The sequence below is a fragment of the Humulus lupulus genome, chromosome 3, assembly GCF_963169125.1.
Source record: "Humulus lupulus chromosome 3, drHumLupu1.1, whole genome shotgun sequence".
NCBI lineage: Eukaryota > Viridiplantae > Streptophyta > Magnoliopsida > Rosales > Cannabaceae > Humulus > Humulus lupulus.
The window spans coordinates 279,880,576-279,951,621 of NC_084795.1; the positions used below are offsets into that span (position 1 = coordinate 279,880,576).

A 71,046-nucleotide genomic window follows, 5' to 3' on the forward strand; every position below is an offset into this window, starting at 1 on the left:
AAAGCTCACTCCATTTATTGACCGTTCTGCTGGAATTTCTTCATTTCCTCTCTTGGCTGCTCTGGTATGCAGGTTCTTGGACTACTTAGTAGTGTAAATACAAATAATGGAAACCAAAAACTACTTCTCTTTTCATACATACTCACACACTCAAATATTTGCGCTAGCTAGGGGTGAGCATCTAAATCGGCAAACCGCGGCGACCGACCGCACCACACCACACTACACCGCAAACCGCGGTGTCAAAAGTGGAATGGTTCGGTATGGTTTGTATCTTAGCTAAACCGCGCGGTGCGGTGCGGTGCGGTGCGCGGTTTGGCGGTGTGAAATTTTGGTTTGCACCACACGGCACCGTATACATACAAATATGTTAAAAACAATTAAACTTTACATATATACTATTTTTTAGTAACTCAATCTAAAACTAGGAGCCCACTTAAATTAGGAGTCCACTTAAATTAGGGAATAACCTTATTCTCCAACACATCATACACGATAACAACTCCTTCCTCTCTCATCTCATTTGCGCCTCCTCCCTATCACCTCTCTATCTCACACATATTTTTAACACACTTACACCGTGGAAAACCGCCCAAACCACACCGCAAAAAATGGTTTGGTTTGGTCGGTTTGGTGCAACGAAATCACACCGCATGGTGTATTCTAGCTACTACACCGCACTTGTGGCGTAGTGTATTAAAAAGTGTTCAAACCGCCCAAACCACACCGTGCACACCCCTAGCGCTAGCCTTAAGTGGTGATTACTTAGTAAAATATTTCTTAATTAGTATGCATTTTCTTAATTGCTTAGGAGGGAAATTTGAATACTAAAATATGTGTCCCCAATGATGAAGTTAGGATTTTTATTTAAATTAAAGATTATATTAATATATATTATATATAAATGGATAGAGTTTTTTTTTTTTTAAAAATTTAGGGAGAATTATAAATTTATACACATTTATATTAATTTTTTCAAAAATATATTGTAATGAAATGTAAAAAAAAAAAAAAAGCAAATTAAGAGGGTCATGGCTACCCTAGTCCCTAGCCCTGTCATTTTATTTGAGTCTTTTATTTTGTATTTGCATCTCATTTATAAACTACATCTATTTATATATTAAGTATAAACATTAAAATAAAAGGAAACATGTTTATTTTTTTTATTACAGATTACTCGGTTCAAATGTGGAGCAGTATGCGTTGGTTTCAGTAACCAACACCGTTTAGCAGATGGCACAGCAGCTATGTACTTCGTCAACGCATGGTCCGAAGTGAGTCGTGGTCTTGAGCTATCACAAGCACCAATCCTCGACCGGGCATTGCTTCGTGCTAGACACCCTCCTCAATCAAATTTCGATCACATAGAGTACAAACAAGCACCACCACCACCACCAACCCTCTCCAAACCTACTCAACAAGAACAACAACACAACCCAATCGTAAGAGTTTTCAAATTGACTAGGGACCAAATCAAGGTCATCAAGGCCAAGTCTCAACAAAGTGGGACCAATAATTATAGCACATTTGAGATTCTATCAACTCATATTTGGAAATGTGCAAGCAAGGCAAGGTCACTTCCTAGTGACCAAGTAACAAAATTGTTCACTCTAATTAATGGAAGGGACAAATTAGACCCTCCACTCCCACCTCATTTATTTGCCAATGTTTTATATGCAACTTCAACAGTTGTCACCGTAGCTGATCTTGTTGATAACCCAACAAGCTATGGTGCTAGCAAGATTCGCCAAACTTTGGTGCAAATGGACAACAATTACTTGAGATCAGCTATTGATTACCTAGAGCTTAGGCCCAATCTCATTAATGGGCCTGGTCGTGGGGCTGAAGTTTTCAAAAGCCCAAATTTTGGAATTGTTTGTTGGATTGGGCTGCCAATGTATGGTTCTGATTTTGGATGGGGTCGGCCCTTTTATGTCAGCCCTGTTGGGCTTCGTTTAGAGGGAAAAGCCTACATTTTACCTCCAGGCCCAGTTTATAATGGTAACTTGTTTGTTGCCATTGCTTTGCAGTCTGAGCACATGAAAGTGTTTGAGAAGTTGTTGTATGATGATGTACGTGTTGGGAAATCTGCTCTTTAATGTATCTTTATTTTGTTAAAAAACCCTAATAAAATAAAAGGTCTTTGGCAAAATAGACTTTTTTTTTATAATCACTTTGCGTAATTACCTTGTTTTGATACTTTTTTTACAAAATTACCTTCTAGACACTCCTAATACCTCTCAACATTATGTCGAAAATTCCAAACACACGGTTTTGATTATAGAAAAATACCATTTTGTAAAAAAAACGAAAATTATCAAAAATGGTCATTTTACAAAGTGACATTAAAAGGTCTACTTTTACCAATTATTATTTTTATATTTTCTATACAAAATAATATTCTTTTGATAATTTTTTACAAAATAACAATCTAGACACACCTTATTTGATACAATACACATTCTAGAGAAACTTATCGACTCTTTTTGTCAAATAAAAATAAAAATTGACACCCTATTTGGAGAACATTTTACGAAGATCTATCAAAAATGCCTTTTTGGAAAGTAATATTAAAAAATGGCCTATTTCGACAATCAATCATAAAATTGAGTTATTTCTTTGATATATATCTTATGTTCATCGATTAGTTTATTTGAATAAAGTCTTGTCAATAATATATATAAATATATATATATTATTGTAATTGTTGTAAAAGATGGTTAGGTTGTCAAATGAGGATATTAACTTCTTGATGACTTTATTTTGGACCATTTCCTATAATTTTTTATTTTTTTATTAGAGAGATTTAAAAGTTTTTACATACGAAAAATAAGTCACCCAAGACACAGTTTCCAAATTATAATTTTATGATTGAAAATAGATTTTCCAAGAGAAACCTTAGCTTTGGTCTAGGTGGAAGTGTTTCGTTGACAAGGGAGGATATTCTTGTGTTTATGGTGGCCATCTAATTAAAGCATGTAGTCTTTGATCCATTTTTTAGTTGCTCCTCTATTCGATTTTGATGCATTCTTTTCTTTTCTTATTCTTTTTTCTTGAAATGGTCCCCTTTTTTTGTGGGGAATTTTTAAAAAATATGGCTTTTATACTATTAATGTACAAAATATATGGAAATTATACTTTTCTTAATTTGTATGGAAAAATTTATCAAATAAAAATTTAAGTATGAAAAACACAATTAGTAGCTAACTAAAATATGGAAGCTAACACAAGGGTACTATTGTAAAATTAGCTTCCACTCTTCTCTCTCTCAAACCCCAGCCACACAAACTCGTTCTCTTTCCAAAACCCACCGCACCATCCCCTCCAGCTCCGGCTGACGCACCCCCCTCTAGCTCCGGTGACCCCAACCGAACCCAACCGTTCAAGAGGCCCCACCATCCGAATTCTGCTCCAACTGTTCGAGAGCCTAGCTCCGGTCGAGCCCCACCCGTCCGAGACCCCAACTTTGTTTGAGAGCCACATTCGAGCGCAGGCCCAGGCGCGACACCACCATCTCCACGACAAACCACCTATAGCTACACTCATGGTGTCGATGCGCACCTAGATCCAAAACGACGGGGCTCGCGTGTAGGGGATATAGGTTCTGGTGGTGGTCGGAGGTGAGGAAGGAATGTGGTTCGTGGTTGAAGGTGATGCAGGGAGGTGGCCTAGACATGAACCTAGGCGACATAAAGGCAGGTGATGACTAGGGTTCTGGGTGAGAGAAGAAAAGAAATGGGAGAGAAGGAAAATGGGGTGGATCTGATATTTTTTTTTCTATCTTCAGATCTGTGGTAACTGGTTACTTTCCCGTTCTTTGTGTGTATATTTTTTGGGGTAACTCGTTACCTTCCCGTTCTTTGTGTGTATATATTTATGGGGGTAACTGGTTACTCATCTCAGAATAACTGGTTACCCCTCAGAATAACATGTTATTTATCCTAACTCTAGGATTTTTTTTACAAAACTGTCAAAGATCAATTAAGTAACTGTTTACCTTATCCAGAATTTGAAAAAAGAAACATACAATCTAAAAAAAGGAAAAAAAAAATGTTTATAATAAATAAAAAATAATTTAAAACAAAATTCATATTAAAAAAAATTGCAAAACAACCAAAGAAAAATTTAATATAAAAAAACAAATAAACTAAAAAATAATAATAAAATTACAAACATACAATTTCCAAATTAATAAAACTTGATTAAGAATAAAACTACGATATAAACCAATTTTTATACAAAATATGGAAAAATAAATCCATAAAAGTGAAAATACTTAAAAAAAAAAGTCATAGATTAATTTTTTTTGAAAAAAAAAAATCATATTTTTGCATACTCTATTAAAAATGTAATTTGATCTTTTTTATGCTCTCACTTTGTCTAATCGAAAAGAAAAAGAAAAGACAAATTCTTTAGTATCATGTCTATTCCTATCAAATCATGAAAAGTAATTGCACTTATGGTTTAGTATTGAAATAAGGTTTCTAAGATACGAAGGTTCATTATCATTGGACAAAGCCCCAAAAAAGAGTGGTCCATAATGGCGACCCATGCATGCCATTCAGGGGAGGTAATCAAAGGAATTTGTCCAACCATTGAATATGGGAGCAGTAGTTGTTGTTCTTATCTCATCCCTAGGGGATAGTAACTCCGAAAATCTCGCTCGATATTTAGACAATTTCTAATGCAAGATGTTATTTAACTTAACTTTAGAATTTTTTTTACATAACTAGGATTAGATAAGATAAGATATAATTAGATTGGATATGATTGGATTGGATACGAGTTCGAAACAAATCCCAGAATGAATGGTATTAATAACTTAAGATTTTGTCTTATACCTTCTTCAAAGTTTCTTAAGAATAAAAATAATTATGAAAAGGAATTTAAAATGTATACATATATATGCCAATTCTTTGATGTGTACAAGTTTTACATAATTGACTTTTAATAAAAGGGCTCATGTTACCAAATCAACTAACAAATTTTTGATGTAAGAGTAAATTTTTTAGTATGACACAAATTTAAAGCAATTAACAAATTTAATGAGTTAGTTAACAAAAAAAAGTCTTTATCTTCTATTTAAAAGTTGTCAAATAATATCCTATAGAATCTATTTTTAAAAAATTATTTGAAATGATTCTAAAATAGCTTTAAATTTGTTTAGAATACTTTTAAATGTAAAATAAAAATAAAAATGATAGTATATTTAATTTTGGTTACTTTTTTGTTAACAAAATATGAAAAAGAAACTAAAATGTTCTTTTTATTCTAGTCTTCTTTTCTAACGACGGTGAAAAAACATATGCTTCCCTCATATAAAAATGACCACCTTGAAGAGTAGGTTGCAATGACAATACTCTTGAGCCAACCGATTCGCGGTGTGGCCGGTATTTTTTTTTTGAAATCAAGTAGAAGAGAGAGAAATAAAGAAACATTAAAAAAAAGTCAAAACATAGTATGGTGCATACATAGAGAAAGAAGAGAATATAAGTTAAATTTAATTTATATATAATATAAGAAAAGTGGTATAATTGTAAATAATTTGATAAAAAAGAGTATAGAGTGTAAATTTTCCAAAAAAAAAAATGGCTGTCTTGGCAAAATGAATTTTTTTTGAAGTTATTTTGCACTTCGTCCTAGTTTTGATAATATTTTGCGAAATGACTACTAACACATCAAATATCGGGTCGAATTTTTTTAAATAGTTAGTTAAAAAATTCAAATGGCTAATCTGATATCTAGATAGATGTTATTTTGCAAAAAATTATCAAAATTATGCCAGGTTGCATGACTTAAGAAAAGGGGTTATTTTTGCCAATTATCTCAATTTTTTTTAATTTTAGCAGCAATCAAAACCGTAACTAAAATTGAAAAAAAATTATTATTATAAATATTCATTTATAAAAATTATTGGTGGTGATAATACCCAAATCATTTATAAAGTTCCATTTTAATACCTAAATTTGTGAGTATAAAAATGTACCACGTGGATACTTAACAGACAGTTAATGGTGAGTACTAACGATTGCACAAAAATTGTAGATTTATGTATTATTACCGTAAAAAAAAAATGGATATTGAAGTGTAACTTTTGAAATTTTTTAAGTATTATCGCTACCAATATCTTTATAAACGAAAAAACCAATATAGTAAGAAAAAACATATGTTTGGACTATTATAACCCATCTAATACAGTCCCTAAACAGGTTTGTCCAAAAGCTTGGAAAGTGTCAAACCTGGGATGGGATTGTGTATAATCGTTCAGTCCAAAGCAATTGTACCATGTAACAAATAGTTGGATATATGCAGTTGATGAAATATTGTGAAAAAAAAAAAGACTGATTTGTGTGGTTGTGAATAACCGATGGAAAGCACTTGTTTTATTTCAAAAATTAAGTGTTCACTGGTAGTACTTACTGCCTGCCTCCATGGATAAATTTAACAGTACTACCCACAGTGGGACAATGAAATTTAAAAAAGTGGGAGGAATTTTGATACAGAGGAAATGAACTATATATATATATATTTATATATATGTGTTTGGTCACTGGAAAAGAGAGAAATGAGGAAGAATGGGCTAAACTATTTAAAGATGCAGGCTTCACTCATTATAAGATTTCTCCTATTTTGGGTCTAAGATCTCTTATTGAGGTCTATCCATAATTATATCAATAATCTATGGATAAAAAATAATTATTCATTTTTTTGCTTCACTAGGTTGTAATCTCCCATGACTTTGTCAAATCTAAACGCTAGTGTTTTTATGTTCTAGTTACACCCAATCTTGATTGGTACACACACCACTGATTAAAGGTTCAGCAATAGTTATTGTACTATGTACTTTATATTCTTTTGTCTTGCAAGGAGATAGATAGTGGTGCAGTTTAATTTGAGTGTTAAACCCTAGTTGGATGTATGGAAACTCTGTCAATGCTAGGTTTGGCTACTTTTGAGTGTTAAGACATGCATTTGATGTTTTCTACGGCTAATATCAAATATATCCTCAACTAGGATAGGATAGGATAAGATATGATTGGATTGGATATGAGTTCGAAACAGATCCCAGAATGAATGGTATTAATAACTTGAGATTTTGTCTTATACCTTCTTCAAAAATTGTGAAGAATAAAAATAATTATGAAAAGGAATTTAAAATGTATACACATATATATGCCAATTCTTTGATGTGTACAAGTTTTACATAATTGACTTTTAATAAAAGGGCTCATATTACCAAATCAACCAACAAATTTTTTATGTATGAGTAAATTTTTTAGTATGACACAAATTTAAAGCAATTAACAAACTTAGTGAGTTAGTTAACAAAAAAAAGTCTTTATCTTCTATTTAAAAGTTGTCGAATAATATCTTATAGAATCTATTTTAAAAAAATTATTTGAAATGATTCTAAAATAACTTTAAATTTGTTTAGAATACTTTTAAATGTAAAATAAAAATACAAATTATGGTATATTAAATTTTGGTTACTTTTTTGTTAACAAAATATGAAAAAAAAAATCTAAAATGTTTTTTTTTATTCTAGTCTTCTTTTCTGGCGACGGTGAAAAAACATATGCTTCCCAAATAAAATGACCACCTTGAAGAGTAGGTTGCAATGACACCACTCTTGAGCCAACCGATTCGCGTTGTGGCCGGATTTTTTTTTTTTTTTAAATCAAGTAGAAGAGAGAGAAATAAAGAAACATTAAAAAAAAGTCAAAACATTTTTTACTTTTGTAAATAATTGTAAATTATTGTAAACATTTTTGTAAATAATTTGATAAAAAAGGGTATAGAGTGTAAATTTTCCAAAAAAAAAATGGCTGCCTTGGCAAAATGAATTTTTTTTGAAGTTATTTTGGACTTTGTCCTAGTTTTGATAATATTTTGCGAAATGACAACTAACACATCAAATATCGGGTCTAATTTTTTTAAATAGTTAGTTAAAAATTTCAAATGGCTAGTTTGATATCTAGATTGAGGTTATTTTGCAAAAAATTATCAAAATTATGCCAGGTTGCATGACTTAAAAAAAGAGGTTATTTTTGCCAATTATCTCAATTTTCTTTAATTTTAGCAACAATCAAAACCGTGACTAAAATTGAAAAAAAATTATTATTATAAATATTCAGTTACTAAAAAGTCTGTGACAAAAAATAATAGCTACAAAAATTATAAATTATTGTGACAAAAAGTGTTTTTAATCACAATAAATTTTATAATTATATATAATAGGTTGTAAAATTACATTAGTAATAACTTGTGACTAAATTTTATATTATAGTAATTTTTTTGTTAGGAGAGTAAAAGTGATATTATAGTTAAAATAGACAAGTGATCCTACTCCTTATTAAATTCATTAAAAGAAGTAAAGAACCAATGACACTGCAATATTTCAGATTTAATTAGTACCTTCATTTTCTGGGTTGTGGGGAACTTGTATAATGTTATTCACTTCAAAGTCAATGGAGAAAAATAAATGCCAAGGGTTGGTTTGGATCTTATGAATACAAGTCATAATAATTTATGAGTAATGATATGTGCTCTCAAAATATGTACATAAATATTACACACAGTGACATATCACTGCTTTTTAATACAGTGAGTCCCAATTTTAATAAATGTGATTACAATTTTAATAAATGTGATTACTTGGTTAAACTACCACATCACTGTGTGTAATGTTTGGATGTATATTTTTTGTACACATATCATTACTCATAATTTATAGGGGCATTATATTTACACTCCAAAAATATATAGGCACCCCATTAATTATAAAAATTAATTTTTAAAACTATTTTTAACACTTTTTCTCAGTATTTTATTTTGACATTCTTTAAAAAAAAATGTTAATTTCAATAATTTTATTTTATCTTATTTTCATCAAGTTTTTTTAAAATAATGTATAATTTTTTAGAAAAAAATATTTATTTAACAAGTTTTTATATATATATTTTAATTTTAATTTTATTTAAATGTTTAAAATATATATTATTTGTATGTATTTTTTAGAAAATGAAAAAGAATAAAAATTAGAAAAATGTGAGCATAAATTGATAAAAATATATATTATATATTAATTTTTAATAAAAATAGGATGTGATTAGATTATTTTAGTACTATATTGGGTGTGTTTGGTGTAATAGGGCACAAGATAATTTATATATAATAAAATTTTATCAAATAAAATATATTTTTTAACATAAATTAAATAAATAAATTTGAAAATTACACAATAACATTTTATGTTAAAAATAACTTATATTTTTATTTTAATACTAAAAATTCTTATATAAATTTTCACAAATATTATATATATTTTAAAATATAATATATATATAAACAAGGGATATTGGTAGCGATAATACCTAAATTTTTTCAAAAGTTTTTTTTTTGTGGTAATAATACATAAATCTTTAATTTTGGTACTTCTGTTAGTACTCACCGTTAACTACCCGTTATGTATCGATGTGACACATTTTTATTAATTTAATTAGCGTCGATAATACCCAAATCTTTTCAAGAGTTACACTTTAATACCCAATTCTTTTTTTGTGGTGATTCCTAAATCTACAATTTTTGTGCAACCATTAGTACTCGCCATCTCTACTCGTTAAGTATCCACGTGGCACATATGAATTTTGGGATGATTTTAGTCTAAATTATTTAAATTCTTTAAATATTATAAAAATCATTTTAAATTTTAAAAAATATAAAAAATTATTATAAACTAATTAATAATATGGATTTTGGGATGATTTTGAATTTCATTTTTAATTTGGGTTGTTTCGAATTTGCAAATGTTAGTTTTATTAATTAGTTTCTAATAATCTTTTAGATTTTTTAAAATTTAAAATGATTTTTATAATATTTACAGAATTTAGGGATATTGGCGGTGATAATACCCAAATCATTTATAAAATTCCATTTTAATACCTAAATTTATGAGTATAAAAATGTACCACGTGGATACTTAACAGACAGTTAACGGTGAGTACTAACGATTGCACCAAAATTGTAGATTTATGTATTATTACCGCAAAAAAATTTTTGGGTATTAAAGTGTAACTTTTGAAATTTTTTAAGTATTATCGTTACCAATATCTTTATAAACGAAAAGACCAATATAGTAAGAAAAAAATATGTTTGGACTATTATAACCCATCTAATACAGTCCCTAAACAGGTTTGTCCAAAAGCTTGGAAAGTGTCAAACCTGGGATGGGATTGTGTATAATCGTTCAGTCCAAAGCAATTGTACCATCTAACAAATAGTTGGATATATGCAGTTGATGAAATATTGTGAAAAAAAAAAAAGACTGATTTGTGTGGTTGTGAATAACCGATGGAAAGCACTTGTTTTATTTCAAAAATTAAGTGTTCACTGGTAGTACTTACTGCCTGCCTCCATGGATAAATTTAACAGTACTACCCACAGTGGGACAATGAAATTTAAAAAAGTGGGAGGAATTTTGATACAGAAGAAATGAACTATATATATATATAAGACTTTTAATACTCATAGATAAGTACTAACAATAATGATGATGTGACAACACAGTGACTTGGTATAGCAAGTCACCAACAGGTAAATATTTTTTTTTTCTACTTTAATTTCAAATTTAGTTATTTCTTTTTTGTCATAATTAATGTTGTTTCCAACTAATAAGAGACACTAGCTGTATTTAAAAATTTATATGTATTTGAAAAATGAAAAGTTTACAATATTATATTTTCATAATAAATACATGTTTTTTATAAGGTAACCCTTCCAAAAATTTGAAAAAATCAAAATTTATATTTAGAAATATCAATTAACAACTATAAATATGGATCATTGATCTTAATCCAATGGTTAATATCAAAGTTGATAATTTTGCAAATAGACAAAGGAGATTTGATAGAGAATCAAAAGGGAGGCTATGTTTTCATTATGTTGTAAAGATGATTATAAGAGTACAAGAGAAACAAAATATAAAGCCAAAATAATGAGAGGCTAAAAGACTAAACTACCCTTACATATTAATAAAACTTATATTATTAACATCCCCCTCAAACTCACGATGCATTTGCAGGAAGCATCGAGAGTTTGCTAACTAAGAAACGAAAACGAGAAATAGTATGAGCCTTCGTAAACAAGTCAGTAATCTGCATAGCGGAAGTGACAAATGGTAAAATGATGGTCCCATTCTGATAGTGGTGACGAGTAAGATGACAATCTATCTCAATATGTTTCGTGCGCTCATGAAAAATGAAGTTGCGAGTAATCTGAATATCACTAACATTGTCACAATGCATCAGAGTGAGATTTGAGAGAATAACACCCATATCAGCAAGTAACCAACGCAACCAAACAATTTCAGCGGTAGTGGAGGCCATGGCACGATATTCTGCTTCTGTAGACGATCGAGAGACAACGGTCTGTTTTTTACTCTTCCAAGAAATAAGAGAATCTCCCAAAAATATACAGAAACCAGTGGTAGATTTGCGATCAGTATAATCACCGCCCCAATCTGCATCTGAGTAGGCACGTAACTCTAAAGTAGACGTAGATGGAAAAATCAGACTCTGAAATTGAGTTCCTCGAAGATATCGAAGAATACGAAGCACAGCTGCCCAATGAACGGTAGTGGGAGATGCAACAAACTGACTGACAATGTGAACTGCATAAGCGATGTCTGGCCTAGTGATAGTAAGGTACACTAAGCTACCAACCAGAGTGCGATATAGAGAGGGATCTGACAAGGCAACACCATCAGATGAAGAATACCTGGCATTAAGCTCAAGAGGGGTATCAACAGTGCGAGCATCAGAGAGACGAGCCTGATCGAGAATGTCAGCAATGTACTTAGATTGAGAAAGAAGATAGCCACGAGGAGAGTAAGCTACTTCTATCCCTAAATAGTACCGTAGGGAACCCAAATCTTTCAACTCAAATTCACGAGTCAAGTGTGTTTTCAACTCCGTTATCCCATTCGCATCATCACCGGTGATAATCATATCATCAACATATAAAGAGAGTAAAGTGCGGCCAGAAGAAGTACACCTAACATAGAGAGCTGAATCATGTGCACTGTGATGGAAGCCGAGAGAAGTAATCACAATGGAGAATTTTTCAAACCAGGCTCGGGGAGCTTGTTTAAGCCCATAAAGAGCCTTCTTCAATCTGCAAACTTCTCCTGAATTATGAGGAACACCTGGTGGAGGAACCATGTAAACTTCTTCTTGAAGAGTCCCGTTCAAGAAGGCGTTTTTAACGTCCATTTGAGAAATGGACCACTGTCGAGCAGACGCAGCAACAATGAGAGTACGAATAGTGGTATGTTTGGAAACTGGAGCGAAAGTTTCCTCATAATCCATCCCATACTCCTGAGCAAAGCCTTTAGCAACCAAACGAGCTTTGTACCGCTCTACTAACCCATCACACTTAGTCTTGATCTTGTAAACCCAACGGGAACCAATAGCACGCTTCCCCACAGGAAGAGGAACAATATCCCAAGTACCTGTCTTGTACAACGCAGAGAGTTCTTCAGCCATTGCCTGCTGCCAAAGAGGGTCAAGAATAGCCTCTTTATAGGAAGAGGGCTCAGAGAGTTTGTAATGCCCCGGATTCTCTATTATGGTTAATGGCTGGATTAGTAGGCCGGGAGGGCCATAACTGTTTAATTATGCCATTAAATGTGTTTATGCATGGTTATGAGAATTATATTATGATATGATGTTAAATGCATGCATGTGAGTCCACATTTGCCTATAGGGGTATTTTGGTAATTTGGCCCGTTGAGGGTATACTTGAATATTTGTTTGCGTGATAATGATATATTGTGAGACCACATTATAATGTGGATTGGTTCGAGTATTTCGACATGAGACGATCTTTAAACATGATTTATCGGTTTGGTCATAACAGGTTTGAGCTCGGGGCTCGGGGTGAGTCTCGAGGTGATATTGGTGGTTATAGCGTTACCGGGGATTTTAGGGTAACGGGATATGAACTATTGGTGTTTGAGGATATTGAGATTAGCGGGAATTGGGAAGCGTTAATTATAATTAACGGGTTAAGCGGGAAGTACCAATTTTGCCCTTGGGGTGGCTTTAGAGGCTTAAGATGACACAAGGGGTATTTTAGTATTTTTGGAAGGATATATGTGACTTAAGTGGATTAGAAGGCTGTAGAATAAACAGAGTAAAACATGGTTTGCCTTCTTCTCTTCCCGTACACCACCTCCTCCATTGCCTTCTTTGAGAGTTTTGAGTTCTAGGTGGGATATCAAGCTAAGGAACTTCAAGGCTGAGTTGGTAGACTTGGTTCTACTTGTGTGGGAAGTTCAAAACAGGTTTTAAGGTAAGTTTTGATCATTGAACTCAAGTTATGCTCTGTTTTGATTGTTAGTTTCAGACTTAGAGTTTTGATGTGGAAAATGTGAATCAAAGGGGTGTTTTAGTGTTAGTTTGATTGGGGTTTGATGTAAGTGAGTTAAGGGTGTTATTTGGGGGTTTAATTATGTGTTTGGAGGAGGTTTAAGGATGGTTTGAGGGACTGGTTTGAAGGGGGAAACGCAGGGTTAAAATTCTGGTTCGTGTGTGGTCAACTTAGCCGTTCTGGGCTGAGCGCCGCGGCGCAGCAGGGGAGCGCCGCGACCCTTGGTGTCTATCAGGAGGGAGCCCTTCTGTCTAAAGGGCGCGCCACGGCGCATCAGGAGAGGGCCGCGGCCCTTAAGGCCAATTTTGCTAAAATGTGGTTTTTAGCTTGGGGATTCAAGCCATAGGCCTCAGGGTTGGACCTAGTACCCGGTTGGGTAGTATTTGATGTCTCGGGGGCTGGGATTTGGTTTGGGAACCCTCGATTATCATTTTTATTGATGAATTCTATAATTTGGTTATGATCAGGTGACTGTCAAGGATTTTAAGGGTTGATCGTTCTCAGGGGTCGTTCGTATAACATTTTCACTCGAACCAGAGGTAAGAAAACAGTGTATGAATACAGTTGCACCCTGTATAGATATATGGCATGTATGGTTTGATGTTTGAGGCATGCTGGTTGATATATGTGGACATGGATTGCATATTAAGTGCTATTGAACACTGATTACCTGCTTGAGACACTGACTAGTCAGGGACCGACTCTAAAGTTGAGAATCATGCATTGAATGACTCTATAGCATTAATGCCAGACCGACCCTAGGGTCGAGAAACTTACAAGCGCTTGCCTGGTCTACGACCAGATGATTATAGCCAAGGTATATGACCCCGGTGACTGTCTGTCACAAGGCTAAGAGACGTTGTCCATAGTTTCGACTCTAGAGTCGTGAGGAAGGTTATGTTGGTGACCAATCACCATGCACCTGTCCTGAACAAGCTTATGAAATAATCACCCATCTGTTAAGCCCTGGTGACTCTATCGTCACATGGCTAAAGGGAGCGATGCTCATTATTGTGACTTTTGGCTATTGTCACCTATTTGTTGGACTGATAGTCCTGAATGGTTATTATGATCGTTGTTGATATTATATCATGTTTTATTATGTTTTCTTGCTGGGCCTTGGCTCATGGGTGCTGTGTGGTGCAGGTAAAGGAAAGGATAAGCTTGGCCAGCCTTGAGTGGAGAGCTTGGGCGATGTGATGTACATACAGGGCCGCTTGACTGCCACGGTCAAGGAGTTCTCAGAGGGACTAGGGGTTTACCCTATTTTTGCCACTTAGGCCGGCGGGGATTGTAAATTTGAAACTGTAGCAACTCTTTTGTATTACGAACTACTTGTAAACATTTTAAAAGACTCATGAGCAGTTTATTTACCAAATGAAATGTACCCTTTCCTTTTTATTGGTTTTTTCACCTCAACCTGATAATGATACTTAGATCACGTTTTTAACCAAAGGACTTGGGTAGCGAGTCAAATTTCCGGTTCACTGTTCACCGTAACTGTTCTGGGGTAACCAGGGCGTTACAGAGTTGGTGAATATAAGTCAAAAAAGAAGAGAAAGAATCAGAATAAGTGGAGTAGACAAAATCAGGTAACTGTGTGGACTTACGAATTCTTTGAGGGTAGCGAGGAGGAGAAGGAGGAGCAGGAGCAGGATCCACAATCTCAGAAGCATCTTGGGCAGTAGTAGGGACAGAAGGGACTTTGACAGGCTGAGAACCGACATCTGCAGAGTTAAGACTATCAACAGTACAAGAATCAAATGGATCAATACGAGTGAGATCAGATTTGTGTAGATTGGGGGTGTCCGATGGAATAGAGTAGAAAGGTATATGCTCAAGAAACACAACATGACAAGAAACATAGAGTTTTTTACTAACAGGATCATAACATCGATATCCTTTTTGACCTTCTCCATAACCAAGAAATACACAAAGAGTGGAATGAGAAGTAAGCTTACTACGTTCAACATGAGGACGGAGAACAAAACAAGTGGAACCAAAGACTCTCAATGAAGAATAATCAGGAGCGTGACCATAAAGTTTTTCAAAGGGAGACAGACCTGAAGTGACAGATGACGGAATTCTATTGATTGAATGAACTGCAGTCAGAATGGCTTCCCCCCAGAAATCACTAGGAACATAAGCAGACAATAAGAGAGAACGAGCAGTTTCAACATTGTGTCTATGTTTTCTTTCGACAACCCCATTTTGCTCTGGTGTACCGGTACAAGAGGTTTGATGTAAGGTACCATGTAAAGCAAGCAATTCAGAGAAACGATTGGAGGTATATTCACCACCCAGATCACATCGAAAACATTTGATAACAACATTATGTTGAGTTTTAACAAAAGCACGAAACATATGATAAATGGCGAGGAAATCAGAACGATGTTTCATAAGATAGACCCAACAAAAACGAGTATAATCATCAATAAAAGAGACATAGTAACGTGATCCACCTTTTGTTAGAACGGGTTATGGCCCTCACACATCAAAGCGAATCAAATCAAAAGGTGCAAAAGAAATAGAAACACTCTTATAAAAAGGTAAAGCGGAAAATTTTGCCAATTTGCAACCACAACAATCTGAAATATCATGGGTTTGTAACTTTCCTAATGCTCATGTGGAAGCTAAGTACTTTAAACGTGAACCAGATACATGTCAAAGATGAGAATGCCATAAATAAAAACTAGACGAAGACGAACTTAAACGAAATGAAGACAAATCGACACTAGAAGCTGCAACATCAGGAACTCTCAGCTCATCTAAAATGTAAAGCCCCCTACCTACGGCCTGTCCCAATCAGCTTCTTGAAAATGAGGATCCTGTACATAACAACAAGAATTAGAGAAAATAACTGAGAAACCAGAGTCACATAATTGACCAACAGAGACAAGATTCAAAGTAAAATTTGAAATATGATATACATCAGAGAATGACATTTTTGGAGTGCAAATCTAGCCAATCCCTGCTAATGGCGTGGGAGTGCCATCAGCGGTCATGACAGATACAGAGGGTGCTGATTTAATGGACAAGAAAGAATTGGAATTAGATGACATATGATGTAAAGCTCCAGAATCAAGGACCCATATAGAGGAAGATATACCTAGTGTGCTACTAGAAGGCAAACCTATGTGTGAGGAGGCTGACATGGCGTGTGGCTGCGAGGCAATGAACTTCTGAAACTGCTCTGTGAGTGTAGCAATCGAGGTACTAGGAGTGCTTCCAGAATCTGCAGGTGGAACAATAGTTGCCATGTTCGAAGACATAGAGTGAAGAGGTCGGTGAGCTTGGTTGCCAAATTTCCAGTGGGGAGACTGATTCGGTGATTGTGCCCTTGATATCGCCCAATAAACTCCTAAGCGGTCGCAGTAGTAATCGGACTATGTCGTATCCACAGAGAGGTAAAATACAAAATTAAAAAAAAGATTAGTAAATTAAAAATCATAAACTTTGGAAAAATGTGAATTTGAAAAAGAATATAAACATTAAATGAATAAAATCGAGGAATTAGAATCAGAAAGAAAGTATGGAAGGCATAAGTTTCATTCATGCAAACATATATATATTTTAATAAAATTGATTCATTATACTCAACTATAATTCTACACCATTAATTATAGTTGGAAAATATATATATTAAAGCTCACCTTAAAATATGTTCTTTAATTAAATTATACTAACTTCTAATTTTAAAAACCTATCATATTATATACTTTAGAGCGACAAAATACCATTGGCAAAATGCAGTAAAAAGCATATAATATAACAAATATTCTAAATTAAATTAAAAACCTAAATTACATAAGAAGAGCATGACTAGACTTATGTAAAAGATAATAATAAATTTAGAACAAAAATTAGAAGAAAATAAATTTAATTGTAACAAATATATAGAAATGAAGAACAAAATAAAGAATCAATATATTAAAAATATAATGTAACACATGAACTCCACTCTAGCCTTTCCACAAGAAAATTTAGCCTAAAATAGGCATTGTTTTCACTCACAAAAATGTAAAAGAAAAATATGAAAAACTAAGTGTTTTTCTCTCCAATACTCTCTACTATTCCCTTGCACAATCTGATATCCTTTTTACCCCATTTGGTCCTCTATTTATAGTGTAAATAGGGCTCAAAACGTGTAAAAATGTGTACAAAATAATGGGGAAAGTGGCTCAAAAAGCTGATGAAAATGGGAAGTGGCTGCTGGTAAAATGGAGACACGGACTGACGACAGGGACAGGTGGCGTGCTCGGGTTGGATGCTGGGCTGGCGCGTCAGTCTTGGTCGGGCCGTGGGGGAACATGGGGTGCAGTTATCAGATCGTGTCAGGCGCTGTCAGGATGATGGGACCCTCGGCGTTAGATGGCAGTGCGTGTCAGCGTCAGGTGGCAGTGCGTCAAGGGTGGCTGCCGCTGGCGGCTGGCTCGGCTGGCGTCAGGCTGGAGTGGACGAATGGCAGATTGACACGTGGCAGCGAGAGGGAGCAGCTAAAACTTGGGTTTGGGCTCCATTTTGGGCCTATTTCTCCTTCAAAAATACCACTTTATCATCATTTTTTTCAATTTTAATTCTTTTTTTCTCCTTTCTTTTTCTTTGTGTCAAAAATATATTTTATTTCCTGAAAATTAAACACAAATTAAATTAAAACTAATATTTTCAAATATAAAATATATGACAATAAATCCATGAAAATATTAATTAAAACTTAATTAATTTTACACTTTAAGATTAATAAAATGATATTTTTGAGCACTAATCAGCCCTGTTCAACAGTTTGGGACATTGAGCCTTCCAATGTCCCTTTTGCTTGCAAAAACTACATTCGTCACAACCAACCTTGGCTTGAGTCTTGTGTTGATTGTTGGAGGCTGGCCGATGAGGAACTGCAAAGACAGAGGGATTCGGAGAAGGAAGAATCCCCTTTTTCGCACCCCCCCCCCCCTTATCAACACCAGACTTCAAGCGCATCTCTTCTGCTAACAACTCATTAACCACCGAATCAACCGACGGAAGAGGACTGCGATGCAAGATTTTTCCACGAAGACCTTCAAACTCATCTCGAAGAGCCATCAAAAATTGAACCAGACATTGTGCGTCTCTCCGAGTAATGTAAGGGGAAAATGCCCGTAACTCCGCTGATTCAGTCAAAGCAAGCTGATCCCACAGATTAGACATAGCAGAATAAAATTCCAGAACGCTCATGCTATTCTGTTGAAGGGCCCGAATGTCAATCTCCAACTAATACTGCTTTGCGAAATTAGACTATGTATACAGCCTTTCTAAGTGCTCCCAAACTTCCTTCGCCATCTCATATTTCGCCAATTGGATACCGATTGATTGTTGAACCGAGTTGTTAATCCAAGTGATGATTTTCGAGTTGTTGGCATCCCAAAGATCCAACTGTTCTGCAAAGCTCTCATCCTTATCGTCCTTCGGTTTCGTGGAAGTTCCAAAAACATAACCCCACATACGTTTCCCTTTCAGAAATTTTTTCATGATATAATTGCCAATACGAATAATTCTGCCTATTCGATCACCGAGATTGTAATCTTAGCGCAACCAAATCGAGGGTACTCAAGAACCTGGCTCTGATACCATGATAATTTTGCAAATAGACAAAGGAGATTTGAGAAAGAATCAAAAGGGAGGCTAGGTTTTCATTATGTTGTAAAGATGATAATAAGAGTACAAGAGGCTAAAAAACTAAACTACATTTACATATTAATAAAACTTATATTATTAACAAAACCATCTATGGGTAGTAACTATTAAGAGTGCATTCATCTATATATATATAGAGGAAGACTTCTCAATGATTACTACTTATAGATGAGTACTAACAATTATGATGATGTGGCAACATAGTAACTTAATATAGCAAGTCACCAACATGTAAATACTTTTTTTCTACATTAATTTCGAATTTAGATTTTTTTTTTCATAATTAATGTTGTTTCCAACCAATGAGAGTGTAATATCCAACATTTAAATTATACATTTTTTTATTATAAATCAGAGTTTTAATACATAAAATGTACAAGTTTACAAATTTAAGAAATAGTAATGGAAAAATAGTGTTTAAAATATCATTTTATGTTTTTAATGAGATTAAAGAGAGAGAAACTTGAGTAGTCAAGTATAGGACCCGAATGTCATATAATTTTAATTGGGGATTTTTATAAAATTAAGAAAGTTTTGCTAAAGGACTTATTTGAAAAGAATTTTAATATTTTGGGTCCAAGTGTAATTTTTAAAAAAATAATAATAAATAAATAAATAAAATAAAATAAAAGGCTTCAGCCTTTCTTTTTACCCGAGCCCCTCTCTCTCTCTCCTCAGAAAACCCCTCTCTCTCTCTCTCTCCCTCTCTCTCTCTCTCTCTCTCTCTCCTCTGCGTATTACTGTTGCCGACGACGCAGGAGTACTTTCCGGCCACCATTTTTAGCCACGCGCCGGACCGTTGGATTCAGAGGCCTCCGAACTATCGACCCACGCGGGAATCTAGAGCTCACTCGCCGATTAAACGCCTCAACCACTAGATTTAAGTTCGGCCACCCCGCGACTTCAAAGTTGCGATTCGGCCACCTCGGGCATCCGTTTGCCGATCCGTCACCACCATCGTGTTCCTCGTGTTGTGGGCTTCAAAACCCAATAACTTGTTCCTACATCTACCATAGTTGGGTGGTGGGCCCACCACGAGCCACCGCGATCCACCGTAGACTGACGGTCGAAACTTAGTGTTCGAGGTTCCGAAGTACGTTTTGAGTCTCAGAAAATCATCGTTTGACTTGTTGTGGAACCCGATCATTTTGGTATAATTTCTTTAACCTATATATTGTGATTTAATTGTGATTGATTAGAGTAATTGTTATTATGTGTATTTATAGTATATAATTATATATTATTGATATATGGAATATTTTCTGTAATTTACTGGCTGTCTGGGATTATATATATTTTTGATACAGGTTTTGATTTTGGAATTGTCCACTTTATAGCCGTTGTGCTGTCCAATTTTCTAGAAAATATTAGATATTAAATAAAGTATAAAAATACATATTTAATTGATTTTATATTAATATGGAAATTATTATGATTAAGTAATTTTAATTATTATTGTTATTATTTTGTTAAGTAAATCAAGAATACAGATTCATATATATATATATATATGAAAAGTATGATTTATAGTAAACCTATTATCTAACCATTATTATTGTATATTAATATTTTATTAATATTTGAATATTAAAATAATATCAAATATTAGTTTCTTACAGTTATTGATATTTGTAAGACCAGTGAATTTTGGAGAAAGTATATTTATTATATCACTGGAATTGATATTATGACTAATTAATAATAATATAAATATTTATATTTATATTATTATCATTATATTGATTATTACAACTTTATGTTAAAAATATGATTTCTTTTATAAAATGACTATTTGAATATATACATCCATATACGTATTGCTATTGAAGTATTTTGTTATTAATATCGAAATAAGTTTAATTATAGACGATAATTATTATTTTTGTTGGGATTATTATTATTATTATTATCATAAGAGTACATTATCTTATGAGCAAGGTTTAAATCATGGTTTTATATGAAGAGTTATTTGCATTACGTTGATAATAATTATTGTTATCATTTATATAGTTTCTGGTATTATTAATATACACTATCAATAGTGTATATTTATGATTTTGATAGAATTTAATAAATGATGTGCCTTGAATAGGATTTGTATGGATTTGATTGATTGACTCTTGGTGAGGAATTTTAAAATAAGCTAAGGACCTAAGGTAAGTAAATCTCACCTTTTGTGCTTAAGTGTAAGATGCATGACTACATTGATTGTGTACATCTGATGAGTTAAGTATGGTATGATGATGATGCATATGATAAGTATGTGAAGAATGGTTATATGAATATCATGATAGTGTTGTGTGATATGACTTTGATGAATTTCGTGATATGTGAAAGATGTCTTACTTGGTTAAGATTGATATGAATTATGTGCAAGTATGTGTTCTTATGTTGATGAATGTGTGGATTACTGTTATGTTCATGATTTTGTTATATGTTATGATATATGAAGCGTTTAAGTTTTTAGGCTGGAAACCTTAGACCTGAGCCATAGCTCTACGTTAAGGTATAACAACGCCACCAACCCAAAGCTTCATGTATTATAACTAAAGATGTTTTGAGTTATATGAGATGTGATACAATGCCTTGATTGAATACCATCAACATGAGTCATGAACACGAACATTGGCATTTCAGCATCAGCATGTATGCATGGCATGTACAGTTATGTGATACATTATTATGTGATATAAGACCATGCATATGAATATAAGAAAAGTTATGAAATTCCTTGAAAAGTCTTATGTAAAGTTAAACATTTAAATGACACAAGGCTTAAGCAAAGTGATAATAAGATGTTAAAAAGGGTGCCACTGTTTTGATGAAGCAATCAAGTAAGTTCAGTAAAGAAGACGGAAGTCTATAAGACTTATAGTGGCTGCCCACTAGTGTGGGCTAGGTCAGAGTTGACCATTCAGATATGTTTGCCATGTTTCCGTCTTTCTCCTCCATATGTGTAATAAGTATGGCAGCTATGGAAACGATGAAATGAGTGTTATGATGAGCCTAGCTGAGATGATGGCTAGCCGGAGGAGAACCCATGGGATTCTATATGATATGTGTAACAAGCCCTGCAGGCATTGGCTGAATCAAACAGTGTGCACAAGTGATATTGGGCCCATAAAAATGTGAAACTAAAAGAAAGAGCATAAAAGTAAAGTTTGAAAGTGCTTGAGCAATAAATGAAATGCATAAGTATATAAGTCAGCATATTAGTATATGTGCACTACAAACTCATGACGTTCATGTGTATGTGTATGCATGAGATTTGCTTACTGAGCGTTAGCTCATTATGTTATTTTCCAACATTTTTCCAGGTGTGGCTTTAGCTGTTGAGCAACTTGTGGAGCACGGACTCAGTAGCAATGCAATAATGGTTTAGAGTTTTCATATGGCTGCCTTAAATTTAAAGTATTCATACGTGTAATAATTTCTTCTAATAAGTTTATATAAAAGTTTTAAATTTTTCTGTATTTCTTCGTATCATTTTATTTAATTCTTTTGGTCAAGTGCCTTACATACTCGTAAACCCTAGAATTACGAGTATGTGGCAGACGTACCCTACCTTAGGGACGTTACAAATGGTATCAGAGCTTTGAGTTTGTAGATGTCGTATACTCGTTATGTTATTAGATTTTGGGATCTGAAATGCTACTGAGTTCCGCCACAAGACAAGCCACACGTTAATGGTTAGTATAATTTATCCATATTTTAGTTAATGTATGTTAATGATGTTGTGTAATTGTATTAGAAACTCATTGTGTGTTTGAGTTTCCATGATATAAGTATGAGTTTGGATTAAATGAATATTCTCATGCACGGTAGAGAAACTGAATTTTGTTATTTATCGGAATGCATGCCTTGATTATTGATGTGATAAATAATTGATGATCTATCGATGTCGATGTTTGGATTGTTATTTGATATTCTCAAGCTTTGAAAGTGACCTATCAGTTCAGTTAGTGTGTTAAGGGTTAATATGTCAGGTTAGTGTTTTGGAGAGCAAAGTTTTAGGTTGTTGCTGAGAGCACACACAATAAGAGACTTTAGTGAAACAGTAGTAATATATAGATAAAAAAAAAAAAATACATAATACATTAAGGATTGGGGTTTTGGACACGTTCTACCTCGTCGATCAACTTTTGTTGTTCAACTCTAAGGGTCTCCCCAGTAGTTTGCAGTGTCCGAAATTTTTCCTTCATATCGACTGAGTAGTTAGCAAGAAGTGTAGTTAAAGTCCCATTCTCCTTAACCAACTTCTCCTTCTCTCGAGTCAATGCCTTGTTGGCATTTCTAATGGCTATCATCTCTTGTTTTTGTGTTTCTATATACCTTTTCAAGTGGTCAACCTCTTGTTCTCTTGCAAGAACCCGTTGGCCTAGGTTTGAGACCGATGCTGCCGCCTGAGTGGTAAGAACTAAGGAATCTTTTACAGCTTGTAGGTCTGACCTATGGGATAAAATTATTTGGTCTTTAGGGGTGAGTATGCTTTGACCTATACTAATGGCCACCTTTTTATCGAGCATAGCTGAATCCTCCACCGTGACAAGGCCAGTATCAGAATAAAATTTGGGAAGCCAAACTCTGGGAAATTGAGTATTTCGTTCTGGGATGTGTACTGTAGGATACACCATTAGCTGTGGTAGGGGTGCAGAAATTTGTGGTGAAGATTCGATAGTGGGAAGATTTGGCTCAGGTAAAGCTAAAGTTAGGTCTAAGTTCAGCTGAGATGATGAGGATGCCATGGGTTGCTTAGCTTGAGTAATGGACGGAAGTAATAATGATTTGGTTTTCAAAAGCTTGAGATTGATTGTGTTTTAGTGTGTATGTGATGAATTTTATTTATAGAAAAATGTGTTGAACTGTTGGGTCTTTGGATCCTTGAATTTGTTTGTTTTCAAGATAGATATCACAGATTTTATCTTGTTCAATGTGTTACGCTATCCTCTCTGATGATGAAAGTCAAACTTATTAGATGTTGTCGACATGGAAATCACTTCTATTGATTTTGCGATCCTGATTTGAACATGGAAACAATTTGTAAATTGTTGAATGAATCGAGGTGATAAATGTTATTTACTGAATTACTCTGTAGTGTGAATTACTTTCGGCGATTAAATTATAGTATATTAGCTGTTTTATCTCGAAAGTAAGATAATGTATTACTTGTGTGAAGTGATGACTGAGTATTATTGGTATAGGTGTTGAAATGAGACATGTCTAACTTATTAGACATGTGAGAATTATTCGTTTTAGTAGATGAAGTGGTGGATTGGTCAGTCAAGACTTATCCCATGTTTTATTCAATGAAGGGATACTAAGCTAAGTGTGTGAATTTCCGAGTGGCCACGGTTATTTGCATTCTAGCATAGTATCAATGTGCCCTTTATTATTTTATACATTTGGAAAAAAAAAAAAAAATTGATTTTTAAATATTTTCTTAGAGAAAGAATGAGAGTCAGGCTTTTCTGAAATGGTACCTAATGAATGGCCTATCTCACTATTTCTCATTCAGGGCAAGCGGTCGGTTTTGACAACGAAAGGGTTTCATAAAGACTTGGTTTTAAAGAATAATCTTCATCGGCTATATAATTGTTTTCTAGTTATCTAATTTTATGCCAAAAAAAAAAAAAAAAATTGACTGTAAAAGATGAATATCAAGGATGTTTTCATGATGATGGTCATCTTCTCTTCTTACGTTATGTGGTTTGTGTTCAAAAGTATGGATGAGGAGGATTCGTTTGTATTTTCGTATACATTCATTGTAATTTATACTATTGTTATAGCTTATTTCCTTTCTTTCTATATTGTAGTCCTCATGTGAGGTGTTTACACATCCTCACCTTTTTATATATGATAAGGATTACAAGTCAGGAATAAGTTTTGTTTTCGGGATGAAAGTAAGTGTTGTGTATGAAATCTTATGCTGTGAAATGTTGTTCTGTTTATTTGTAATGGTAGTTCTTGTCTCCGATTATCAAATTTAGTTTGAAATTTCGAGGACGAAATTATTTTAACGAGGGAAGGATTGTAATATCCAACATTTTCATTATACATTTTTTTATTATAAATCAGAGTTTTAATACATAAAATGTACAAGTTTACAAATTTAAGAAATAGTAATGGAAAAATAGTGTTTAAAATATCATTTTATGTTTTTAATGAGATTAAAGAGAGAGAAACTTGAGTAGTCAAGTATAGGACCCGAATGTCATATAATTTTAATTGGGGATTTTTATAAAATTAAGAAAGTTTTGCTAAAGGACTTATTTGAAAAGAATTTTAATATTTTGGGTCCAAGTGTAATTTTAAAAAAAATAATAATAAATAAATAAATAAAATAAAATAAAAGGCTTCAGCCTTTCTTTTTACCCGAGCCCCTCTCTCTCTCTCCTCAGAAAACCCCTCTCTCTCTCTCTCTCCCTCTCTCTCTCTCTCTCTCTCTCTCTCCTCTGCGTATTACTGTTGCCGACGACGCAGGAGTACTTTCCGGCCACCATTTTTAGCCACACGCCGGACCGTTGGATTCAGAGGCCTCCGAACTATCGACCCACGCGGGTAATCTAGAGCTCACTCGCCGATTAAACCCCTCAACCACTAGATTTAAGTTCGGCCACCCCGCGACTTCAAAGTTGCGATTCGGCCACCTCGGGCATCCGTTTGCCGATCCGTCACCACCATCGTGTTCCTCGTGTTGTGGGCTTCAAAACCCAATAACTTGTTCCTACATCTACCATAGTTGGGTGGTGGGCCCACCACGAGCCACCGCGATCCACCGTAGACTGACGGTCGAAACTTAGTGTTCGAGGTTCCGAAGTACGTTTTGAGTCTCAGAAAATCATCGTTTGACTTGTTGTGGAACCCGATCATTTTGGTATAATTTCTTTAACCTATATATTGTGATTTAATTGTGATTGATTAGAGTAATTGTTATTATGTGTATTTATAGTATATAATTATATATTATTGATATATGGAATATTTTCTGTAATTTACTGGCTGTCTGGGATTATATATATTTTTGATACAGGTTTTGATTTTGGAATTGTCCACTTTATAGCCGTTGTGCTGTCCAATTTTCTAGAAAATATTAGATATTAAATAAAGTATAAAAATACATATTTAATTGATTTTATATTAATATGGAAATTATTATGATTAAGTAATTTTAATTATTATTGTTATTATTTTGTTAAGTAAATCAAGAATACAGATTCATATATATATATATATATGAAAAGTATGATTTATAGTAAACCTATTATCTAACCATTATTATTGTATATTAATATTTTATTAATATTTGAATATTAAAATAATATCAAATATTAGTTTCTTACAGTTATTGATATTTGTAAGACCAGTGAATTTTGGAGAAAGTATATTTATTATATCACTGGAATTGATATTATGACTAATTAATAATAATATAAATATTTATATTTATATTATTATCATTATATTGATTATTACAACTTTATGTTAAAAATATGATTTCTTTTATAAAATGACTATTTGAATATATACATCCATATACGTATTGCTATTGAAGTATTTTGTTATTAATATCGAAATAAGTTTAATTATAGACGATAATTATTATTTTTGTTGGGATTATTATTATTATTATTATCATAAGAGTACATTATCTTATGAGCAAGGTTTAAATCATGGTTTTATATGAAGAGTTATTTGCATTACGTTGATAATAATTATTGTTATCATTTATATAGTTTCTGGTATTATTAATATACACTATCAATAGTGTATATTTATGATTTTGATAGAATTTAATAAATGATGTGCCTTGAATAGGATTTGTATGGATTTGATTGATTGACTCTTGGTGAGGAATTTTAAAATAAGCTAAGGACCTAAGGTAAGTAAATCTCACCTTTTGTGCTTAAGTGTAAGATGCATGACTACATTGATTGTGTACATCTGATGAGTTAAGTATGGTATGATGATGATGCATATGATAAGTATGTGAAGAATGGTTATATGAATATCATGATAGTGTTGTGTGATATGACTTTGATGAATTTCGTGATATGTGAAAGATGTCTTACTTGGTTAAGATTGATATGAATTATGTGCAAGTATGTGTTCTTATGTTGATGAATGTGTGGATTACTGTTATGTTCATGATTTTGTTATATGTTATGATATATGAAGCGTTTAAGTTTTTAGGCTGGAAACCTTAGACCTGAGCCATAGCTCTACGTTAAGGTATAACAACGCCACCAACCCAAAGCTTCATGTATTATAACTAAAGATGTTTTGAGTTATATGAGATGTGATACAATGCCTTGATTGAATACCATCAACATGAGTCATGAATACGAACATTGGCATTTCAGCATCAGCATGTATGCATGGCATGTACAGTTATGTGATACATTATTATGTGATATAAGACCATGCATATGAATATAAGAAAAGTTATGAAATTCCTTGAAAAGTCTTATGTAAAGTTAAACATTTAAATGACACAAGGCTTAAGCAAAGTGATAATAAGATGTTAAAAAGGGTGCCACTGTTTTGATGAAGCAATCAAGTAAGTTCAGTAAAGAAGACGGAAGTCTATAAGACTTATAGTGGCTGCCCACTAGTGTGGGCTAGGTCAGAGTTGACCATTCAGATATGTTTGCCATGTTTCCGTCTTTCTCCTCCATATGTGTAATAAGTATGGCAGCTATGGAAACGATGAAATGAGTGTTATGATGAGCCTAGCTGAGATGATGGCTAGCCGGAGGAGAACCCATGGGATTCTATATGATATGTGTAACAAGCCCTGCAGGCATTGGCTGAATCAAACAGTGTGCACAAGTGATATTGGGCCCATAAAAATGTGAAACTAAAAGAAAGAGCATAAAAGTAAAGTTTGAAAGTGCTTGAGCAATAAATGAAATGCATAAGTATATAAGTCAGCATATTAGTATATGTGCACTACAAACTCATGACGTTCATGTGTATGTGTATGCATGAGATTTGCTTACTGAGCGTTAGCTCATTATGTTATTTTCCAACATTTTTCCAGGTGTGGCTTTAGCTGTTGAGCAACTTGTGGAGCACGGACTCAGTAGCAATGCAATAATGGTTTAGAGTTTTCATATGGCTGCCTTAAATTTAAAGTATTCATACGTGTAATAATTTCTTCTAATAAGTTTATATAAAAGTTTTAAATTTTTCTGTATTTCTTCGTATCATTTTATTTAATTCTTTTGGTCAAGTGCCTTACATACTCGTAAACCCTAGAATTACGAGTATGTGGCAGACGTACCCTACCTTAGGGACGTTACAAATGGTATCAGAGCTTTGAGTTTGTAGATGTCGTATACTCGTTATGTTATTAGATTTTGGGATCTGAAATGCTACTGAGTTCCGCCACAAGACAAGCCACACGTTAATGGTTAGTATAATTTATCCATATTTTAGTTAATGTATGTTAATGATGTTGTGTAATTGTATTAGAAACTCATTGTGTGTTTGAGTTTCCATGATATAAGTATGAGTTTGGATTAAATGAATATTCTCATGCACGGTAGAGAAACTGAATTTTGTTATTTATCGGAATGCATGCCTTGATTATTGATGTGATAAATAATTGATGATCTATCGATGTCGATGTTTGGATTGTTATTTGATATTCTCAAGCTTTGAAAGTGACCTATCAGTTCAGTTAGTGTGTTAAGGGTTAATATGTCAGGTTAGTGTTTTGGAGAGCAAAGTTTTAGGTTGTTGCTGAGAGCACACACAATAAGAGACTTTAGTGAAACAGTAGTAATATATAGATAAAAAAAAAAAAATACATAATACATTAAGGATTGGGGTTTTGGACACGTTCTACCTCGTCGATCAACTTTTGTTGTTCAACTCTAAGGGTCTCCCCAGTAGTTTGCAGTGTCCGAAATTTTTCCTTCATATCGACTGAGTAGTTAGCAAGAAGTGTAGTTAAAGTCCCATTCTCCTTAACCAACTTCTCCTTCTCTCGAGTCAATGCCTTGTTGGCATTTCTAATGGCTATCATCTCTTGTTTTTGTGTTTCTATATACCTTTTCAAGTGGTCAACCTCTTGTTCTCTTGCAAGAACCCGTTGGCCTAGGTTTGAGACCGATGCTGCCGCCTGAGTGGTAAGAACTAAGGAATCTTTTACAGCTTGTAGGTCTGACCTATGGGATAAAATTATTTGGTCTTTAGGGGTGAGTATGCTTTGACCTATACTAATGGCCACCTTTTTATCGAGCATAGCTGAATCCTCCACCGTGACAAGGCCAGTATCAGAATAAAATTTGGGAAGCCAAACTCTGGGAAATTGAGTATTTCGTTCTGGGATGTGTACTGTAGGATACACCATTAGCTGTGGTAGGGGTGCAGAAATTTGTGGTGAAGATTCGATAGTGGGAAGATTTGGCTCAGGTAAAGCTAAAGTTAGGTCTAAGTTCAGCTGAGATGATGAGGATGCCATGGGTTGCTTAGCTTGAGTAATGGACGGAAGTAATAATGATTTGGTTTTCAAAAGCTTGAGATTGATTGTGTTTTAGTGTGTATGTGATGAATTTTATTTATAGAAAAATGTGTTGAACTGTTGGGTCTTTGGATCCTTGAATTTGTTTGTTTTCAAGATAGATATCACAGATTTTATCTTGTTCAATGTGTTACGCTATCCTCTCTGATGATGAAAGTCAAACTTATTAGATGTTGTCGACATGGAAATCACTTCTATTGATTTTGCGATCCTGATTTGAACATGGAAACAATTTGTAAATTGTTGAATGAATCGAGGTGATAAATGTTATTTACTGAATTACTCTGTAGTGTGAATTACTTTCGGCGATTAAATTATAGTATATTAGCTGTTTTATCTCGAAAGTAAGATAATGTATTACTTGTGTGAAGTGATGACTGAGTATTATTGGTATAGGTGTTGAAATGAGACATGTCTAACTTATTAGACATGTGAGAATTATTCGTTTTAGTAGATGAAGTGGTGGATTGGTCAGTCAAGACTTATCCCATGTTTTATTCAATGAAGGGATACTAAGCTAAGTGTGTGAATTTCCGAGTGGCCACGGTTATTTGCATTCTAGCATAGTATCAATGTGCCCTTTATTATTTTATACATTTGGAAAAAAAAAAAAAATTGATTTTTAAATATTTTCTTAGAGAAAGAATGAGAGTCAGGCTTTTCTGAAATGGTACCTAATGAATGGCCTATCTCACTATTTCTCATTCAGGGCAAGCGGTCGGTTTTGACAACGAAAGGGTTTCATAAAGACTTGGTTTTAAAGAATAATCTTCATCGGCTATATAATTGTTTTCTAGTTATCTAATTTTATGCCAAAAAAAAAAAAAAAAATTGACTGTAAAAGATGAATATCAAGGATGTTTTCATGATGATGGTCATCTTCTCTTCTTACGTTATGTGGTTTGTGTTCAAAAGTATGGATGAGGAGGATTCGTTTGTATTTTCGTATACATTCATTGTAATTTATACTATTGTTATAGCTTATTTCCTTTCTTTCTATATTGTAGTCCTCATGTGAGGTGTTTACACATCCTCACCTTTTTATATATGATAAGGATTACAAGTCAGGAATAAGTTTTGTTTTCGGGATGAAAGTAAGTGTTGTGTATGAAATCTTATGCTGTGAAATGTTGTTCTGTTTATTTGTAATGGTAGTTCTTGTCTCCGATTATCAAATTTAGTTTGAAATTTCGAGGACGAAATTATTTTAACGAGGGAAGGATTGTAATATCCAACATTTTCATTATACATTTTTTTATTATAAATCAGAGTTTTAATACATAAAATGTACAAGTTTACAAATTTAAGAAATAGTAATGGAAAAATAGTGTTTAAAATATCATTTTATGTTTTTAATGAGATTAAAGAGAGAGAAACTTGAGTAGTCAAGTATAGGACCCGAATGTCATATAATTTTAATTGGGGATTTTTATAAAATTAAGAAAGTTTTGCTAAAGGACTTATTTGAAAAGAATTTTAATATTTTGGGTCCAAGTGTAATTTTAAAAAAAATAATAATAAATAAATAAATAAAATAAAATAAAAGGCTTCAGCCTTTCTTTTTACCCGAGCCCCTCTCTCTCTCTCCTCAGAAAACCCCTCTCTCTCTCTCTCTCCCTCTCTCTCTCTCTCTCTCTCTCTCTCCTCTGCGTATTACTGTTGCCGACGACGCAGGAGTACTTTCCGGCCACCATTTTTAGCCACACGCCGGACCGTTGGATTCAGAGGCCTCCGAACTATCGACCCACGCGGGTAATCTAGAGCTCACTCGCCGATTAAACCCCTCAACCACTAGATTTAAGTTCGGCCACCCCGCGACTTCAAAGTTGCGATTCGGCCACCTCGGGCATCCGTTTGCCGATCCGTCACCACCATCGTGTTCCTCGTGTTGTGGGCTTCAAAACCCAATAACTTGTTCCTACATCTACCATAGTTGGGTGGTGGGCCCACCACGAGCCACCGCGATCCACCGTAGACTGACGGTCGAAACTTAGTGTTCGAGGTTCCGAAGTACGTTTTGAGTCTCAGAAAATCATCGTTTGACTTGTTGTGGAACCCGATCATTTTGGTATAATTTCTTTAACCTATATATTGTGATTTAATTGTGATTGATTAGAGTAATTGTTATTATGTGTATTTATAGTATATAATTATATATTATTGATATATGGAATATTTTCTGTAATTTACTGGCTGTCTGGGATTATATATATTTTTGATACAGGTTTTGATTTTGGAATTGTCCACTTTATAGCCGTTGTGCTGTCCAATTTTCTAGAAAATATTAGATATTAAATAAAGTATAAAAATACATATTTAATTGATTTTATATTAATATGGAAATTATTATGATTAAGTAATTTTAATTATTATTGTTATTATTTTGTTAAGTAAATCAAGAATACAGATTCATATATATATATATATATGAAAAGTATGATTTATAGTAAACCTATTATCTAACCATTATTATTGTATATTAATATTTTATTAATATTTGAATATTAAAATAATATCAAATATTAGTTTCTTACAGTTATTGATATTTGTAAGACCAGTGAATTTTGGAGAAAGTATATTTATTATATCACTGGAATTGATATTATGACTAATTAATAATAATATAAATATTTATATTTATATTATTATCATTATATTGATTATTACAACTTTATGTTAAAAATATGATTTCTTTTATAAAATGACTATTTGAATATATACATCCATATACGTATTGCTATTGAAGTATTTTGTTATTAATATCGAAATAAGTTTAATTATAGACGATAATTATTATTTTTGTTGGGATTATTATTATTATTATTATCATAAGAGTACATTATCTTATGAGCAAGGTTTAAATCATGGTTTTATATGAAGAGTTATTTGCATTACGTTGATAATAATTATTGTTATCATTTATATAGTTTCTGGTATTATTAATATACACTATCAATAGTGTATATTTATGATTTTGATAGAATTTAATAAATGATGTGCCTTGAATAGGATTTGTATGGATTTGATTGATTGACTCTTGGTGAGGAATTTTAAAATAAGCTAAGGACCTAAGGTAAGTAAATCTCACCTTTTGTGCTTAAGTGTAAGATGCATGACTACATTGATTGTGTACATCTGATGAGTTAAGTATGGTATGATGATGATGCATATGATAAGTATGTGAAGAATGGTTATATGAATATCATGATAGTGTTGTGTGATATGACTTTGATGAATTTCGTGATATGTGAAAGATGTCTTACTTGGTTAAGATTGATATGAATTATGTGCAAGTATGTGTTCTTATGTTGATGAATGTGTGGATTACTGTTATGTTCATGATTTTGTTATATGTTATGATATATGAAGCGTTTAAGTTTTTAGGCTGGAAACCTTAGACCTGAGCCATAGCTCTACGTTAAGGTATAACAACGCCACCAACCCAAAGCTTCATGTATTATAACTAAAGATGTTTTGAGTTATATGAGATGTGATACAATGCCTTGATTGAATACCATCAACATGAGTCATGAATACGAACATTGGCATTTCAGCATCAGCATGTATGCATGACATGTACAGTTATGTGATACATTATTATGTGATATAAGACCATGCATATGAATATAAGAAAAGTTATGAAATTCCTTGAAAAGTCTTATGTAAAGTTAAACATTTAAATGACACAAGGCTTAAGCAAAGTGATAATAAGATGTTAAAAAGGGTGCCACTGTTTTGATGAAGCAATCAAGTAAGTTCAGTAAAGAAGACGGAAGTCTATAAGACTTATAGTGGCTGCCCACTAGTGTGGGCTAGGTCAGAGTTGACCATTCAGATATGTTTGCCATGTTTCCGTCTTTCTCCTCCATATGTGTAATAAGTATGGCAGCTATGGAAACGATGAAATGAGTGTTATGATGAGCCTAGCTGAGATGATGGCTAGCCGGAGGAGAACCCATGGGATTCTATATGATATGTGTAACAAGCCCTGCAGGCATTGGCTGAATCAAACAGTGTGCACAAGTGATATTGGGCCCATAAAAATGTGAAACTAAAAGAAAGAGCATAAAAGTAAAGTTTGAAAGTGCTTGAGCAATAAATGAAATGCATAAGTATATAAGTCAGCATATTAGTATATGTGCACTACAAACTCATGACGTTCATGTGTATGTGTATGCATGAGATTTGCTTACTGAGCGTTAGCTCATTATGTTATTTTCCAACATTTTTCCAGGTGTGGCTTTAGCTGTTGAGCAACTTGTGGAGCACGGACTCAGTAGCAATGCAATAATGGTTTAGAGTTTTCATATGGCTGCCTTAAATTTAAAGTATTCATACGTGTAATAATTTCTTCTAATAAGTTTATATAAAAGTTTTAAATTTTTCTGTATTTCTTCGTATCATTTTATTTAATTCTTTTGGTCAAGTGCCTTACATACTCGTAAACCCTAGAATTACGAGTATGTGGCAGACGTACCCTACCTTAGGGACGTTACAAATGGTATCAGAGCTTTGAGTTTGTAGATGTCGTATACTCGTTATGTTATTAGATTTTGGGATCTGAAATGCTACTGAGTTCCGCCACAAGACAAGCCACACGTTAATGGTTAGTATAATTTATCCATATTTTAGTTAATGTATGTTAATGATGTTGTGTAATTGTATTAGAAACTCATTGTGTGTTTGAGTTTCCATGATATAAGTATGAGTTTGGATTAAATGAATATTCTCATGCACGGTAGAGAAACTGAATTTTGTTATTTATCGGAATGCATGCCTTGATTATTGATGTGATAAATAATTGATGATCTATCGATGTCGATGTTTGGATTGTTATTTGATATTCTCAAGCTTTGAAAGTGACCTATCAGTTCAGTTAGTGTGTTAAGGGTTAATATGTCAGGTTAGTGTTTTGGAGAGCAAAGTTTTAGGTTGTTGCTGAGAGCACACACAATAAGAGACTTTAGTGAAACAGTAGTAATATATAGATAAAAAAAAAAAAATACATAATACATTAAGGATTGGGGTTTTGGACACGTTCTACCTCGTCGATCAACTTTTGTTGTTCAACTCTAAGGGTCTCCCCAGTAGTTTGCAGTGTCCGAAATTTTTCCTTCATATCGACTGAGTAGTTAGCAAGAAGTGTAGTTAAAGTCCCATTCTCCTTAACCAACTTCTCCTTCTCTCGAGTCAATGCCTTGTTGGCATTTCTAATGGCTATCATCTCTTGTTTTTGTGTTTCTATATACCTTTTCAAGTGGTCAACCTCTTGTTCTCTTGCAAGAACCCGTTGGCCTAGGTTTGAGACCGATGCTGCCGCCTGAGTGGTAAGAACTAAGGAATCTTTTACAGCTTGTAGGTCTGACCTATGGGATAAAATTATTTGGTCTTTAGGGGTGAGTATGCTTTGACCTATACTAATGGCCACCTTTTTATCGAGCATAGCTGAATCCTCCACCGTGACAAGGCCAGTATCAGAATAAAATTTGGGAAGCCAAACTCTGGGAAATTGAGTATTTCGTTCTGGGATGTGTACTGTAGGATACACCATTAGCTGTGGTAGGGGTGCAGAAATTTGTGGTGAAGATTCGATAGTGGGAAGATTTGGCTCAGGTAAAGCTAAAGTTAGGTCTAAGTTCAGCTGAGATGATGAGGATGCCATGGGTTGCTTAGCTTGAGTAATGGACGGAAGTAATAATGATTTGGTTTTCAAAAGCTTGAGATTGATTGTGTTTTAGTGTGTATGTGATGAATTTTATTTATAGAAAAATGTGTTGAACTGTTGGGTCTTTGGATCCTTGAATTTGTTTGTTTTCAAGATAGATATCACAGATTTTATCTTGTTCAATGTGTTACGCTATCCTCTCTGATGATGAAAGTCAAACTTATTAGATGTTGTCGACATGGAAATCACTTCTATTGATTTTGCGATCCTGATTTGAACATGGAAACAATTTGTAAATTGTTGAATGAATCGAGGTGATAAATGTTATTTACTGAATTACTCTGTAGTGTGAATTACTTTCGGCGATTAAATTATAGTATATTAGCTGTTTTATCTCGAAAGTAAGATAATGTATTACTTGTGTGAAGTGATGACTGAGTATTATTGGTATAGGTGTTGAAATGAGACATGTCTAACTTATTAGACATGTGAGAATTATTCGTTTTAGTAGATGAAGTGGTGGATTGGTCAGTCAAGACTTATCCCATGTTTTATTCAATGAAGGGATACTAAGCTAAGTGTGTGAATTTCCGAGTGGCCACGGTTATTTGCATTCTAGCATAGTATCAATGTGCCCTTTATTATTTTATACATTTGGAAAAAAAAAAAAAAATTGATTTTTAAATATTTTCTTAGAGAAAGAATGAGAGTCAGGCTTTTCTGAAATGGTACCTAATGAATGGCCTATCTCACTATTTCTCATTCAGGGCAAGCGGTCGGTTTTGACAACGAAAGGGTTTCATAAAGACTTGGTTTTAAAGAATAATCTTCATCGGCTATATAATTGTTTTCTAGTTATCTAATTTTATGCCAAAAAAAAAAAAAAAAATTGACTGTAAAAGATGAATATCAAGGATGTTTTCATGATGATGGTCATCTTCTCTTCTTACGTTATGTGGTTTGTGTTCAAAAGTATGGATGAGGAGGATTCGTTTGTATTTTCGTATACATTCATTGTAATTTATACTATTGTTATAGCTTATTTCCTTTCTTTCTATATTGTAGTCCTCATGTGAGGTGTTTACACATCCTCACCTTTTTATATATGATAAGGATTACAAGTCAGGAATAAGTTTTGTTTTCGGGATGAAAGTAAGTGTTGTGTATGAAATCTTATGCTGTGAAATGTTGTTCTGTTTATTTGTAATGGTAGTTCTTGTCTCCGATTATCAAATTTAGTTTGAAATTTCGAGGACGAAATTATTTTAACGAGGGAAGGATTGTAATATCCAACATTTTCATTATACATTTTTTTATTATAAATCAGAGTTTTAATACATAAAATGTACAAGTTTACAAATTTAAGAAATAGTAATGGAAAAATAGTGTTTAAAATATCATTTTATGTTTTTAATGAGATTAAAGAGAGAGAAACTTGAGTAGTCAAGTATAGGACCCGAATGTCATATAATTTTAATTGGGGATTTTTATAAAATTAAGAAAGTTTTGCTAAAGGACTTATTTGAAAAGAATTTTAATATTTTGGGTCCAAGTGTAATTTTTAAAAAAATAATAATAAATAAATAAATAAAATAAAATAAAAGGCTTCAGCCTTTCTTTTTACCCGAGCCCCTCTCTCTCTCTCCTCAGAAAACCCCTCTCTCTCTCTCTCTCTCTCCCTCTCTCTCTCTCTCTCTCTCTCCTCTGCGTATTACTGTTGCCGACGACGCAGGAGTACTTTCCGGCCACCATTTTTAGCCACACGCCGGACCGTTGGATTCAGAGGCCTCCGAACTATCGACCCACGCGGGAATCTAGAGCTCACTCGCCGATTAAACGCCTCAACCACTAGATTTAAGTTCGGCCACCCCGCGACTTCAAAGTTGCGATTCGGCCACCTCGGGCATCCGTTTGCCGATCCGTCACCACCATCGTGTTCCTCGTGTTGTGGGCTTCAAAACCCAATAACTTGTTCCTACATCTACCATAGTTGGGTGGTGGGCCCACCACGAGCCACCGCGATCCACCGTAGACTGACGGTCGAAACTTAGTGTTCGAGGTTCCGAAGTACGTTTTGAGTCTCAGAAAATCATCGTTTGACTTGTTGTGGAACCCGATCATTTTGGTATAATTTCTTTAACCTATATATTGTGATTTAATTGTGATTGATTAGAGTAATTGTTATTATGTGTATTTATAGTATATAATTATATATTATTGATATATGGAATATTTTCTGTAATTTACTGGCTGTCTGGGATTATATATATTTTTGATACAGGTTTTGATTTTGGAATTGTCCACTTTATAGCCGTTGTGCTGTCCAATTTTCTAGAAAATATTAGATATTAAATAAAGTATAAAAATACATATTTAATTGATTTTATATTAATATGGAAATTATTATGATTAAGTAATTTTAATTATTATTGTTATTATTTTGTTAAGTAAATCAAGAATACAGATTCATATATATATATATATGAAAAGTATGATTTATAGTAAACCTATTATCTAACCATTATTATTGTATATTAATATTTTATTAATATTTGAATATTAAAATAATATCAAATATTAGTTTCTTACAGTTATTGATATTTGTAAGACCAGTGAATTTTGGAGAAAGTATATTTATTATATCACTGGAATTGATATTATGACTAATTAATAATAATATAAATATTTATATTTATATTATTATCATTATATTGATTATTACAACTTTATGTTAAAAATATGATTTCTTTTATAAAATGACTATTTGAATATATACATCCATATACGTATTGCTATTGAAGTATTTTGTTATTAATATCGAAATAAGTTTAATTATAGACGATAATTATTATTTTTGTTGGGATTATTATTATTATTATTATCATAAGAGTACATTATCTTATGAGCAAGGTTTAAATCATGGTTTTATATGAAGAGTTATTTGCATTACGTTGATAATAATTATTGTTATCATTTATATAGTTTCTGGTATTATTAATATACACTATCAATAGTGTATATTTATGATTTTGATAGAATTTAATAAATGATGTGCCTTGAATATGATTTGTATGGATTTGATTGATTGACTCTTGGTGAGGAATTTTAAAATAAGCTAAGGACCTAAGGTAAGTAAATCTCACCTTTTGTGCTTAAGTGTAAGATGCATGACTACATTGATTGTGTACATCTGATGAGTTAAGTATGGTATGATGATGATGCATATGATAAGTATGTGAAGAATGGTTATATGAATATCATGATAGTGTTGTGTGATATGACTTTGATGAATTTCGTGATATGTGAAAGATGTCTTACTTGGTTAAGATTGATATGAATTATGTGCAAGTATGTGTTCTTATGTTGATGAATGTGTGGATTACTGTTATGTTCATGATTTTGTTATATGTTATGATATATGAAGCGTTTAAGTTTTTAGGCTGTAAACCTTAGACCTGAGCCATAGCTCTACGTTAAGGTATAACAACGCCACCAACCCAAAGCTTCATGTATTATAACTAAAGATGTTTTGAGTTATATGAGATGTGATACAATGCCTTGATTGAATACCATCAACATGAGTCATGAACACGAACATTGGCATTTCAGCATCAGCATGTATGCATGGCATGTACAGTTATGTGATACATTATTATGTGATATAAGACCATGCATATGAATATAAGAAAAGTTATGAAATTCCTTGAAAAGTCTTATGTAAAGTTAAACATTTAAATGACACAAGGCTTAAGCAAAGTGATAATAAGATGTTAAAAAGGGTGCCACTGTTTTGATGAAGCAATCAAGTAAGTTCAGTAAAGAAGACGGAAGTCTATAAGACTTATAGTGGCTGCCCACTAGTGTGGGCTAGGTCAGAGTTGACCATTCAGATATGTTTGCCATGTTTCCGTCTTTCTCCTCCATATGTGTAATAAGTATGGCAGCTATGGAAACGATGAAATGAGTGTTATGATGAGCCTAGCTGAGATGATGGCTAGCCGGAGGAGAACCCATGGGATTCTATATGATATGTGTAACAAGCCCTGCAGGCATTGGCTGAATCAAACAGTGTGCACAAGTGATATTGGGCCCATAAAAATGTGAAACTAAAAGAAAGAGCATAAAAGTAAAGTTTGAAAGTGCTTGAGCAATAAATGAAATGCATAAGTATATAAGTCAGCATATTAGTATATGTGCACTACAAACTCATGACGTTCATGTGTATGTGTATGCATGAGATTTGCTTACTGAGCGTTAGCTCATTATGTTATTTTCCAACATTTTTCCAGGTGTGGCTTTAGCTGTTGAGCAACTTGTGGAGCACGGACTCAGTAGCAATGCAATAATGGTTTAGAGTTTTCATATGGCTGCCTTAAATTTAAAGTATTCATACGTGTAATAATTTCTTCTAATAAGTTTATATAAAAGTTTTAAATTTTTCTGTATTTCTTCGTATCATTTTATTTAATTCTTTTGGTCAAGTGCCTTACATACTCGTAAACCCTAGAATTACGAGTATGTGGCAGACGTACCCTACCTTAGGGACGTTACAGAGAGACACTAGCTATATTTAAAAATTAGCATGCATTTGAAAAATGAAAAATTTACAATTCGCAAAACTTGTCAATTTCTTTCATTAGGCAAGTGTAGTCTAGAATTTGTTTGTGGCAGGGCAAGTACAAGAGAGGAAAAGGGCTTACAATTGTGATACAAGAGAAATTGTATCACATGAAATGATGATGGCAAGAGAAATAGTAACAATTCATGGAGGACATTCAAAAGTCAATAGTAACATGATAATTCACTCCATATATGTGGATATGGTGTTAATCAAATTAAAATTATATGGTGTTAATCAAATTAAAATTTTAACCACACAGAAGATGCCCATATAGATTGCAAAAAAACAAAAAAAAAATTGTGTGATATAATATCTATCATATAAGCAATTTTCAAAAAGAAAGTACCAGCTTCAAATTGCCAAGTAAAAGAAGTACAATAATAAAAAGTGATAAACAAATGTTCATGTGATGTAAGGTTAGTGACCCACTAACATAAATATGTGTTCAAAAATTTACAAACACAATACTAAAGCCATAGCTGAGTATCCTACATCAAAATGATACTAATCAACTTGAAAGACAGGCTCTAGGTGGTTAAATTGAATCATTTTTGCTTTCTTTTTCTCTTACCCTTTTTCATTGAAACCATTGGAGGTGAAGCTGAAGTTATTGGAGGATAACAAGGACCTTCTTTTAAGTTTGGGGATTGATCTCCATTTCTTGAACAAGCTTCTTAAAAATTGGATGCATCATGTAATAACTTCATTTGTAACCTATTTGATTTGCAGAGAACAATTGCAATAGCAATCCACACTCTTTCTACATCCTCCACTTTATGCAAAATCCAACCAACCCAATAAACAACCCAACCAACCAACCCAAAGTGTTTTTGTAAGCATGTCCAAAACTATGTTTTTTTATTTAAAAAAAAACATACATAGGAAAAAGAAGGTACTTCTCCAATTGAAATGCACTCCATGTATTTCATGACGAAGATACCGCAATCATGATTGTTCTCTTGTTGTGGTAGTTGTAGAGCAGACACTATACTGAAAGTTGAGAAAATCGGTCGGCCATCGTGCACATCACTCATTGACGACAATAGTAACTCATCAAGCTTCTTTAACTATACCAAAAATTATTCATAAGATAATGTAGAATAAAATTTCAGAACAATTATATTAAATTGACAACTCACACATACCATTGAGTTAAGTATAGATAACCTATGTTGTGACCTATATCGAGCAGCCAACGAATCTCACAAGCTTGCAAGATTTTTCTTCACATCGACAACGCCTAGTATGCAATGACTATTTTCCACGTCCTTCATTGGCACTACGATCTAATGCATAGTAAAAAACACATACTAAGCTAACTTAAATTGACAAGAAAATATGTTACAAAAACAGGCCATTAAATTTCACCATACACAACTTTTCATATTTATTCAACATACCTGCTCAACATTCTTTAGTAGCAAATTGATATCAACATCTCCACCAAGAAACCCAAACTTTCCAGTCTCCCAAAATTTTCCACCATTATTACATCTCTAACTCAAGTTAAAATTGTTTACACAAAATGAGCAAAATCATAAATACATATTGAACATTGAAATAAGCAAATCGAACATATATTATAACTTACCAAACTGGAACAAAAGGTAAGTAAAAACAAATTTCCAAAACCCATCGCAGCATCCCCTCCAGCTTCGGTCGGTGCACCCCCCTCAAGCTCTGGTGACCCCAACTGAACCCAACCGTTCGAGAGGCCACCTCCACCCAAGCCCCACCATCTGAATCCAGCTCCAACTGTTCGACAGCCCAGCTCCGGTCGAGCCTCACCCGTCTTAGACCCGAGCTTCGTTTGAGAGCCACATCCGAGTGTGGGCCCAGGCACGACACCACCATCTCCACAGCAAGCCACCTCTTGCTCGTGGTGTCGATGTGCACCCAGATCCGAAACGACGGGGCTCACGCGCAGGGGATAGGGGGTTTTGGTGGTGGTCGAAGGCGAGGAAGGAATGTGGTTCGTGGTCAGAGGTGATACAGGGAGGTGGCCTAGACACGAACCTAGGCAACAGAAAGGCAGGCGACGTCTAGGGTTCTTGGTGAGGGAAAAAAAGAAGATGGGAGAGAAAGGAAATGGGGTGGATCTGATATATATATACATATTTTTTCTATCTTCAGATCTGTGGTAACTGGTTACCTTCCCGTTCTTTGTGTGTATATTTTTTGGGGTAACTGGTTACCTTCCCGTTCTTTGTGTGTATATATTTATGGGGGTAACTGGTTACCTTCACGTTCTGATGTGTGTGTATTTTTGGGTTCTTTATTGTAACTGGTTACCTATGTTACTAAAATCATAGTTACTTCTTCTTCCTTTTTTAATGAAACGTTCTTCATCTTTTTCCTTCAAATTTGATGTTTTTTTTCTTCATATTTAATATGAGTAACCTGTCACCTCCTCTTATGGTAATTGGTTGCCCCTCTTATGGCAGAAAGTTACTCATCTCAGAATAACTGGTTACCCCTCCATGTACATGTTATTTAACCTAACTCTAGGATTTTTTTTTTTACATAACTGTCAAAGATCAATCAAGTAACTGGTTATCTTACCCAGAATTTGAAAAAATAAACATACAATCTAAAAAATGGAAAAAATGTTTATAATAAATAAAAAAATAATTTTAAACAAAATTCATATTAAAAAAAATTGCAAAACAACCAAAAAAAAAAAATATATAAAATTAGTAATATAAAAATAATATAAAAAAACAAATAAACTAAAAAATAATAATAAAATTACAAACATACCATTTCCAAATTAATAAAACTTGATTAAGAATAAAACTACGATATAAACCAATTTTTATACAAAATATGGAAAAATAAATCCATAAAAGTGAAAATACTTAAAAAAAAAAAAAGTCATAGATTAATTTTTTTTGAAAAAAAAAATCATATTTTTGCACACTCTATTAAAAATGTAATTTGGTCTTTTTTATGCTCTCACTTTGTCTAATCGAGAAGAAAAAGAAAAGACAAATTCTTTAGTATCATCTCTATTCCTATCAAATCATGAAAAGTAATTGCACTTATGGTTTAGTATTGAAATAAGGTTTCTAAGAAACGAAGGTTCATTATCATTGGACAAAGCCCCAAAAAAGAGTGGTCCATAATGGCGACTCAGGGGAGGTAATCAAAGGAATTTTTCCAACCATTGAATATGGGAGTAGTAGTTGTTGTTCTTATCTCATCCCTGAAAATCTGAAAATCTCCGGGATATTTAGACAATTTTCAATGCAAGATGTAAATTTTGTATTAAATTTGGTACAAAAGATGAGTCAATATTATATTTAGCTCAATATTTGTAATTGTACTCTAATACACAAGATATAAATTAAAAAAAAAAAAAAAAACAGTCAACAACTCATTTAATATTTATTGATAACATACAATTTTTTTTTTTCATTTTTTATTGTAAAAAATGTGAATAAAAAAGTAATATTGTTAGTTAACTAATAAACTAGTATCGATATGATAAATAAAAAAAATAACATTTATTGCTGGGCTAAATTTGTCACATGTTATATCTTGTATCAAATTTGGTATACTTTTTAGAACACTATTAGAGTGATACTTTTATTAAAATGTGTTGAATATAACAATGCACTGCATTTTTTACTAAATGCTCTTGCAAAGAGAAAAATATAGTAAGGGGTGAGAGAAAGTTTTACTTTATTTCATTTTTTTGGGCTATATTTTTCTAAAATATAAAATAAAATTTAATAATTTAGTATTTTTGTCTTACTTAATAATCGGAATACACAGCCAGTTTAAAAAAAAAAAAATTCCATTTTAGTTAGGGATAATGGAATGGAATAAAATCTATTTTCATTCATTTTTTCTAAAAGAGTCAAACAAAATTTTCTGCTATAAATAGAACTTATAACAATATTCATTCAGCAAAGCCTTCACAAAATTTATATAGTTGATAATATAGAAGGAGAAGCTAAGGAGTGTTATGGATCTCAACAACAATAATTTAGATTTGGTTCTAAATGAAGAGAAGAGCACAAAATTGCTAGGAGCTCAAGCCCACATATGGAACCAAATCTTCAACTTCATCAACTCCATGTCCCTAAAATGTGCCATTCAATTAGGCATACCAGATATTATCAACAACCATGGAAAACCCATGACCATTTCCCAACTCACACTTGCACTCCCCATCAACAAAACCAAATCCTCTTGTGTCTATCGCCTCATGCGGATTTTAATCCACTCTGGCTTTTTCGCTCTGCGAAAAGCCAAAGTAATAAGAGAAGGAAAAGGAGAAGAAGAAGAAGAAGAAGGTTATGTTATTACCGACGCGTCCAAATTATTACTCAAAGACAATCCCATGAGTGTCACACCCTTCTTGCTAGCCATGCTTGACCCTGTGATGACTAAACCGTGGGATTTTCTTAGCACTTGGTTCCAAAACGACGATCCCATGCCGTTTCACACGGCCAATGGGACGACGCTTTGGGATTACAATAGTCACGCGCCAAAGCTGTCACAGTTCTTCAACGAAGCCATGGCTAGTGACGCGCGGTTGGTGACGAGTGTGGTGGTCGAAAAGTGCAAGGGAGTGTTTGAGGGAGTTGAGTCATTGGTTGATGTTGGAGGAGGGACTGGGACTGTGGCCAAGTCCATTGCAGCTGCTTTTCCTGAGATTCAGTGTACTGTCCTTGATTTACCTCATGTTGTGGCTGATTTGCATGGTGGGAATAACTTCAACTTTATTGCTGGAGACATGTTTGTTGAAGTTCCTACATCTGAAGTAGTTTTGTTGAAGGTAAACACATACTTATATGTATTGTATATATATCTTATTATTTTATGATTTTGAATTTTGTTATGTTTACAATAAATTATGTTATTTATACGTGTCGTTTGGTAAAATGACTTATTTTTTACAGTCATTTTCCACTCTGATCTAATTTTAATAATTCTTTGCAAAATGACATTTTATAATTTAGACAGATAGTCAAAAATTTAGACAACTGGTCGAATTTTAGACAGAAGTCGTTTTGCAAAAAATTATAAAAGAGTGCAAATTCACTTAAAAAAAAATTGGTCATTTTCATGAATTTCTCTATTTATATTTGGGTTTCGGTTTAAGTTTGGTTTTATTTTTCTAGTGACAATGGTTACAATTGATAATTGAAACAGTGGATATTGCATGATTGGAACGACGAAGAAAGTGTGAAAATACTAAAGAAATGCAAAGAGGCCATAAGCAAAAACAAGAAGAAAGTAGGGAAGGTCATTATAATAGACATGAAGGTTGAGAATTATGACAAAGACAAAAACGACAAGTCGTATGAAACTCAACTCTTCTTTGACATGTTGATGATGTGTTTGCTCACTGGAAAAGAGAGAAATGAGGAAGAATGGGCTAAACTATTTAAAGATGCAGGCTTCACTCATTATAAGATTTCTCCTATTTTGGGTCTAAGATCTCTTATTGAGGTCTATCCATAATTATATCAATAATCTATGGATGAAAAATAATTATTCATTTTTTGCTTCACTACGTTGTAATCTCCCATGGCTTTGTCAAATATAAACACTAGTGTTTTTATGTTCTAGTTACACCCAATATTGATTGATACACACATCACTAATTGAAGAGAATTAACTTGATGAAAGGTTCAACAATAGTTATTGTACTCTATACTTTAAATTTTTTTGTCTTGGAGGGAGATAGATAGTGGTGCAGTTTAACTTCATTTGAGTGTTAAACCCTAGTTGTATGTATGGAAACTCTGTCAATGCTAGGTTTGGCTACTTTTGAGTGTTAAGACATGCATTTGTTGTTTTCTACTGCTAATATCAAATATATCATCAACTAGGATTGGATAGGATAAGATATGATTGGATTGGATATGATTAGATTGGATATGAGTTCGAAACAGATCCAAAAATGAATGGTATTAATAACTTGAAATTTTGTCCAATACCTTCTTCAAGGTTTCTAAAGAATAAAAATAATTATGAAAAGGAATTTAAAATGTATAAATATATATGCCAATTCTTTGATGTGTACAAGTTTTACATAATTGACTTTTAATAAAAGGGCTCATGTTACCAAATCAACCAACAAATTTGTGATGTATGAGTAACTTTTTGCGTATGACACAAATTTAAAGCAATCAGCAAACTTAGTGAGTTAACAAATATATATATAATCTTTTATTTAAAAGTTGCTAAATAATATCCTAAATAATCTATTTTAAAAAAATTATTTGAAATGATTCTAAAATAACTTTAAATTTGTTTAGAATACTTTTAAATGTAAAATAAAAATACAAATTATGGTATATTAAATTTTGGTTATTTTTTGTTAACAAAATATGAAAAAAAATCTAAAATATTTTTTTTATTCTAGTCTTCTTTTCTGGCGACGATGAAAAAATATATACTTCCCACATATCAAAATGACCACTTTGAAGAGTAGGTTGCGATGTCACCACTCTTGAGCTAACTGATTCGCGGTGTGGCCGTAATTTTTTTTTGAAATCAAGTAGAAGAGAGAGAAATAAAGAAACATTAAACAAAAGTCAAAACATAGTATGGTGTATACATAGAGAAAGAAGAGAATATAAGTTAAATTTAATTTATATATAATATAAGAAAAGTGGTATAATTGTAAACATTTTTGTATATAATTTGATCAAAAAGGGTATAGAGTGTAAATTTTCCAAAAGAAAAATGGCTGCCTCGCAAAATGATTTTTTTTTTGAAGTTATTTTGCACTTCGTCCTAGTTTTGATAATATTTTGCGAAATGACAACTAACACATCAAATATTAGGTCGAAATTTTTTAGATAGTTAGTCAAAAATTTCAAATGGCTAGTCTGATATCTAAATAGAGTTCATTTTGTAAAAAATTATCAAAACTATGCCAGATTGCATGACTTAAGAATAGATGTTATTTTTGCCAATTATCTCAATTTTTTTTTTACTTTTAGCCGCAATCAAAACCGTGACTAAAATTGAAAAAAATTATTATTATAACTATTCAGTTACTAAAAAGTATGTGACTAAAAGTATTAGTCACAAAAATTATAAATTATTGTGACCAAAAGTGTTTTTAATCACAGTAAATTTTATAATTATATATAATCATTTGGTACCCTTGGCTTTCATGATATGAACGAATCATTTGGTATCATTTAATATTTATTGATAATATAAAAAAAAAATTCATTTTTTATTGTAAAATAAGTGAATAAAAAAGTAATATTGTTAGTTAACTAATAAATTAGTGTCGATATGATAAAAAAAGTGATATTTATTGCTGGGCCAAATTTGACACATTTTTTAAAACACTATTGTAGTGATACTTTTGTTAAAATGTGTTAAATATAAGAATACACTACATTTTTGACACTCCATTAGAGATGCTCTTACAAATAGAAAAAGATAGAAAGGGAGGAGAGAAAGTTTTATTTATTTATTTTTTTTTTGGGGCTATATTTTTCTAAAATACAAAATAAAATTTAATAATTTAGTATTTTGGGTCTTACTTAATAATTGGAATACACGGCAAGTTTAAAAAAAAATTAAAAAAATTCCCTTTGGTTAGGAATAATGGAATAGAATAAAATCTATTTTCATTCATTCTTTCTAAGAGACTCAAACAAAATTTTCTGCTATAAATAGAACTTATAACAATATTCATTCAGCAAAGCCTTCACAAAATTTATATAGTATAGTATACATGGAGAAGCTAAGGAGTTTTAGGGATCTCAACAACAATAATTTAGATTTGGTTCTAAATGAAGAGAAGAGCACAAAATTGCTAGGAGCTCAAGCCCACATATGGAACCAAATCTTCAACTTCATCAACTCCATGCCCCTAAAATGTGCCATCCAATTAGGCATACCAGATATTATCAACAACCATGGAAAACCCATGACCATTTCTCAACTCACACTTGCACTCCCCATCAACAAAACCAAATCCTCTTGTGTCTATCGCCTCATGCGGATGTTAATCCACTCTGGCTTTTTCGCTTTGCGAAAAGCCAAAGTAATAAGAGAAGGAGAAGGAGAAGGAGGAGAAGAAGAAGGTTATGTTATTACTGACGCGTCCAACTTACTCAAAGACAATCCCATGAGTGTCACACCCTTCTTGCTAGCCATGCTTGACCCTGTGATGACTAAACCGTGGGATTTTCTTAGCACATGGTTCCCAAACGACGATCTCACGTCGTTTCACACGGCCAATGGGACGACGTTTTGGGGTTACCATAGTCACTAGCCAAAGCTGGCACAGTTCTTCAACGAAGCCATGGCTAGTGACGCGTGGTTGGTGACGAGTGTGGTGGTCGAAAAGTGCAAGGGAGTGTTTTAGGGAGTTGAGTCATTGGTTGATGTTGGAGGAGGGACCAGGACTGTGGCCAAGTCAATTGCAGCTGCTTTTCCTGAGATTCAATGTACTGTACTTGATTTACCTCATGTTGTAGCTAATTTACATGGTGGGAATAACTTCAACTTTATTGGTGGAGACATGTTTGTTGAAGTTCCTACAGCTGAAGTAGTTTTGTTGAAGGTAAACACATACTTATATGTATTATATATATATATATATATATCTTATTATTTTATGATTTTGAATTTTGTTATGTTTACAATAAATTATGTTATTTATATAAAATGACTTATTTTTTAAAGTTATTTTACATTCTGACTTAATTTTAATAATTCTTTGTAAAATTACATTTTATAATTTAGATAGTTAGTCGAAAATTTAGACAACTAGTCGAATTTTAGACAGAAGTTGTTTTACAAAAAATTATCAAAAATTGGCTAGAGTGCAAACTCACTTAAAAAAAATAGGTCATTTTCATAAATTTATCTATTTATATTTGGATTTCGGTTTGAGTTTGGTTTTATTTTTCTAGTGACAATGGTTACAATTGATAATTGAAACAATGGATATTGCATGATTGGAACAACGAAGAAAGTGTGAAAATACTAAAGAAATGCAAAGAGGCCATAAGCAAAAACAAGAGGAAAGTAGGGAAGGTCATTATAATAGAGATGAAGGTTGAGAATTATGATAAAGACAAAAACGACAAGTCGTATGAAACTCAACTCTTCTTTGACATGTTGATGATGTGTTTTGTCACCGGAAAAGAGAGAAATGAGAAAGAATGGGCTAAACTATTTAAAGATGCAGGCTTCACTCATTATAAGATTTCTCCTATTTTGGGTCTAAGATCTCTTATTGAGGTCTATCCATAATTATATCAATAATCTATGGATGAAAAATAATTATTCATTTTTTGCTTCACTAATGGTAATCTCCCATGGCTTTGTCAAATATTATTAGTGGTTGAGATCTTTCTCTATTGGCATTGTAATAAAGAAACATTAAACTATGAGTAATTATGTAATAAGCCAATATAATATGAGATTCAACATTAGTTTTTTTTTTTTTCATAGTGAGTTTATTGCGATTTAGATTGTGAAGGTCATTGGTGAGTTTATTGTTTTGTTTAAGAACATGCTTTAGTCAATCCATGAGCTTTTTTTCATTATTGTGGCCAACATATAATATAATATAATAGATTTATCATCGGAAAGTTAGACAAAAAAATTTCAAAAACAAATTAGGGTAGTAGGGGTTTTGAAGCCCCCTTTAATATTTAATTTTTTTAAATAAATTTTAAAGGTATAATAATATTTTTATTATACAACGATTCTAAATGTAAGCAATATTATATTTAGGCTCCTTAATTTTTTTTAAAAAGTTAAAATTTAAGAAAAATTATATTTAAGCCCCTAAAATTAAAATGAAAAGTCTCAAAATTCAAGAAAAAATATATTTAAGCCCCTAAAATTAAAATAAAAAGTCTCAAAATTTAAGAAAATTATATTTAAGCCCCTAAAATTAAAATAAAAAGTTTCAAAATTTAAGAAAATTATATTTAAGCACCCCCAAAGGCTGTAGTTTGGGATTTAAATGCCAAATATTTTAAATTGAGATTTTTGCTATAAATAAGCTAATTAAAAAATTAATTTTGTTGGGCTTTGAGCACATAATAAAGTTGAAAATTCATTATGTGGTATTTCACATTTGGAAATTCTTAAATTTTGAGCAGTTAATAAAGTTGAGTGTTTATTTTTAGTATTTAAGAATTCAAATTTTATGGATTTTGAGCACCTAGTAGGTATCTAGATAGAGGTCATTTTGCCAATTATCTCAATTTTTTTTACTTTTAGCCACAATCAAAACCGTGACTAAAATTGAGAAAAATATTATTATAACTATTCAGTTACTAAAAAGTTTGTGACTGAAAATACTAGTGCCAAAAATTATAAAGGTTTTATGCTTTTTTAGACCTTATGTTTTGACTCATTACCTGTTTGGACCATGTGTTTCGATAAATTACTTTTTAGACTCTGTATTTTCTAAAATGGTTCAAATAGATCCATAAACCCGATTTTGATCAAAGCTTTTTGAACTAAAATCACAAATAATTCATCAAACTAACAACTCATAACAAAAATACAGTCATTCTGCCTAAGAATGGTTTTGTTATATTCAATTTTTTGTTCATCAAAATCATATTTAGGGGGCTATTTGAACCATTTTACAAAATACAGGGTACAAAAACTAATTTGTCAAAACACATGGTCCAAACAGGTAATAAGGCAAAACATAGGGTCTAAAAATGTATACACTCAATTATAAATTATTGTGACAAAATGTGATTAAACATTTTTAATCGCAATGAATTTTATAATTATATATAGGGGTATTTGCGGCATAAATACCCAATGTTTCACACTTGTTACACTTAAATACCTACTTTTTTTATTTTTACGGCAAAAATACCAAATGTTCAATATATGTTAAAGATAAATACCTAATTTTTTTTCTTTGCAGCAAAAATGCCTATAGTTTCTAAAACGTTGCTTCTGTAAGTATCTCATCTGTTAGAGCTGTTAAATATGTTGACTAAACAAATATTTGTCTCTCTTTATTTGTGACAAGTGTAAAACATTGAGTATTTATGCTACAAATACCCCTTATATATAATAGGTTGTGATTAAAATTACATTAGTAATAACTTGTGACTAAATGTTATATTATAGTAATTTTTTGTTATGAGTAAAAGTGATATTCTAGGTTGTGGGGGGAACTTGTATAATGTTATTCACTTCGAATTCAATCCAGAAAAATAAATGCTAAAAGGGTTTTGTACGCCCTAATTTTCCAACGGGCTATTAGCGAGCTGAGATACGGCCTAAATCATGTCAGCCACGTGGATCCCCCATGACCGGAGCTGCTGTCGTCAGGTCCTACCTCGTTAGCTCGGGTATCCAAAAGGTTCACCAAGACTACTCAAGGACCGAGTCAGGTCTGTGAAGGCCACAGGCCGAGGAGGCATCCAGTTCGTGCCACGAGCTGGAGTTGGAGGCTATGACCTTTTGTAAAGTCAACCATGCAAGGTAAACGTGCATATATCAGACATCACGTGTCTGATATATCCCTGACTTCTCGGACACGCAGCGTGAACGTGCGTGTTCAGGCACCCACGACTGGGTTGGGCCGTGCGGCCCATTATCCCCCTTACCTATTGATTAGACCACACTTCATGTGTCAGGATTTAGGAATTAATCATGAATGTCATAGAAGTGATATGATAGATAAGAAGGTCACGGGATGACCCCCCGGACCAACCCCCAGGTGCCCTCTCCTATAAATATGGAGACCTTGGGAGTTGCAAGGGGTTGGATTCTATTGTGTAAGGAAATACCCTGTAAAAGAATACCAAGCATATAGCAATAATATTAGCTGGTGGAGTAGAAGGATTTTAACCTTTGAACCACCTAAAAACCGTAATTGTGTCACCAGTCCATTTACAAAGATCCTTTATCTATTTCGGTTCATCGTTAAGCGCTAATCTCTTCCTCTTATTTTCTTAATTACCTGTCGTCGAAGAACCGCGTCAACAATTTGGTGCTTTCATTGAGAGCTAGTTAGATTGGTGCTGTCGCAAACATCCAACTATGGTGACCACTCGATCAAGACACGGTAACGAGGCGGAACAACATGATGGGCAGGAGGCTCATCATGCCGCCATCTCCGGTGAACAAATTCCTAAGGTCCAGCAGCGGCCGGGCAAACAGCCGGTGGGCCAAGATGACACTGGAAGTTCGGCGCCCCAGCCACCTAATCTAAACCCAGATTTTTACACCGCGGTAGAAATGGAAAACGCTCAGCTGAGGAGCCAACTAGCGAAAGTTAGTCAGCAGATTAAGGAGGTGTTGGCCCAACTGTCTCCTCTTACAACCGACGCTAATGTCAAAAAGAGGCAAGGCGAGACTCATAAGTCCCGCCGGGGTAATCGGTCCAGGCCTAGCCGCTCGGACAGACCGCCGGCATCCAACTCTGTTCCCCCATCGCACCGTCGAGAGGCAAACTTCGAAGGAATGCCTAGAGCCGAGCAACAGTATAGCCGCTCGGTTCGAACTTCAACTCCCAGTTCACAGCCAGCCTCGAGCGCGCCCAGGAGGGCTCGAGGGAATTCCAGAAGGAGATCCGGGGAGGGCTCACAGCACCAGCCTGTCCCCACCAGCCGTCCTGCGCCTCGTCCAGATCGTCAGGCGCGGGACCCGCAGGGTGGCAGGGCTGAAAGGCCCCCACCTAACTTGATCCACCCTGAAGGAACCAGGATTGCATCTCCGATCAGGCATCCTCCATCGCCCATAAGGTATCCGTCTCCTCCTCGGCCCATCCGAGATATTCCAGCTTATGGAAGCAGCAGGAGAAACTCGCCATCCTCAGGACCTTCCTGACGTAGCAGGGCGCCGAGAGAGAGCCCGGATCCTCACCTCGAAAGGCGGACTCCGAGCTTTTCTAACGGGAGCTACTAGACCGGCAGCCGCCGGAGTGACCTCTCTAGCGAAGACCTGCGTCAACGTTTAAGCTCGGCACAAAGTCCTCAAACCACCCGGGGGGGCGACCTGCGAGATTGCCTAAACTCTTATAGGGGGGAACCAGTAGGAGGTGGCAGCCATGCTCGCTCAGGGGGAGACCTGTTCGAGATGCGTAACGGTGGGAACGCCCCAAATAAACTATCTCAAGATAGGAAGGGCAATAACCCACCAAACGTATACAATGGATCCGGAGTAGTCGAGCAGCCCCAAAATAACAAGGGAAATCAGGACAAAACCCTTGAGCGCCTGGCTCAAATGGAGGAGCTAATGAGGAAGCTCCTGTCGGAGAAAGAGAAAGACGAGTATGATTCGGGGGACGAGCTTGAACTCTTCACCCCCAGCATAGCAGCAACGGCTTACCCACCCGGTTTCCGTATGCCGCACCTGTCTAAATTCAACGGAGATGGAGACCCGTGGGATCATCTGGGGATGTTCAACACCCTGATGATGGCCCACAACATTGGCCCTAAGTTGAGGTGTCTGATATTTCCCTCCACACTGACTGGACCAGCCAGGTAGTGGTTCAAACAAAGCAAGAAACAATCAATCAGCTCCTGGAAAACTTTCTCTGCAGACTTCAAGAGGGCATTCCGAGCCTCCCAGGCTGCCCGCGTCAAGGCCGACTCTCTGGCTAACGTGAGGCAACAGCTCGACGAGCCTCTGAAGGCTTACCTGAGCAGGTTCGCGAACGTCACTGCTCGGGCCAGAGACGCAGATGACAACTCTAAGCTCATGGCCTTGAGGACTGGAATCCTCGTCGGAGGGGGACTCTGGAAAGAAATACAAATGAAGGGAGTTAGCTCAATGAACGAGTTCCTAAATAGGGCCCAAGAATGGATCAACTTGGAGGAGGCCCAAGCCTCAGCTGTAGGAACCAGCCAGGTCCCTGAGCAGCCCGCTGAAGTAGGAACGGAGGTCGCGACAGCAACCCAAAACGTTACACAGAATAACCAGTTCGGTGGAGACAAGAGAAAAGGGAACGACGAGGGCACCCAACACGGCCCAAAGAAGAATAAGTCCGTAGAAAAATTTAAGCCGGTCTACGTGACTTATACAGAGCTCACCCACTCTAGGGAGAACATCTTCCTAGCGAACTCTGCTCGCCTCCCCTGGAAGAAGCCGGAGCCGTTAAAGCACCAGAAGGGGAAGAGAGACACCTCCAAGTTTTGCCATTTCCACAACGACGTTGGCAACAATACTGATGATTGTAGGCATTTGAAAGATAAGATTGAAACTCTCATCAGAGCTGGCCCGTTAGCTCAGTACGCGCGGAACAGGGCTCCGACAGGCCGACCTGCTTCGTAGGTCCCGGCCAGTCAGCCCGGGTCTCGGGTGGATCAAGACGTCCCTCCTTCAGTGGTGGGAGGAGAGATATCCACAATCTCGGGAGGTCCGCATTTAGCTGGCACGAGCAGGGGTGCCCAAAAGAGATACGTAAACGAACTCAAGGCGCATAACGGGGTAGAGTTCGCCCCAGAGCAGTGTCTGCCAAAACAACAGCGATTGGAGAAGCAACCAATCATTTTTACAGAAGAAGATGCTAGCCATGTCCAATTCCCTCATAATGACCCTCTGGTCGTAGCAGTGCAGCTCGCTAATCGGAGGGTTAGGAGGGTGCTGATCGATAATGGGAGCTCGGTAAACCTTCTATTCTGGTCCACGCTGGAGAAGATGGGTTTAACTGTCGCCGAGCTGAAGGCAACCTCCATAATGCTGTATGGTTTTTCAGGAGAAGGATTAGCGGCCATAGGGACGATCGAGCTGGTGATCACCCTAGGAGAAGGACCTCGGACAGTCTCCAAACTCCTCGAGTTTGTGGTCATCGACTGCTCCGCTGCATACAATGTTATTTTGGGTCGACCCACACTCATAGCTTTTGAGGCCATCACCTCTGTTCGCCACCTCGCGCTGAAATTCCCTTCTTTCACAGGAATATGTACGGTCCGTGGCGACCAGCTTGCCACTAGGGAATGCTACAGCATTTCCATGAAGGGAAAATCGAAACCCGGGCAGCTAGCAATGGCCATTCAAGGTGGAGGAGAGGAATCTCAGGAATCTTTAGCTGATCTTGAGATTGAAAAACCTCAGAGCGCCGAAGGGGAAAATATCGTCTTAAGTGAGGATATTGACCCCCGAATAGGCGGGATAAGTCCGAGCTCCAGACCATTGAAGAGCTCGAGGAAGTAAACATCGATCCACAAAATCTTTCACTGATGGTCAAGCTCGGGAAAAGCCTCTGTAGCAAGAGGAAAGCGGAGCTGATTAAATTTCTACAGGATAACTTGGATGTGTTTGCGTGGTCACATGAGGTCATGGTGGGAATCAGTCCAAATGTCATCATGCACACCCTTCATCTAGACAAGAGAGTTCCTGCGAAGTCCCAGAAGCAGAGGCGCCTGGGAACAACCTGGGCTGAGGCCTTAGAGGAAGAAGTAGCCCGGCTCAAGAAATGCGGCTTTATCCGAGAAGCTAAGTTTCCGATTTGGGTCGCCAACCCCGTGCTGGTCCCAAAGCCCAACGAAAAATGGAGGACCTGCATCGATTTTTCCGACCTGAATAAAGCCTGCCCCAAAGATTGTTTTCCCTTGCCGAGGATTGACCAATTGGTGGATGCCACGGCTGGGCACGAGCTCATGTCCTTCATGGACGCGTACTCAGGCTACAACCAAATCGCCATGAATCCTGCGGACCAGGAGCACACCAGCTTCATGACCCCGACTAACATCTATTGTTACAAGGTCATGCCTTTCGGGCTGAAGAACGCTGGTGCTACATACCAGAGGTTAGTAAATAGAATGTTCGCCAACCAGATCGGGAAGAACATGGAGGTGTACGTTGACGACATGCTGGTCAAGTCAAAGACTGCCGGTAACCATGTTTCCGACCTGGAGGAATGCTTCAAGATACTACGGGAGTATGGCATGAGGCTTAATCCACATAAGTGCACTTTTGGAGTCGCATCTGGAAAATTCCTGGGTTTCATCGTCAACACCCGAGAAATCGAGGCAAATCCCGACAAGATCAGGTCATTACTCGAGCTTCCCTCACCCAGGTCGCGCAAAGACGTCCAAGGCCTGACAGGAAGGGTGGCAGCCCTCAATCGGTTTATTTCAAAATCCACCGATAAGTGCCTGCCATTCTACAACCTGCTCCGAGAAAATAAGAAGTTCGAATGGATAGAAGAGTGCGAAAGTGCTTTCCTCGACCTGAAGGCACATCTGGCCGAGCCACCTGTATTATCCAAACCAAAGGCAGGAGAGCCCATTTTTCTCTACCTAGCTGTCACAGAGGATGCAACTAGTGCCGTATTGGTCCGAGAAGAAGACCGGGTTCAGAAACCGGTCTACTACATCAGCAAGAGACTTCTCGGGGCTGAATCCCGATACCCGTTGATGGAAAAATTGGCGGTTCTGTCTTATCACGGCCTCCCGAAAACTCAGGCCGTACTTCCAGTCCCACTCAATACACGTCATGACCGATCAGCCTTTAAGGCAGGTTTTGCAAAAACCTGAAACATCGGAATGCTTGTTAAAGTGGGCTATCGAACTCAGTCAGTTCGAGATTCTATACACCCCACGAACTGCTATAAAAAGTCAAGCCCTGGCCGATTTTATGGCAGAATGCACAGGATTCCGGGAGGAACCTGCAGAAGACTCACCTCAGCTCACCTCGGCCCAGGCGTCATGGAAAATCTTCGTGGATGGCTCATCCAATGAGAACGGCTCAGGGGCTGGGATCATTTTTATATCCCCTGAGGGACATAGATTCCACTCGACGCTGAGATTTGGATTCAAGGCCTCCAACAACGAGGCCGAATATGAAGCTTTGCTGGCCAGGCTGAGAATAGCCTAGGAGCTGAAGGCGAGCTCCGTTCAGTGCTTCAGTGACTCCTAGCTCGTGGTAAACCAGGTGTTGGGCGAATATCAAGCACGAGGACCCAAGATGGCTACCTACCTGGCAAAGGTAAAAGTCGAGCTGTCCGCGTTTGGGCGAGGCTCAATCGAGCAGATACCTCGGGAGCAGAACGCTAACGCAGACGCTCTTGCCAAGCTTGCCACCTCCGGGGAGTCGGAGGCTTTGGGTTTAGTGCCGGTAGAATTCTTGGAGAAACCAAGTATAGAAGAAGTCAGGGCGGAGGTCGAGATGATCGACGCCAGGCCGACCTGGATGACCCCCATCCTCGAGTATCTCACCGAGGGGAAGCTACCTGAAGGGCGTAATGATGCGCGACGGGTATTGTACCAGGCTCCAAGGTATACAATGGTAGATGGGGTGCTATACCGGCGTGGGAATTCCCTACCTCTCCTACGATGTGTTCTTCCAGGTGAAGCAAAGGCCATCCTGCAGAAGTGCATGAGGGCTTTTGCGGGGATCACACTGGGGGGCAAAGCTTGGCCCTAAAGGTTTTAAGGCAAGGGTATTACTGGCCCACTCTGTCCAGGGACTCGATCTCGTATGTCAAGAAATGTGACAAGTGCCAGCGGTTCGCCACAGTTGCCCGAGCTCCCCCAGTCGAGCTGAAGATGATCTCTTCCCCGTGGCCATTTGCGGTCTGGGGAATCGACTTGGTTGGCGCCCTCCCTACTGGAAAGGGCGGGGTCTGATATGCTGTGGTGGCCATCGGCTACTTCACGAAGTGGGCTGAGGCAGAACCTTTGGCAACAATAACTTCCAAAAAAGTCCTCGACTTCGTGGTTAAGAGCATTATCTGCCGATTTGGGCTACCCAAGAAAATCGTTTCCGACAATGGGACTCAGTTCGACAGCGACCTATTCACCGAATTTTGCGAAAGGTATGGGATCGTGAAAAGCTTCTCGTCCGTGGCCTATCCTCAGGCGAATGGCCAGGTCGAGGCCGTCAATAAGACCCTAAAGGCGAGCCTCAAGAAGAGACTAGACGAAGCCAAGGGGGTCTGGCCAGAACAGCTCCCCCAGGTTCTGTGGGCATACCGGACCTCGCATCGGACTCCTACGGGTCATACTCCTTTCTCCCTGGCTTTTGGGAGTGAGGCAGTCCTCCCTGTGGAGATTAAGGTACCTTCGCATAGAGTCCAGTCATATGACCATGACCGCAACCATGAGCTACTCTGCGCTTCCCTTGACTTGGTTGATGAAAGACGAGAAGATTCGCAACTCCAGCTCGCACATTACCAGCAAATCGTTATTTCAACTCAAAAGTCAAAAGGCGCGCCTTTAGCATTGGCGACCTGGTCCTCAGGAGGGTTTTCTTAGCCGGTAAGAATCCCAAAGATGGAGTATTGGGACCGAATTGGGAAGGGCCATATCAACTCATCGAGATCATTAAAGAAGGAACTTACAAATTAGCTCGGCTCGATGGAGGGGCAGTCCCACGAACTTGGAACGCCATCCATTTGAAGAGATATTATCAATGACACCCTTGTAAGGCCTAAGAGCCATTTTTTACGTATTGAGCAATGAGAATTAACTTTTCGTTCATAAGTGAATATATTTGCGAGTGTAATCTAAAGTAACCACGAAAGACCCTTTCCTAGTTACTTGGGGGGCATATGGTGCCTGGATATAACCAGGTCACCTTAAAACTTAGAAGTTAATTTAAATTGATTGATCGTTGTTCTTCTTAAAGAGCACGAGATATTGATAAAAATTGACGCGAACTAAGTTTTCAAACTAAGTTCCTGGACATAACCAGGTCATAAAACTTAGAAGTTAATTTAAATCGATTGATCGTTGTTCTTCTTAAAGAGCACGAGATATTGATAAAATTGACGTGAACTAAGTTTTCAAACTAAGTTCCTGGATATAACCAGGTCATAAAACTTAGAAGTTAATTTAAATCGATTGATCGTTGTTTTTCTTAAAGAGCACGAGATATTGATAAAAGTTAACGCGAACTAAGTTTTCAAACTAAGTTCCTGGACATAACTAGGTCATAAAACTTAGAATTTAATTTAAATCAATTGATCATTGTTTTTCTTAAAGAGCACGAGATATTGATAAAAATTGACGCGAACTAAGTTTTCAAACTAAGTTCCTGGACATAACCAATAAAACTTAGAAGTTAATTTAAATCGATTGATCGTTGTTTTTTTTAAAGAGCACGAGATATTGATAAAAATTAACGCGAACTAAGTTTTCAAACTAAGTTCCTGGACATAACCAGGTCATACAACTTAGAAGTTAATTTAAATCGATTGATCGTTGTTTTTCTTAAAGAGCACGAGACATTGATAAAAATTAACGCGAACTAAGTTTTCAAACTAAGTTCCTGGACATAACCAGGTCATAAAACTTAGAATTTAATTTAAATCAATGGATCGTCATTTTTCTTAAAGAGCACGAGAAATTGATAGAAATTAACGAGAACTAAGTTTTTCAAAGCAGTAACATAAATATATAGAAGCAAAAGGAAGTAAACCAATCAAAAATGAAATTGATAAAGATTAAGTGTCCCGAGGTAGAAAACCTCATGCAAAGTTACACAAAAAACTAATAATAAAGGGCTGGGTGTGAAAAAGAAAGGCCCTAAGCTCCACCAGGCTGCCCCAAGGAGGTCACTGTCTCGCCCTCCTGCTCGGCCACAGCGGATGCCTCCCCGGTCTCAGAAGGTGCCTCTCGCTGGAGGCGGGCTTTGAATCCTTCCCGAAGGACCTCCCAATCCGCTCCTAAGAAGGAGAATTCGTCGTCTGAGTTGAATACCCAGCAATGATAGAGCATGTCCTCCATGGCGGAGCTGGAAGCTGCTTTCTCTGTTTCCAGGGCGACCTTAGCATCCTCGACCCCAGTCTTCGCCGAATTTAGCCCAGCCAGCGCGGCGGCAAGGGCGGCCTCGGTCTCTTGAAGTTTAGGGCGAGCTACCTCTAGCTCAGCCCGCTCAGCTGCCAGGGCATTCGTGGCTTCTTTTTCCTTTTGTTGGGCCGTCTGCAAGGCGGCCAGGGCAGTTTGATGGGTGGCCAGAACTGTCTGATGCTCGCCCCTCATATCCTCAAGCTGGGCACTGGACCTGGCTATGCTCCGATGAAGGGCCAAGACACTCTACAAAAACAGAGAAACTACTACCTTAAAAAAAAAAAGGAGGAAAAATAGGGCAAGGCATGGCAATCAAAAATCATAAAAGGGTGAAGTCAGCTTACCGTTAGGGCCATGCCCAATGAAGATTCCATCACACCATCCGGGCTCCTTGTTTCGATGGCCCGCAGTTCTCTCTCAGTGAAGCGGTAGAAGTGGTCGACGGCGTAGCTCGCCGTCTCATACACCATCCCCTGGAAGATGTCAGGAATCTTCTCCAGGGCCCGGGGGTCCACGGGGATGCGCACCTCTGGGACTACGGCCATCGTAGTCCCGGCCTCCGCCTCCATGTCCCGAGCAGGGGACTGAGCTCGTGGAGGGGGCGGGGGCATCTTCTCCACTAGCGGAGGCGGAGGTACATTGGCCTGGGCAGTGGGGCTCTGATCCTTCCCCTTGGCGGGGGATTTGGATGTTGTCCCGATGGCCTTCTTGGTCATCCGGAGCTTCTTAACCATGGGCCCGGAAGCCCCAGCGGAGGAGTTCCCTCCAGTGAACTTAGCTCGCAGGTTGTCGAGCTGAGACATCTCTTTTTTCAAAACAAAGATTGTTAGTACACAAGTTAGCGTTTATGCAAAAACAACAAAGATAAGGAGGACAAAATCCAAAAGACACATATAGTAAGGGATCCTACCCCCCGAGCTAGGAGAGGAGTCTATGGTCACGACCATCGGCCTCGGAGCTTCTGCTAGGGAATCTAAGTCAATGATTACGCGAGCTGGCTCGGGCTCTGGGTCCGAATTTGGCTCAGGACTAGACTCTTCTACATACTGCCTAAGACCTCGAGCTACGGTACCCTCCCGGAGTGATGGCCATGACCGAAGGTTGGTCCCATACTCCTCAAATAGGGCCGACCTAAAAGCTAGGGTGTTGTCTACGACTATGGTACCCCTAGGGCGGCTATTTTCGTAATCCAACACGAGCCGGTCGACACAATGGAGCAAGGTTACATCAAGGTCTGGGTCACTTCGATGGCATTGGACGAGCTATTTGGGATTGAACCTAGCTAGCCGGGGGTCTACACTGGCCCTATCTAAGTTCCTAAACAGATATGGGTTACCTTGGCTGGAGGGATCTGCAGCTGCTCCGGATCGGATCCTCTCCTCGCCCGTCCTTTGGGTGACCTCCAGCGCCCGCTTCCTCCTCACGAGTGGCACCTCGTCCTCCTAGACCTCATCCCCCGCAACCTCCTCCTCGGGGATGGCCTTCATCTCGCGAGCTGGGGGGGGCACCCAGGGTCTCCTCAGATTCAAAGTCTGGCCTGGGGAGATCAGCTTGCAGGCCAGCATCGTCTCGTTTGTCACGAGCTAGCGATAGTCCTTTTCACTGGGGGGCAAGCCCGCCAGTGTCTCGTACTGGCTCCCGAGGATCACAGACTTTTCTGTCCTCGCGAAGATAGCTGCAGAATTATTCTAAGTCAGAAATGGATGCAGGGGGGAGCTAACCAATACTTAACTTACGAGCTAAGGATGAGAGGTACTTACGAGGATGGTTGAAGTAGTGCAGGTCACAGTTGCGAAACCCCTTGAACATAAAGAACTGGTCTTTGAAGTCGTTGGGGTGGCTGGGCAGCTCAATGACCGCAGCCGTATTTGGAAACCGGGTTAAGTAGTAGAACCCGTCGCCTCGCCCCTGCTGCTCCGGGCTGGCCTTGAGGCAGAAAAAGTATAAGATATTTGCCGGAGTAGGGACCTCCCACTCCTGTTTCAAGAACAGATATCTCAACCCCGTCAACAAACGATAGGAGTTGGGGGGGAGCTGGAAAGGGGCCAACCTCACATAGTTGAGGAAGTCGGCGAAGTACTGATCCAGCGGAAGGAAAGCCCTGGCTTTGAAATGTTCGTCACTCCAGGCCGCGAATTCCTCGTTGAGCGGCGCGCAGCTCCGCTCACCTTCTAGGGGAGGCCGGGCAATCAGGGCGCCCCTCCCCAGTTCGATGTTGTGGGAAAGGAATATTTTATTCACCTTCCCCTGGTCAGTGATCTTTGAGACGATCCTCTCGGCCTCGAAGAAAGCGTCGGGTGCCACCTCGAGCTCCCGCTCCACGGCCGGCCCGAAGACGGGAATGGGGGAGTCTGTCATCACTTCTTTTCCCTTGGATTGTTGGGAAGATGAACTGCCCGCGATCCTCTTAGAAGCGCTCTTCTTGGGTCCCATTTGGTCGCCTAGCAAACAAAAGAAGAAATTTTCAGAAAAGGCGACCTAGGAATAAGGGAGAATAAAAAAAAAGAGTTTCCTTTGCACGTGCTGAGGTAATCTCAGCCCGTGGAGAGTGAGACCGCGCAGTTCTATGAACACGCGCCTATGCTCCCAACAGATCCCCGATTGCTCGGAATTCGTGTGTCAGGAGGGTCAGGATGAAAATTTGCCTTGGAGGGAAAGTTTCAGTAGGCAAGGGGTGCAATACCACCTGTGAGGCGTGTCCCCTAAGCTACCCGGTTTTGCACCCAAGAGTACTAGATATTTTAATCAACCATACCAAAAATCCTACCCAGAAAATTTCCCCAGAAAATGCACCCTATAAACCGTGTTCCTAAATTGTTTTCTACTACAAGCGATACCCTAACCTAAAAGGCTTTCACCCTTCATGCCCACAAAAAACCAACAAAACCTTGCATGCAGCTACAGTAAATATTTACCTAGGCTACAGTGAAAAATAATTTCAAAACATGCACAGTCAGGGGACTTACGGAGTATCCTGGATGAGAAGAGGATGAAGGGATCGTCTGGGTTGGGTCTTCGTCAGAGTAGTTGATTCCAAAGCTTCAAGGGAGCCCTTACACCTGAATTTCTTGAGTGCTGGGAATGGCGGCCGGAAAGAAGAGGGTTTTTCTTTTGAAGATGAAGAAGAGAGGAGAAAATGGATGGTTCGGAAAATTTTTGAATGACTGGGTGGCCCATGCGTAAGGTGGCCACCCCTTTTATATACGTGAAAGGCCACGTGAGGAGGGCCGTTGGATTGCCCTGATGTGGGATCCAAGGCTCTCCACTCGAAAGGCGAAACGACGGCTGAGTATAGGCTAGGTCATTTAATGCGGTTCTCGGAAGACGAACCATCACCAACCACGATGTTCCATGTATTCGGCGCCTACATAAAATGTGGAATATGAAGAATTCATGGGGAAGCCTAAAAGCCCCTACTGTGGCCCTACACGACGTCGTGTACCATGAGCAGGGGCTTGGGGGGCAAATGTACGCCCTAATTTTCCAACGGGCTATTAGCGAGTTAAGATACGGCCTAAATCATGTCAGCCACATGGATCCCCCATGACCGGAGCTGCTGTCTTCAGGTCCTACCTCGTTAGCTCGGGTATCTAAAAGGTTCACCAAGACTACTCAAGGACCGAGTCAGGTCTGTGAAGGCCGCAGGCCGAGGAGGCATCTAGTTCGTGCCACGAGCTGGAGTTGGAGGCTATGACCTTTTGTAAAGTCAACCACGCAAGGTAAACATGCATATATCAGACATCACATGTCTGATATATCCCTGACTTCTCGGACACGCAGCGTGAATGTGCGTGTTCAGGCACCCACAACTGGGTTGGGCCGTGCGGCCCATTATCCCCCTTTACCTATTGATTAGACCACACTTCATGTGTCAGGTTTTAGGAATTAATCATGAATGTCACAGAAGTGATATGATAGATAAGAAGGTCACGGGATGTCCCCCCGGACCAACCCCCAGGTGCCCTCTCCTATAAATATGGAGACATTGGGAGTTGCAAGGGGTTGGATTCTATTGTGTAAGGAAATACCCTGTAAAGAATACCAAGCATATAGCAATAATATTGGCTGGTGGAGTAGAAGGATTTTAACCTTTGAACCACCTAAAAAACGTAATTGTGTCACTAGTCCATTTCAAAGATCCTTCATCTATTTTGGTTCATCGTTAAGCACTAATCTCTTCCTTTTATTTTCTTAATTACCTGTTGTCGAAGAACTGCGTCAACAGTTTGTTTGGATCTTATGAATACAAATTCTACATCATAATAATTTATAGGGTTTATACTTTTTTGGACATTGTATTTTGTCTCATTACCTGTTTGGACCTGTGTTTTGACAAATTATTTTTTAGGCCCTATGTTTTGTAAAATGGTTCAAATAGAATCTTAAATCCGATTTTGGTCAAAGTTTTCTCAACTAAAATCACAAATAATTTATCAAACTAACAATTCAGAAAAAAAATAAAATCATTCTGCTTAAAAACTGTATTGTTATATTCAATTTTTTCTTCATCAAAATTGAGTTTAGGGGTCTATTTGAACTATTTTACAAAATATAGGGTCCGAAAGTGAATTTTTTAAAACACAGAGTCCAAACAGGTAATCGAAAAAAATACAGAGTCTAAAAATATATAAACCTTAATTTATATCACAAAAGTAATTATATTTGTTCGGAATGCTGAAATGTATATATTAAAATTTTATCAAATAAAATATATTTTTTAACAAAACTAAATAAATAAATTTGAAAATTACACAATAGCATTTTTTAAAATATATGTTAAAATAAGTTGTATTTATATTTTAATACTAAAAATTATTATATAAATTTTCACAAATATTATATATTTTTTAAAATATAATATATAAACAAAATGACCAATATAGTAAGAAAAAAATATCTTTGGACTATTATAACCCATCTAATATAGTCCCTAAATTGGGAGGTAAACAGGCTTGTCCAAAAGCTTATAGCATGTAACAAACAAGTCCTTTGTGTATTAGTTGGATATATGCAGTTGATGAAATATTGGTGCCCAACAGAAGGTGGCGTACTGATATTGATGCAATCTTGAGTATCATATATTTGAATTTAATAAATATTATGAAGTATCACTAACTAACTATAGGGTGTCATCTGATGTGTTGTTAGGCAACTTAAGGTATTAAGTGTAGGTCATTGACTGCATATTCCGAATTTTTCACCATCACTCTTAAATACCCAAAGGTATTGAGCAACAATAGTAGAACATTCTAGCCATGGCTTAGTAGCATAGATTATTACTTTGCTTTGTTGTTGAAAGAGGTGGAATAAGAACTCGGCAATAACTCTTTGCATAATGATTTGTAAACACAATAATTTATGCTACCTCCATGGATACATTTAAACAATGAAATTTGAAAAAGTGGGAGGAATTTTGATGTTGAAGAAATCAGCCATAAATATATATATATATATATATATATATGTAGTGGCAAGTTGAAGGATATCATAAAATGATATGAGGAAAGACTCAATAGCAAAACTTATCAATTTCTTTCATTAGGCAAGTGTATTCTAGAATTTGAGGGTAGATAAACAAATGAAAAGAACAATAAAGATTGGATGAGTTTTTGTATTGTATTGTATTTGTGTATGGCTGGGCAAGTACAAGGAGAGGAAAAGGGCTTATAATTGTGATACAAGAGAAATTGTATCACATGAAATGATAATCACAAGAGAAATAGTAATAATTCATGGAGGACATTCATAAGTCAATAGTAACATACGTGATAATTCACTCCATATATTGGATATGGTGTTAATCAAATTAAAATTTTAACCACACAGAAGATACCCATATAGATTACAAAAAAAAAAAAAAAAAAGATTGTGTGAATATTTTCTAGTTTTATTTTGGAGCAATTTTCAAAGAAAGTACCAGCTTCTAATTTCCAAGTGAAAGAAGTACAATAATAAAAAGTTCTAAACAAATGTTCATGTGATGTAAGGTTAGTGACCCACTAAAATAAATATGTGTTCCAAAATTTACAAGCACAATACTAAAACCATAGCTGACTATCCTACTTCAAAATGATACTAATCAACTTGAAAGACAGGCTCTAGGTGGTTAAATTGAATCATTTTTGCTTTCTTTTTCTCTTACCCTTTTTCATTGAAACCATTGGAGGTGAAGCTGAAGTTATTGGAGGATAACAAGGACCTTTTTTTAAGTTTGGGGATTGACCTCCATATCTTGAACAAGCTTCATAAAAATTGGATGCATCATGTAATAACTTTATTTGTAACCTATTTGATTTGCAAAGAACAATTGCAATAGTAATCCGCACTTTTTCTACATCCTCCACTTTCTGCAAAGTCCAACCAACCCAATAAACAACTGAAAACTAAAGTGTTTTTCTAAGCATGTCCAAGACTGTTTTTTTATTAAAAAAAACATACATAGGACAAAGAAGGTACTTCTCCAATTGAAATGCACTCCATGTATTTCATGACGAAAATACCGCAATCATATGATTATTCTCTTGTTGTGGTAGTCGTGGAGCAGGCACTATACTGAAAGTTGAGAAAACCGGTCGGCCATCACGCGCATCACTCATCGACGACAATAGTAACTCATCAAGCTTCTTTAACTATACCAAACATTATCTATAAGATAATGTAAAATAAAATTTCAGAACAATTGTATTAATTTGACAACTCACACATACCATTGAGTTAAGTATAGATATCCTATGTTGTGACCTATATCGAGCAGCCAACGAATCTCACAAGCTTGCAAGATTTTTCTTCACATCGACAACACCTAGTATGCAATGACTATTTTCCATGTCCTTCATTGGCACTACGATCTAATTCATAGTAAAAAACACATACTAAGCTAATTTAGTGTGACAAGAAAATATGTTACAAAAACAGGCTATTAAATTTCACCATACACAACTTTTCATATTTATTCAACAAACCTGCTCAACATTCTTTGGTAGCAAATTGATATCAACATCTCCACCAAGAAACTCAAACTTTCTAGTCTCCCAAAATTTTCCACCATTATTACATCTCTAACTCAAGTTAAAATTGTTAACACAAAATGAGCAAAATAAAAAATACATATTGAACATTGAAATAAGCCAATCGAACATATATTATAACTTACCAAACCGGGACAAAAGGTAGGTAAGAACAAAGTTCTTAAATTTTCACATTTCCCAACATCATTAATCCACTTATTTTGTAATACACAACTAAAAGCATCAATAATCTGCAAAATAAAATAAAGTGTGCTAACATTTATCCCAATTAAGCATATTCACACGCAAATCACTTCACGATTAACATGATTCCAGCAACCTCAATTTAAAAGTAAACTTTAATTATGACAATTGCTACCTTCATGTGCACATGACCATCAGGTCTAAGGCTTCTAAAGTAAAATCGTTCCACCGGTCCCATTGAATTCTCTACCAACACCTCCCTGAAAATGAAGGTGTTAGAAACTATACTAAAGTCAAAATAACATCATAAATATATTCATACCAATGAATGTGGTAAACAAAAAGCAATATTTATGATGAGAAAGTGTCACCTACATACCTCAAGGACAAACTAAAGTCAAAAAGGAGAAGTCCAATCTGGAAGCTAACCAGCGACAATTTTTTGGTAAATTTGAAGGACCCCATTTGGTACCCTTGGCTTTCATGATATGAACGAATCATATTTTGAAATGGTTTGTCTATTTCGCATAGTTCTTTGTCTCCCCTTAGAATGACCGGATCGATCTTTACATTATCATCTTCCTCTATTTCATGAACGACATGATCAACCATGGTACCATCAATACCTAGTTCATAACTAATGATTTCCTCCACAATATCCTTCCTTTTCGCTATTTCGACCTTTTTCTTCTTCTTGTTGGGAGGTGAAAATTTTGCACCAAAATCATTCAGACCATTCTTCATCTGAGCCTCTATTTTCTCGCTCGCTGAAGTTAAAGCTACAACATTAAAATCATTATCCATTTCCACATCATTTTGATCGTTCTCAGAGGATGAAACTTTTGCTTCATAATCATTAAAATCATTTCCCATTTCCTCATCTTTCTTCTCATTGTTATAAGGTGATTCTTTTCCATCAAAACCCTTGATATTATTCTCAAAACATATACCACACTCCAACAACATTGTGTCACTCCTCATCGAAACATTCATCCAATTCCTATTCTCATTTGAATATATGTTTGTCTCAATAGGATCATAAATAGACTTGCTTGCATTCTCAAACTCAACCTCCTTCTCCTTGCTACTTTGTGAAAAACTAACACCAGACACACTTGAACTTATTGCACTACTCAAATTCTGAAAGATTCTCTCAAATTCCATGGCTAGTTGCCATTTAACCTCTTCTTTAAACTTAACTATTTCTTTTTCTTTATCCGCCAATTTCTTGTCAAACAATTCAAACATACTACACAAAGACGAGATTGTGGTAGCCAACTTTAACTTCTCCACACAATCCTTCAAATCTAACATTGTTATCTGAAAACCAATGATAAAATTAATATGATTAACTTCCACACAAATTCTTAGTATATAAAAAAAAAAATTAAACACTTGATCATTTTATCATTTACTTACCGTGGTTGACTCAAATCCGCCATGCTCCTCTACCCATTCTAGTACATACTTGAAATCATTTTCACTCCAAACATTTAATGGGCATAGACTTCTATTAACATGACCTTTATTCCATTCAATGTAATGACAATAAAATACCTACAACATGCAGAAAATATAATGTGATACACTATTCACCAATACGCCAATTCGATCATGAAAATATCAAAACGTACCTGTAGAAAATAGACGCAACCTCCTACAAACATGGTTGGTTTTGCACGATACCTTCGAATGCTCTTCCATAAATACTTATACGACATGGATGCCCAATTAACACGACAAACAACTGCAATATCATTTATGGATAATATAGGTCCTTCAAACTCACGGGCAACATAAAGAGATTTATTAAGCATTAAGAATACACTAACAACAAACAATAAAAAGTCTCGAACGAAAGACATATCCACCAATTGACCATGTATAAGTTTTTCCTCCAGAAATTGCACAGCAATCCTTTCACCCTTTTGATTTGAATGATCTTCACCGCTAACATCCACTAAATCTTCAACCTCTTCCTTAACACCCATTGTAGCACCAAAAACTTTACTATCCAATTTAAAGTGTTTCCCATGAACCTCTAACGACCCATCATTAGTGTTGAATTTAGACAACAACCATAATATCAAATTTCTTCTCATGCTACAATCTTTCATCCCCAAAAGTGCTCCAAATCCCAATTCTTTCACTACCTCTTTTTGATCCCCATTCATGTTGGAAATAACCGAAAAAAGCCTGTTGGTTTTTATTGATCAAATCAGAGATTATACGCAGCGGAACAACAATCAAATTGTTAGTTTAATCCCATAAGATTTCTAGATCTACTTCTTCACATGCATATATATATATTGAATCAAAGACATGAATAGAAAAATTACCTCAGGTCCTTCCTTGCTACTATCTTTTTGTATGGCTAAATCCTTGAGATCTCACACCAAGATCTTCCAAAATGTTCTCAGCACACAAAGAACGAGTGTGAGCTCGCTATACAAACAATAGGCAAAAAACTATTTATCAAATGTTCTCAACACATGAGATCTAATAAAGTTTGGACCTAGGTTTTGTGAAGAACAATGACTTTTGTTTGTATCACTGTTCTCTTTCTCTGAGAGAGATTTCTAGATATTTTTCTATCCCTGAAAAGTTACGTTCTAAAAAAACTGATATCCTATATTTAATATATCCAATATATTAAAATAAAATCTTAGTTATTTTAAACAATTTGAAAATAACTAATTAGTTATCAGATTTTTGTTTAAATAATAATGTTTTAATCAAATTACAATATCTCATTATTTATTTAATATTTAAATAACTAAAATTGTAGAACCTAGAAACTGATTACAATCTCTTATGCGTGTAGCATAATGACTGTGCACTGTGCTACACGTGTATCACATGCCAATGATGACATGTGCTTTTTCCCAATTTTTATTATTATTTAAATACCAAAATCCCAAAAAATAAGTTAATTCAAAATTAATTATATTTTTATTAAATCAAATAATTAATTATTTACACATAATTAAACAATAATTATGTTTGATACATAGAAAAATATTTTACTTATCACATAAGTCATTTTTGCACATTTTTGAATTTACCTTTGTCAGTGTTTGTTTGAGCCATTTCGGGGACCATGGACCTATAACATTAAGCTCCAATAAATAAATTAAATAATTAAACTCTTTAATTATAAAAGTTAATTTATTAATTATGATATTACTCCACTATAAAGTCAGAATTGCACTATTTATGTTATAGATATACTTTTACAGAAATATTTTCTTAAGACGTCCATTGATATAACCATCTTACAATAGTTCAACCCTCTTAATTAATTAGTTCATAAATTAGAATGGAAGAATTGCCATTTTACCTTTCTAATTTACTTCTTATTCCTTAAGTACCATTAATTCACTAGTGAATAATTAATCTATAATCTAATTATAGATTTGAGCTCAAAATCATTTAGTTCCAGAATTAACCCTAAATGGAACTAATATACGATCCGTTAGGAACGATTAGATTCCGTATTGTTGATACATGTTCCCAGCCATCCATGATATTAAATCTCCAAAACAAAAGTCATTAGCCTCATTCTTTGAAGAGACCTTAATGAATGAATCAAAAGATTTAATAAACATGAACAGGAGTTCATGAACACTCATGATTTAGGTTGATCTAGAGGTGTAAATGTGGGCTGGCCCGACCCACATTTTCGTGCCTCCGAAAAATTCGGGCTGAGCTGGGCCTGGCCCATATTCAATTCGTGCCGGGCTAGCCCATTTTTGAAAGAGTAGGCCCAGCACAGCCCATGGGCCCGGCCCATGTCGTGCCGTGTCGGGCCGACCCACTTTCCTTATTCGGGCCCACTTTATTATTGCCAAAAAATGTGAGGATGGAAAATTGAACCCTCCACCTCCTCTTTAACCATTAACAGACTTACCACCAAACCAAATACATTTATTTGTTTAAATTATAATTTTAGATATTTTTATATATTTTTTAACAATATTTTACACAAAATTATATCAAAGATAATTATTAGAATTTTAATACCTACTAATAAATGCTAAAAAATTTAACTCACAAATCTTAAAATAAATTAATATAATTATAAAAATATAAACTTTGAGAAAAATAAGACTTTTATTATCATTTTAATTTATTAATAATTGACAAATAAAAATTTATTATGATGATTAATGTCAAAATATCGGACTTTTTATCGTGTCGTGTTT

At 35.7% G+C, this 71,046-nt stretch overlaps 2 protein-coding genes, 3 long non-coding RNA genes and 1 pseudogene across 5 annotated transcripts in view; all 6 read left to right on the forward strand.

The window, feature by feature from the left end:
* Positions 1-2,099, forward strand: part of LOC133825774 (shikimate O-hydroxycinnamoyltransferase-like) — a 2,449-nt gene extending 350 nt beyond the window's left edge. The window contains exons 1-2 of the mRNA XM_062258676.1: positions 1-64; positions 1,173-2,099. The exon at positions 1-64 is cut by the window's left edge and continues 350 nt beyond it. Of these exons, the coding sequence (XP_062114660.1) occupies positions 1-64; positions 1,173-2,099 (991 nt within the window). The remainder of the gene's footprint in view (positions 65-1,172) is intronic.
* Positions 2,100-19,517: 17,418 nt separating this feature from the next.
* On the forward strand, positions 19,518-24,195 carry LOC133824595 (uncharacterized). Its single transcript, XR_009888544.1, has 3 exons — positions 19,518-20,249; positions 21,191-21,254; positions 22,416-24,195. It is a non-coding gene; the product is annotated as an uncharacterized LOC133824595 (long non-coding RNA).
* A 1,421-nt stretch (positions 24,196-25,616) lies between these two features.
* On the forward strand, positions 25,617-29,918 carry LOC133824596 (uncharacterized). The gene is made up of 3 exons (XR_009888545.1): positions 25,617-25,972; positions 26,914-26,977; positions 28,139-29,918. It is a non-coding gene; the product is annotated as an uncharacterized LOC133824596 (long non-coding RNA).
* Positions 29,919-31,338: 1,420 nt separating this feature from the next.
* Positions 31,339-35,640, forward strand: LOC133824597 (uncharacterized). Its single transcript, XR_009888546.1, has 3 exons — positions 31,339-31,694; positions 32,636-32,699; positions 33,861-35,640. It is a non-coding gene; the product is annotated as an uncharacterized LOC133824597 (long non-coding RNA).
* An 8,175-nt stretch (positions 35,641-43,815) lies between these two features.
* On the forward strand, positions 43,816-45,494 carry LOC133824598 (probable O-methyltransferase 3). The gene is made up of 2 exons (XM_062257524.1): positions 43,816-44,698; positions 45,076-45,494. The coding sequence occupies exons 1-2, from the start codon at positions 43,883-43,885 to the stop codon at positions 45,385-45,387; spliced, it is 1,128 nt and encodes a 375-aa protein (XP_062113508.1). The 5' UTR covers positions 43,816-43,882; the 3' UTR covers positions 45,388-45,494.
* Positions 45,495-47,494: 2,000 nt separating this feature from the next.
* LOC133824599 (probable O-methyltransferase 3) lies at positions 47,495-49,207 on the forward strand (annotated as a pseudogene).
* The last annotated feature ends 21,839 nt before the right edge of the window (positions 49,208-71,046 follow it).

Coding starts and splice junctions, on each gene's coding strand:
- LOC133824598 (XM_062257524.1), top strand. CDS start 43,883: ATGGATCTCAACAACAATAATTTAGATTTGGTTCTAAATGAAGAGAAG. Junction 44,699..45,075: donor CTGAAGTAGTTTTGTTGAAG/GTAAACACATAC, acceptor TAATTGAAACAG/TGGATATTGCATGATTGGAA.